The 72,089-nt window shown below is 40.3% G+C and overlaps 2 protein-coding genes across 6 annotated transcripts; both read left to right on the forward strand.

Annotated features, from left to right (window-relative positions):
• The first annotated feature begins 1,893 nt into the window (after positions 1 to 1,893).
• Positions 1,894 to 28,686, forward strand: LOC137770103 (kynurenine/alpha-aminoadipate aminotransferase, mitochondrial). Of its 3 annotated transcripts, none has more exons than XM_068552519.1 (13): positions 1,899 to 2,282; positions 2,840 to 3,008; positions 3,991 to 4,123; positions 7,654 to 7,728; positions 11,297 to 11,506; positions 12,549 to 12,614; positions 13,867 to 13,949; positions 14,377 to 14,473; positions 19,292 to 19,353; positions 19,621 to 19,685; positions 20,996 to 21,102; positions 27,138 to 27,239; positions 28,169 to 28,685. In XM_068552519.1, exons 1-13 carry the CDS (start codon positions 2,216 to 2,218, stop codon positions 28,208 to 28,210), a joined length of 1,278 nt encoding a protein of 425 aa, XP_068408620.1. In that variant the 5' UTR covers positions 1,899 to 2,215; the 3' UTR covers positions 28,211 to 28,685. The 3 variants fall into 3 exon arrangements, with proteins under 3 accessions (XP_068408623.1, XP_068408620.1, XP_068408622.1); XM_068552521.1 differs by lacking the exon at positions 1,899 to 2,282 and adding an exon at positions 2,377 to 2,476 and having other exon boundaries at positions 28,169 to 28,686; XM_068552522.1 differs by lacking the exons at positions 19,292 to 19,353; positions 19,621 to 19,685; positions 20,996 to 21,102; positions 27,138 to 27,239; positions 28,169 to 28,685 and adding an exon at positions 14,597 to 15,002 and having other exon boundaries at positions 1,894 to 2,282.
• A 5,516-nt stretch (positions 28,687 to 34,202) lies between these two features.
• LOC137770294 (kynurenine/alpha-aminoadipate aminotransferase, mitochondrial-like) lies at positions 34,203 to 60,649 on the forward strand. 3 transcript variants are annotated; one of them, XM_068552898.1, is made up of 15 exons: positions 34,203 to 34,329; positions 35,750 to 35,859; positions 36,417 to 36,585; positions 37,556 to 37,688; positions 41,217 to 41,291; positions 46,309 to 46,518; positions 47,088 to 47,153; positions 48,400 to 48,482; positions 48,925 to 49,021; positions 50,242 to 50,303; positions 50,572 to 50,636; positions 51,940 to 52,046; positions 59,108 to 59,209; positions 59,606 to 59,684; positions 60,121 to 60,649. In XM_068552898.1, the coding sequence occupies exons 2-14, from the start codon at positions 35,793 to 35,795 to the stop codon at positions 59,669 to 59,671; spliced, it is 1,302 nt and encodes a 433-aa protein (XP_068408999.1). In that variant the 5' UTR covers positions 34,203 to 34,329; positions 35,750 to 35,792; the 3' UTR covers positions 59,672 to 59,684; positions 60,121 to 60,649. The 3 variants fall into 3 exon arrangements, with proteins under 3 accessions (XP_068408999.1, XP_068409000.1, XP_068409001.1); XM_068552899.1 differs by lacking the exon at positions 59,606 to 59,684 and having other exon boundaries at positions 60,121 to 60,647; XM_068552900.1 differs by lacking the exons at positions 34,203 to 34,329; positions 35,750 to 35,859 and adding an exon at positions 35,954 to 36,053.
• Positions 60,650 to 72,089: the final 11,440 nt, after the last annotated feature.

Here is a 72,089-nt window from a genome sequence, read left to right on the forward strand (position 1 = left end):
CCCTTGATAGGGGTTTTTTTTGTTTGTTTTTTTTTAATTATTAGCACCTTTAATTATTATTTATTTATTTATTTATTTTTTGGCTGTGTTGGGTCTTCGTTTCTGTGCGAGGGCTTTCTCTAGTTGCGGCGAGCGGGGGCCACTCTTCATCGCGGTGCGCGGGCCTCTCACTATCGTGGCCTCTTTTGTTGCGGAGCACAGGCTCCAGACGCACAGGCTCAGTAGTTGTGGCTCACAGGCCCAGTCGCTCCGTGGCATGTGGGATCTTCAGACCAGACCAGGGCTCGAACCCGTGTCCCCTGCATTAGCAGGCAGACTCTCAACCACTGCGCCACCAGGGAAGCCCACTGATAGGGTTTTGATATGAGTCTGCAAGCAACTGATTTATTTTGGTCTCTGTGCAGTCACACCTCTCTGCTAATGATGATCTGTATTTGCAGCCGCTCCCCAGCACTAGCACCACCTCAGCTCCACCTCAGATCATCAGGCATTAGATTCTCATAAGGAGTGGGCAACCTAGATCCCTCGCATGCACAGTTCACAGTAGGGTCCACAGTCCTATGAGAATCTAATGCCACCGTTGATCTGACAGGAGGCAGAGCTCAGGCGGTAACGTGAGCGATGCAGAGCAGCTGTAAATACAGATGAAGCTTCACTCACTGGCCCGCCACTCCCCTCCTGCTGTGCGGCCTGGTTCCTAACAGGCCATGGACCGGTACTGGCCCGTGGCCTGGGAGTTGGGGACCCCCGATTTAAACCACTTGAAGTCTCTGAATCCAGAACTCCATCCCCTCTTGGGTTTCTAGTAGCTTTACTAATGATATTCCCTGTGTTCCTCAGCTTGGGGCATAAAGATTTCCCTGGGTTGTCTTATCCTGTGGTTGCCAGGACCAACTAAGGTCAGAAGTGTCTCCAAGACCAAACTATTTATGTCTAAGAAAGCCCTGGGCCGAGGGTCAATACTGACTCATGCAGGAAGAAGTCAATAATGTTTACCGAACGAATGAATCCAGGGTGGAAATTGGTGAAAAGAAATGATTCTTTAATACCCATTTAAGAATTAAAAAAGAGAGATTGTCTCCAAATCTTCTCTCATTCAGGGCTCACAGGGAACCCTGTGCCTTCCATTTGGGTGATTCAGGAAGGAGAAATCACGGCTAAAGCTGGTGGGAGTGGGAGGACGGGCTTATTCTGTGAGAAAAGGGGACAAGGTGCTGGCCCCAAAGACGGGCATCTTTTTGCATCGACACTTGCAACCTAAATCTACACTGAGTGGTAAAAAAAACCCAAGCGGAGGGGAGACACTAAAATTTGAGGAGACCCTCAGAGTGATTCTCCCAAAATTTCTATCAACACTCCACCCTCACTCTAAAACGCTCAGATCTTGGAAACAGTGGCGCTGGAAATCACCCGCGTCGCTTTGGTGACTCCCCAGGAGACTGTCTACAGTTACCCTTCTGAGAGGAGAGTTTAGCGCCCTGTTGCTCAGGCAGCCAGGCCGTACGGCTGGCCCTCGAGGACCTGGGCACAGAGGACTCAGGCCCCTCCACCAGCCCCTCGGGGAGATCCCCGCCGGCGCCCCGGCCAACCCGGCGCTTTCCTGTGGCGACTCCAGCTGCAGGGTCAGGAGTCAGACTGAGTTTTAAATTGACTCAGGCCCTGGTTCAGGCAGGCGGTCAGCCTCCCCGCGCCTCCTGCGCCAAGACAGATGGCCAGGTTGGAGGCGCGTGGCCAGGTCTCCAGGCCGAGCCGAGGCCTGGGGCGGAGACCAGTCTGCAGGCGTGGAGGGCGGGACGGGCCTCGAGGCGCTGCCGGGGGCGGGGACGCACTGGATGCCCGGCCTGGGTGGGGATCGGCCAGGAGGGGCGAGGCCAGAGGGCGTGCTGAAGGGCCTGGAGGCGTGGTCACAGGGCTGGAAACCCGCTGGAGGGGCGGCCGGTGGCCATAGGCCGCGTCGCGCAGGGCGGGAGGGGCCCGCATCCTAACCTGCCCGTGGACTTTGCCAGTCCTGCTACGCGCCAGGCCGGATCCTAACCAGGCTCTCGCGCAGCCACCAGCCGGGCCTTCGGCGGCCTCTCCTGGCTCCGCGCGTCGGACCACACGCGGGGGACAGCAGAGGTGGCCTTGCAGGGGTTAGGGGGCAGGACTGACGCGGATCCTTGGTTTTCCTAGTCTTCAACCACCTAAGGCGCGGCTTGCCGCTTGGAATCCGAGAATGAATTACACACGGTTCATCACGGCTGCGAGCGCGGCCAGGAAGCCTTCCGCCATTCGAGTCATGAGTGAGTCACGGCCCTGCTCTCCCACTGGAGGGGACGGTCCCCGCAGAGCTGCTCGGGGCGGCCTGAGCCCGGCTCTGCGCAGACCTGGCACAGAAGCCGCGCTGGAACGGGCACGAGGGCGGGCCATCAGCAGTAGAGAGAGAGGGCAGGCCGCTGTGGACACGCTGTGGCCGCTTCCGGGCACAGGAGTCGGGGTTCGGCTCAGCGTGCGGGCGCGTGCGGAGTGGGGAGGGCGGGTTCGCGGGACAGAGCGGGGTGCGCGCGGAGCCGGGCAGGGACGGGCCGAGTGGAAGACCGTTTTCTGTTACTGCGGCCCTTGGCTTGTCTGCCTGATCACTCTGCCTTCTTAGATGCACGTGTCTCTTCCTTAGTTCCTCCACCGGTGAGGTCGGTCCACAAAAAAAGGCATCTTCTATGTTTCTTTCGGACTAGCATTCTATCACTAGAAATCGTTACACTTTAAAGTTTTACTGACTTTAATGCAACATGCTGAACCATCTCTGTTTAGGAAAGTCTTCACTGAAAGTGTTTCTTCTTCTCCTCCTTATTTGTTGTAGCTGAGATATTGGGCAAGTCATCGAAATCTGTCCTCTCCCTGGCGACTGGAGCACCAAACCCCAACACGTTCCCTTTCAAGACGGCGGTTATCACCACAGACAACGGAGAGACCATCCAATTTGATGAAGAGATGATGAAGAGAGCACTGCAGTATTCTCAGAGTGCTGGGTACTGATCAGTAGATAATGTAACCTTGGTTCATTTTCATGAGCAATATTCTACAGCCGGCTGATAAAGTGACCTGTGTGTTTTTTAACTGGGTATTCAGCAGTGAGGAAGGTTTGGGGAAGAGCTTCAGAAGAATAATTAATAGCAGCAGTAATACTGAATGCTTAAGACCCCTAGTGACTGCTTCTCAACCTTATGCGACTAGGAGAGGGAGAGAAGGCTTTTGAAAGTAGGTACCATTTGAGCTGAGACTGGAATAAAAGAGAGAGAGAGAGAGAGACGATAGCTAGGTGAAGAAGCAGGGTAGGAGAAAGGAGGAAATGGATGACCCAGGAAGCAGCCAGTTTAAGTCCTGGGGAAATTTTTTAATGATTATGTTCCCTTTCTAAACACCCAGCTATGCATCCACATTGCCCTCAGTTCAGATGTGTTTAATCTCATAAAAGCAACTGGAACACATATTCTAAAGCTTTCCTTAGCTGGTCTTCTTCCAGTGATAAAGGGTAACTTAGAGAGTGTCTATGAATTATACTTTATTAAAGCCTGTTTGCTCTGTGATTGAAGAATAATGCATGTTGGGTGCATAAGAATTGTTTTGTATACAATGTATACCTAGGCTTTTCTTTCCGTGATGGAAAGAACTTACTGAACCTGCACTTCTAGGTATCCTACAGAAATCTCCCTAAGGGAAACAAAAAATTAATTACGCAGTGAGTGCTCTAATGTAAAAGAAAAAGTACAGGCTTTGGAATGAGAAAGCTGTAGATTCAAATCTCAGCTCTTTTAATCACCAGCTGATTACCTTTATGTGGATTTCCTAATCTCTAAGTCTGTTACCTTGTCTTTTAAGTAAAGATATTAATATTGGCAAAAAGCATTTGAGGACCTTTAAAGTGCCTGCTATAAAGCCACCATTTAGCCCCTGTCTACTATTATTATGACTTTCACTACTGTCAATTTTTAAATGCATTTTATGCTTTAGACTCCCAGAGCTGTTATCCTGGCTGAAACAGTTACAAGTAAAATTGCATAATCCTCCCACCATCCATTATCCACCCAGCCAAGGACAAATGGACATGTGTGTCACATGTGGCAGCCAAGAAGGTCTCTGTAAGGTAAGGCTGGAGGGAAAGGCACCCGCGGGAAGAATCAAATACTACGTTCACCCAGACGGCCATCTCTCCCTTAGCCACAGAGCATCGTGTTCTGTGGGTTACGAAGGCTTCCTTGTCTTCACCTAGAATCATAAGTGGAACTTAAAGACATTCAGCAACCTGATTTCTCTTAAACAGAGATCCCACCATCAATGACCCAGAGCTCTGAGTCATTAGGACAAGATTCCTGTTCAGGAAGAACTCAACCCCTACCTGCAGCTTAGTGAGCACTGCTTAGTTTCATCTAGCTCAGAGATTCAGGCTACATTTCAGTTATGTTTGTGGTTATGACATATCAATGCATGACTTTTAAATTCTTCGAGGGTGTATCCTGATACCCCTGAGATGAAACGTCATTCCTCTGTGTGTGTCTGCTGGTGTCATCGTCTGTGCCGGCTGCCTCTTGTACCCTGACTCCCTCTTGGATGTGCTTCTCCACGTCTACGTATATGTCTGTGTCTGTGGCTGACTTCTCCTCTGGGTTACTTTCTCTCTCTCTTTCCCTCTCTCTCTCTCTGTCTCTCTGCCTCTCTCCTGGGTTCCAAGGACTCCACAGAGGTAACCACCACTGGGGGGGGGGGGTCCCCCGATAAAGAGACTGCATATATGGTTCTCTGTTTCATCTATTTTTTTTCTTTTCTTTTTCATGAATAATTAGTCCTGGATAAAGAGGCTCTATATTCAGTCCTCACATCTAGATGAAAGTGTGACTCTTGTTTATCTCAAAGCAGAGTAGCTTTCTTGCTCTTCTTTTTTATGTAAATGTGAAAGCTGGTTAGTTTTAATGAATTTTAATTAAATTATTATTACATAATAATGTATTAAAGTAATAAGACTATAATTTTCCTCCCTCTTTTTGGACTTAATTAGGAAAAACAAAAGGATTAGCTGCTGTTTCAGTTTTATCGTTGAAGAGAAATATTTGTGATGCCCCAGACAAGTAGGGAAAAAAAGGACTTCGGTGAATTTCTTTTCTTAGGAAGAAACACTATGTGCCTTTTCTTTTTCCAGAAAGATGCACAAGAAAGTTTCTTCTTTGCCTGTTGCAACATCAGTCATATCAAAGAGGAAGATAGCATAGATGGCCAAATGCATCAGTAACTCAGTGGCTTATAGCCATGCTTGTTACAGAGGCCTCCTGGGAATCTGGTTTAATATTTCTCCCACTTTGTTCTCCAGGATGGATATTATTTTAGGTGTCCCTGTCTCAGATAATAAACAGCCCTCCCTCCTCATTTAGGATATTTGACTTTCTCATGTCCCCTAACTGACATGGGAAATGTACGTAATGAGGTTTTCATCTGATCCATGGATGATACACAAGCCACCCAGTGATCTGTTTGGTCCTAGGAGGTCCTGTAAATCCTGAACCAATGAACTTGTCAGAGGAAGATACTGTTTGTCATAAAACACCAAAAGCTCCGAAGGAAAAGTAAATGGAACATCCTAGTCCAAACTGGAAAAAAATGTCACATCTTCTGTCTCAATGGATAATGGCCGTGCTGTCTGTCAAGAGATCCAGTTTGTTAAAATGATAGGGAGGAGAGGCTTGACCTGGGGATTGTGAAATGTCACAAGTTGGGAAAGGATTATTCTCTGACTCATGTAAGATTTACTCAGAATGGACCCCTCTGATTTAGGCGGGAAAAATCTCTTGTGTGGCTCTACTGATGTCACGAGGCATCATATTGTCCTCAAGATCCCCCGAGATTTGTGGACCTTGTCTTCCCTGACCTCTGAGTCTCCTTTAGCCTTGCTGAGCCCCCCTCCTTTCTGGAATGCTCCCCTTCCTCCTTGCCCTGCCCCCCTTGCCGTGTCCATTATGTATGGGAGCCCCGTGAGGCTGGGCCCCCACACCTCCTTCCCCTTCACACACACACCTTCCCTGGGCATCGCACCCAGGTGATCACGTCCATGCCATTAACTCCAGGCTCCCTGCACATCCACGCAGCCAGCCACCCACCTGATCCAGCCTGGGATGGACCAAAGCACACTCACCTGCTCCTCCCTCAGAACAGACAGCGTTGGGGGTATTTTTCAGTCAGTGGCACCCCTCCCACCACCTCCCCACCTGCACAGCCAGAAATCCAGGGGTCCCTCCTGACACCTCTCCTTCCTCGCGCCCCCTCAGTCCACAGTTATGTCTGCTGGTTCTGATTTCCTAAATGCCGCGCAGTTCTCTCCAGCCCCGCCATCATCACCCCATCCAGACCACCCTTACCTTTCCCAAGGACTGCAGCAAAAAACCTCCCAAATGAGCCTAAAAACTTCCCAGACTCCACCTGTACTCTCATTCCTTTTTTTTTTTTTTTTAATTTATTTATTTATGGCTGTATTGGGTCTTCGTTTCTTTGCGAGGGCTTTCTCTAGTTGTGGCAAGCGGGGGCCACTCTTCATCGCGGTGCGCGGGCCTCTCACTGTCGCGGCCTCTCTTGTTGCGGAGCACAGGCTCCAGACGCGCAGGCTCAGTAGTTGTGGCTCACGGGCCCAGTTGCTCCGCGGCATGTGGGATCTTCCCAGACCAGGGCTCGAAGCCGTGTCCCCTGCCTTGGCAGGCGGATTCTCAACCACTGCGCTACCAGGGAAGCCCTCTCATTCCTTTTTGATACCTTGAGTTTGCAGCCAGAACGACTTTCTCAAATGCCTGTCTGGTCACCTGACTCCCTGGTCCCGCCTTCTACTTAAAATTCTCACTGGGCTCACTTGGCCCAAAGGCCTCCCTGGGACGCTCTCTGCCCACTTCCCTCTGACCTCCTTCCACTCTCCTCTTCACACTCCACCTCAAGCCACAGGATTCTTTCAGTTTCTCAAACTGTGTACGTATTGTCACCCCCTCCTCCTACTCATCACTTCCTCAGGGAAGCCTTCCCTGATTGCTCTAAGTTCCCTGAGTGCCCAAGTCCTCCTACAATGAGCACTTAGAGCATTGGCATCTATACGTAATAGCGCCTATCGCCGATTTTACATATGCATTTATCTGAATCGTTATTTGATTAGAATCTAGCTTTCAGTGGGCTAGCACCTCCATGAGGGTAAAAACCATCCCGCTATACTCATCAGTTTATCTCCATAGGTCCTGGCTTAGAGCAAAGATTTTTAAAGTATTCAAAGAAGGAATACATGAATTTTAGGAGCCAAACCAGTTATATATATATATATTTTTTAAACCTAGAACGGATGTTTGCAAACTGTGGCTTGAGAGCCAAGCCAGCCCTTGTCTGATTCTGCAAGTAGAGTTTTATTGGAACTCAGTCACACCATCGGCTGACGTACTGCCTATGACTGTTTTCTCACCTTGAGGCAGAGATGAGTAGTTGCAATGGAGACACCGGGGCTCACAAAATACGTCCCATCTGGCATTTACAGAAAACTTGCCAACTCCTTGTCTAGAATCCTAGTGAGCTCAAACCAAAAAAAAAAAAAGAGGGGGGGTGGTGGCTTCTAAGACTGGAAACCAAACTAACCAAGCTAACCTATGCTTCTTTTGTTAGGTATTTGAAATGATCGTTAATCCTGGAGATAATATCCTCGTAAATGAACCTATTTATTCAGGAACAATTCATGCTGTGAGTACACATTTCTACAAAAGGCAGCTCTCTTTCTTATAACAAATAAGAAACCACTGCATCTTGAGAATTATCTGCCCACTGAAACATAAAATAGCATCTTTCTTCTTAAACAGGAGAATCATTAATATATGCAAAATATGTGAAATGTACCCTCTGCTTTATACATTTCTTCTTACAAGGTCTAAATGTAGGGGTGCTAAAATTGGGTTGTGCAAAATCATGTCCAGATTTCTTAACATTTCACCTGAAATGTGACTTAATTTACAAAGACGTTTTTTCACTACCATCTATATTACCACACGCCTAAGGATGATCATATGTCAATGGAGAATAACCGTACAGTAACATGGTATGATTAGGACTTTCCTCTCCAGTCTTAATTAATGGGACTCTGATATCCAGAACGAGGAATCGGATCACCTGCTCTGCTGTGCCCTGGTCAGAACACACCACTGTCGGGGGCACAATACTTTTGGGTCGATGTGAATACAGACTGGAGCACAGTCGGAGAAAAGCGACCAGAGTGAACAAACAAATGGAAATAATACCATAGGTTGAATTGTTTTAGGAACTATGCTCTTCTCTGCAGAAAGAGAAGACTCCACGGGGGCATGAGGATTGTCCTCAAGTACATTAAAGCTAGCCATGTGACAGAGGAGTTAGATTTGTCTGTGCATGTCCTCAGGTTCATACAACTGGAATCAAAGGATGGAAACTACAGGAAAACAGTTTCAACTCAATGTAACAACTGTCTAACCATGAGCCTCACTGGCTCTCTGAGGAGTAAAGCACTGCCCATCACTGCAGGGGCTCCAAGAAAGAAGCCAGACACAAAAGGACAAATATTGTATGATTCCACTTGTACTAAATATCAAAAATAGGCAAATTCATAGAGACAGAAAGTTGATGAGAGGTTACCAGGGCCTGGGGGAGGGGGAAATGGGGAGTTGTTGCTTAATGACTACAGGGTTTCTGTTGGGAGTGATGAAAAGATTTTGGAAATTGATAGTGAGAGATGCACACATTATGAATGTAGTTAATGCCACTGAATCCCACACGTTAAAATGGCAGATTTTTTGTTATATATATTTTACCACAATTTTGAAAACTAAAGTAAAATAATGGCCTTAATCATTGGATACTAATTATTCATTATTTTCCTAAACTCCAAAGATGTAAGATCACACAATGCCTGTAAATGTAAAACTTGTGTCTATGTAAATAGCACGATGCACACACGTTTTCACATGCCCAAACAGAAACCAATGCCACGCTGTGAGGGAATATAATGACGGTCCATGTGTGTTTATCTCATGGCCCAGTATCAACTCGTTTTATTCATGTAGATGTGTTTTTAAAGTCTAAGACCTTTTAAATTTGCCATAAGTAGGGTCTGGATTATTCTCACTTAGTGCATAAGTCTACATTTGACTACTAATATATGTGTTTGCATTTTTTTTCTGAGAACTTCACTCAATTATTGGGGTTTTTTTCTTAATTTTTACTGAAATATAGTTTATTTACAGTGTCATGTTAGTTTCAGGTATACAGCAAAGTGATTCAGATATATATATATCTGTTCTTTTTCATATTCTTTTGCATGATAGGTTATTACAAGATATTGAGTATATACTTCCCTGTGCTATACAGTAGGAACTTGCTGTTTATTTATTTTATATATTGTAGTATGTATATGTTAATCCCAAACTCCTAATTTATCCCTCCCCACCTTTCCCCTTTAGTAACCATGAGTTTGTTTTCTATGTCTGTGAGTCTGTTTTGTAAATAAGTTCATTTGTATCCTTGTCTTAGACTCCACATATAAGTGCTATCATATGATGTTTGTCTTTCTCTGACTTACTTCACTTAGTATGATAATCTCTAGGTCCATCCATGTTGCTGCAAATGGCATTATTTCATTCTTTTTTATGTCTGAGTAATATTCCATTGTATATATGTACCATATTTTCTTTATCCATTCATCTGTTGATGGACATTTTAAGTTGCTTCCATGTCTTGACTATTGTCAATAGTGCTGCTGTGAACATTAGGATGCATGTATCTTTTTGAATTATACTTTTCTCCATATATGTGCCCAGGAGTGGGATTGCTGGGTCATATGGTAACTCTACTTTTAGTCTTTTAAGGAACCTCCATACTGTTCTCCATAGTGGCTATACCAATGTACACTCCCACCAACAATGTCAGAGGCCCTTTTCTCCACACCCTCTCCAGCATTTATTATTTGTAGACTTTTTGATGATGGGCATTCTGACTCATTTGAGGTGGTACCTCATTGTAGTTTTCATTTGCATTTCTCTAATAATTATGGATGTTGAACATCTTGTCATGTGCCTGTTGGCCATCTGTATGTCTTCTTTGGAGAAATGTCTACTTCAGTCTTCTGTCCATTTTTTGATTGGGTTGTTTATTTTTTGCTTTTTTGTTTTTTGATATTGAGCTGTATGAGCTGTTTGTATACTTTGGAAATTAATCCCTCGTCAGTTGCATTGTTTGCAAATATTTTCTCCCAGTCTGTAGGTTGTCTTTTCATTTTGTTGATGGTTTCCTTTGCTTGTTATTAATAAGTCCCAATTTTTTCTTTATGAACATACAACATAAAAATACAAGACTTTTATAAAACTATGTCTATAAGCAAGGCCACTACTTTCAACTTCAGCCTCTGCAATTGGTACAGTATTGAAATACTTCCACATGCCTTGATGAGCCACTGCCATTATGCTCCCTGGCTCCCCTGGCCCCTCTCCTAAGACCACCCTGAACCCCCCATGGTACAGAGCTAATGCTGGCCTGGCATGGGGCCTACAGGATGTATCTGAAGTGCCCATGCTACACCACTTGTCCAATATTTTTAATATCACCTCTGCTTATAACTATTTTACGTATTAGCATCACAGATGCTTTATATGATTAATTTACTTTGTAAAAAAATTCCTTAATAAACTCCCATTTTATGAAGCAGTTCTAACCATAATTATAAAGATGATACAGTCAGAAGAGGCTGGGTTATGCTGTGGAATAGCTGACTCCTTATCTCGCTGGCCTATGGCTGCAAAGTCCTGTCTTTCTCTCACACGCCGTGTCCACGGTCAGGCCCCCGAGCTCTGTGCCAGGCCATCTTCATCCCAGGCCCCAGAGTGACAGAAGCAGCGTCATCTGGACCGCTGCCAGTCTTAGAGCAGAGGGAACAGGGAACGAGAGACACAAGCTGGGATTTAAAGCTTCTGCTTGGAAGGAACACCCATCACTTCTGCACGCAATTCATTGACCAAAGCCAGACCCCTGGCCAAGCCTGACATATATGAGCAGGGAAGTCCACCCTTCCTCTAGGAATTGACAGGGGATATTTTTGAACCATAATGGAAGCTTAACGGGGGCAACAATGGAATCAGAAAATACAACCTCAGCCCTTGGGTGTAGGGCTGAGTGCAGGTTTGTGTTTAAGGGTATAAATGGTAACATTTTCGTTACTGTAAGAACCAGTGACTAGGATATTTTGTACCATGTCTGAGTCTTGGGTTTTCTTTCCTCCTGTCCTCCACAGGTGCAACCTCTGGGCTGCAACATGATTAACATTTCCAGTGATGAGCATGGGATTATTCCAGACTCCCTCAGAGAAATACTTTCCAGATGGAAACCAGAAGATTCAAAGAACCCCGAGAAAAACACCCCCAAATTTCTTTATACTGTCCCAAATGGCAACAACCCTGCCGGGAACTCATTAACAACTAACCGCAAAAAGGAAATCTATGAGGTATTTTCAAAGAATGGGTTCCGTGGCTGTGCTCTTGTTTCTTTCTGACCCTTTAGAAGAGTGCTCTGCAAGTTCCTTCTCTGATTAGCCTCTCGCTCTCAAGGAAGATGATTTTTAATAAAAGGGTCCCCATGAATTTAAAGAAACTATTATGCTCTTGCTGACTATGAGGTTTTCCTTTCCCTTTAATTGATATTTTGGTTGAAAGAGATGTTACGGTTGGTGTAGTGTTAAACTCACCTCTTCCTCCCCTCTCTTCCTTCTGTCTTCCCCTCATCCCCACCTCCAATCCATCCCGTGGCTCCCACCACCAACGTTATCCAAACCCACCGTCCCCTCGGCCGCCCGCCCTCCCGGGCCCTGTGACTGCCCCCCTCCTCACAGCTCCTCCCCCGGCTCGTGGCGTCCTTCCTGCTCCAGTGTAGATCTACAAGCCCTTCTCCAGCTGCTTCCCCGCACTTAAAAGAAGATGAGAGTCCTTCACCTGCCACGCACGGTGATGCGACCTGGGCCTTGGTTCTCAGGCTAGGGTCTCCCACATCCTTCTTGTTGCAGCTACACAGCCTTCCTTCCGTCCCTTACACACCTATGCCTTCTATAAACGTCTATCCCTTAAACATGCCAAGTATTTTCTCACCCCCAGGGCCTTTGCCCCTGGTCCCTCAGTCTAAAATCTTCTCCCCCGTCATCTGCACGCCTGAGCCTTCCTGCCAGCCTGAGCTCTCCTGGAGCTTCCGTGTCACTCTCTCTCTCTCAAACATGACCCTCTTTAACCTTCCGCCCAGCCCTCAAAGCCTCCCTCCTAATCGTCCTCTGTTCACTGTCCACTGGCGCATGTTCGTTCTGTCTTTCCCACCAGAACGTAAGTTCCCTGAGGACAGAGCTTTCAGGGCTGGTTCCTGTCTTCATCCTGCTCCTAGGACAGGGAGCCCTCAGTGGCTTCTTGGGTGAATGAATGAATGAGTACAAAGAACTATGATTCCAAGTGATTTTTATCTTTGAGCGATCTGAAGAAATAAATATGCTCCTTTAACTTTTTTAGCTCGCAAGAAAATATGACTTCCTCATCATAGAAGATGATCCTTATTATTTTATGCAGTTCAACAAGGTAAGTGCAGTGTCAACTCAGCCCACAATCAGTAGATAAGTGGCTGTAAGTTACTGCACTGATTTGAGTTTAGCCGGGCTGCTGAGTATTTTCATCTCTGGTATTACTGCTCTTTCTAGAAATTCCTTACCTTTAGAACAGTGGCTGGCTCTCTGTGCCAGGCACGTGGAGGGTCGAGTGAGTCAAGGGTGAGGGTCGTCTGGACTCCAAATCCAGATCGTGGCTCCTTCGACATCGTACCAGGGTTATGCAGTGGGCGTCTCCTTGGGTGTCAACCTCAGTCTCTCGCGGGTGGCTGATGGGCCGAGGACTTGGGAGCTGTGTCCAGGCTGAAGGAGAAGGAGGGCCGCGCTCAGTCAGTGAGGTGGCGGTGGGCAGAGGAGGGGCGTTCCTAGCATCATGCTGCCCACTTGCCATCCCTGTCACTTAGGGCCGGGGACTTACCTGCAGAATGATGGACTTTTAGATCCTTTCCCACTATATACGTACACCACTGTGAACGAGCATGGTTTCCTAGGAGACAACGGTAGTGGTACAGACTCCCAATGCCCAATTCCTCAAAATCCAACACTGTATTTGCTCTCAGGCCTGCACAGAACAAACACATGGACTCAGTCCCCACTTTATATCTACGGAGAAGAAACAGAACTCTTGGCTTTTTATCTAGTTTGCCTGAATACCATGTCTGCCTGCCGCCCACCTTCAACACGACCATGGCCCCCTTTCTCGTTGGCATTTACTTGTGAAGTAAATATGGCAGTTTCAGCATTGCACACTGACTACACTGCTCGTCTTCATTTGCACCTTTTTTGTGTTTCTAGTTGGTCTAAGAGTCAGCATTCTCTTTCTAAACAGCCCTCAGCATCAGAATGCTGATGGCCCTCTTCGTTTTGGTCTTTTCCAAACTACTTTTTCTTGAATCCTTCCTCGAAATCTGTTCATCCTGGATCTCAAGCCTTGGGACAAGGAGGTCCGGTGTGAGGTTTCCCTAAACTCACGGAAGTGGCATTGTGAGCAAGTGAGAGGACGTGTGTGTGTGTGTTTGGCAGAAAAGCCGTGAAGATCGGCAGATACGAATAGAAGAACATGCATCTCTGGTTCTTACGCCATTTCAAAGGGCTGAGATGAAGACAAGAAAAAGGATGTTTGTCCTACTGTTCTCCAAATCCATTCCTCCCCACTCTCTGCACAAAGTAGGGATACGGTCTCTATCAGACTTCCCAAGCCAACAGTATTTTTCTTCCATTTCCAGCCCTGGGCACCGACTTTTCTCTCCATGGACGTTGATGGGCGTGTCATCCGAGCTGACTCCTTTTCCAAAGTCCTGTCCTCTGGGTAAGGCCCTGGCTGTGCCTTCAGGCTGCATCTACAGGCGACAGAGGCTGCACCTCAGCATCTTTTAGTGCAAACAGTTCTTCTCATTTAAGATGCTTGTATTCCCCATTTGACTGACTATTAATACCAGGCTTTTCTCCCAATCTGTCCCCTGTGGTCAAAGATACTTGGCCATTAAATTATAGCTGTAGGGGGACTGGTCAGGTTTTTGGTTACATCTACGAAAGAGCACATTTAGAAATACATGGTCTATTTTAAGTGTACAATTAAGTTTAAATGTGTATTTTAAATAAGTAGTTTTATTAGAATGTGTTAACTGTCTAAGTGTGTTTGTCCCCAGGTCACAAAATTCTCCCCCATGAAATCACTAACATGGTATTAATTGTTAATGCAGGGTTGGTATTGTGCCTTTTCTCTCTTTGTGCAGGTTGCGAATAGGGTTTATAACTGGTCCAAAGCCCTTGATCGAGAGAATTGTTTTACACATACAAGTTTCAACAATGCATCCCAGCACTTTTGCCCAGGTACGGACAACTTAGGAAATAGGAATTTTTTTGAATCAGATCATAAAACAAAAGAGATGTTGGCAAATAAGACTGAGTGAACATGGCAGGGAGAGAAATCACTGATTGCATCTCTATTTCCAGTTAGGAGACCACACACAGCAGATGTTTGCTCTAGAAGCCAAAAGAGATTTGAATGGACCTGGTGCAGTTTCACAGTGTAGACCAAGCTCCTTGAGGGTCAGAGATCTTATTCATCTGTGTCCTGGCATCTAGCTCAGGAATCCCATAAAAACTGTGTTGGACTCGACAGGACGGAAGGTGTTTGGTGAAGTAACGCACCATTAGCTTCGTTGTCCTGGAATCTGAGAGCAAGGGTTCCAGACCCGCGTGGTGGCCCGACGTCTGCCTTCACTGCCCATGTGCTAAGCTCCCTACAAACAGCGGCTGGAATGTATTTTAATTAAATACAGTAAAATTATTTGTGGCGAATGTATTAATTTCTTCACAAGCTTTGAGAAATGATTGGACCCATCCTTAAGGCAATTTGAGAACCAACGATAAGGACAGGACTGCTACCTAAGAACTCAAAAGGTGTAGTTTATGCAGAATGGACATTTCTTTGACATTATACACTCCACAAAGTGCACGTGTCCCCGTGTTTTATCAAGTTGGGGACTTTTTCCATATTTTCTGTATCTGTTATCAACCAAATTTCACTATCCATTTACAACATTTAGAACTTCCATTTTGGATAGAAAATCTCTGAATATATTGTATAACTTCATGTATCGACTGTATGTGTTTTTGGGGGGGTTTATTTGTTTGTTTTTTTGTCAATTTATCTCTTTATTTTTATCATAACATTTGTTCAATTTCTGGAACTAATTTTTTTTTTAAACATCTTTATTGGAGTATACTTGCTTTACAATGTTGTGTTACTTTCTGCTGTACAGCAGAGTGAATCGGCTATATGCATACGTATATCCCCATACCCCCTTCCTCTTGCATCTCCCTCCCACCCTCCCTATCCCACCCCTCTAGGTGGACACAAAGCACCGAGCTGATCTCCCTGGCCTATGCGGCTGCTTCCCACAAGCTATCTGTTTTACACTTGGTAGTGTATATATGTCCAGGCCACTCTCTCACTTCGTCCCAGCTTACCCTTCCCCCTCCCCATGTCCTCATGTCCATTCTCTACGTCTGCATCTTTATTCTTGTCCTGCCCCTAGGTTTTTCAGAACTTTTTTTTTTTAGATTCCATATGTATGTGTTAGCATACAGTATTCATTTTTCTCTTTCTGACTTACTTCACTCTATATGACAGACGCTAGGTCCACCCACCTCACTACAAATAACTCAATTTCATTTCCTTTCATGGCAGAGGAATATTCCATTGTATATATGTGCCACGTCTTCTTTATCCATTCATCTGTCAATGGACACTTAGGTTGCTTCCATGTCCTGGCTATTGTAAATAGAGCTGCAATGAACATTGTGGTGCATGTGTCTTTTTGAATTATGGTTTTCTCAGGGCATATGCCCAGTAGTGGGATTGCTGGGTCATATGGTAGTTCTATTTTTAGTCTTTTAAGGAACCTCCATACTGTTCTCCATAGTGGCTGTATCAATTTACATCCCCACCAACAATGCAAGAGGGTTCCCTTTTCTCCACACCCTCTCCAGCAGTTATTGTTTGGAGATCTTTTGATGATGGCCATTCTGACTGGTGTGAGGTGATACCTCATTGTAGTTTTGATTTGTATTTCTCTAATGATTAGTGATGCTGAGCATCCTTTCATGTGTTTGTTGGCAATCTGTATATCTTCTTTGGAGAAATGTCTATTTAGGTCTTCTGCCCATTTTTGGATTGGGTTTTTTTTTTTGGATATTGAGCTGCATTAGCTGCTTGTATATTTTGGAGATTAATCCTTTTTCAGTTTCTTCGTTTGCAAATATTTTCTCCCATTCTGAGGGTTGTCTTTTTGTCTTGTTTATGGTTTCCTTTGCTGTGCAAAAGCTTTAAGTTTCACTAGGTCCTATTTGTTTATTTTTGTTTTTATTTCCATTTCTCTAGGAGGTGGGTCAAAAAGGATCTTGCTGTGATTTATGTCAAACAGTGTTCTTCCTATGTTTTCCTCTAGGAGTTTTATAGTGTCTGGCCTTACATTTAGGTCTCTAATCCATTTTGAGTTTATTTTTGTATATGGTGTTAGGAAGTGTTCTAATTTCATTCTTTTACATGTAGCTGTCCAGTTTTCCCAGCACCACTTATTGAAGAGGCTGTCTTTTCTCCACTGTATATGCTTGCCTCCTTTGTCAAAGATAAGGTGACCATATGTGCGTGGGTTTTTCTCTGGGCTTTCTATCCTGTTCCATTGATCTATATTTCTGTTTTTGTGCCAGTACCATACTGTATTGATTACTGTAGCTTTGTAGTATAGTCTGAAGTCAGGGAGCCTGGTTCCTCCAGCTCTGTTTTTCTTTCTCAAATTGCTTTGGCTATTCGGGGTCTTTTGTGTTTCCATACACATTGTGAAATTTTTTGTTCTAGTTCTGTGAAAAATGCCATTGGTAGTTTGATAGGGATTGCGTTGAATCTGTCGATTGCTTTAGGTAGTATAGTCATTTTCACAATGTTGGTTCTTCCAATCCAAGAACATGGTATATCTCTCCATCTGTTTGTATCATCTTTAATTTCTTTCATCAGTGTCTTATAGCTTTCTGCATACAGGTCTTTTGTCTCCTTAGGTAGGTTTATTCCTAACAGTGTAAATTGGAGTGTTTCTTTAATTTCTCTTTGATTTTTCATCATTAGTGCATAGGAATGCAAGAGATTTCTGTGCATTAATTTTGTATCCTGCTACTTTACCAAATTCATTGATTAGCTCTAGTAGTTTTTTGGTAGCATCTTTAGGATTCTCTGTGTATAGTATCATGTCATCTGCAAACAGTCACAGCTTTACTTCTTCTTTTCCAATTTGGATTCTTTTTATTTCTTTTTCTTCTCTGCTTGCTGTGGCTAAAACTTCCAAAACTATGCTGAATAACAGTGGTGAGAGTGGGCATCCTTGTATTGTTCCTGATTTTAGAGGAAATGGTTTCAGTTTTTCACCATTGAGAATGATGTTGGCTGTGGGTTTGTCATACATGGCCTTTATTATGTTGAGGTAAGTTCCCTCTATGCCTACTTTCTGGAGAGTTTTTATCATAAATTGGTGTTGAATTTTGTCAAAAGCTTTTTCTGCGCCTATTGAGATGATCGTATGGTTTTTATCCTTCAGTTTGTTAATATGGTGTATCACGTTGATTGATTTGCGTATATTGAAGAATCCTTGCATTCCTGAGATAAACCCCACTTGATCATGGTGTATGATCCTTTTAATGTGCTGTTGCGTTCTATTTGCTAGTATTTTGTTGAGGATTTTTACATCTATGTTCATCAGTGATATTGGTCTGTAGTTTTCTTTTTTTGTGACATCTTTGTCTGGTTTTGGTATCAGGGTGATGGTGGCCTCGTAGAATGAGTTTGGGAGCGTTCTTCCCTCTGCTGTATTTTGGAAGAGTTTGAGAAGGATAGGTGTTAGCTCTTCTCTAAATGTTTGAAAGAATTCGCCTGTGAAGCCATATGGTCCTGGTCTTTTGTTTGTTGGAAAATTTTTAATCACAGTTTCAATTTCAGTGCTTGTGATTGGTCTGCTTATATTTTCTATTTCTTCCTGGTTCAGTCTCGGAAGGTGGTGCTTTTCTAAGAATTTGTCCATTTCTTCCAGGTTGTCCATTTTATTGGCATATAGTTGCTTGTAGTAATCTCTCATGATCCTTTGTATTTCTGCAGTGTCAGTTGTTGCTTCTCCTTTTTCATTTCTAATTCTGTTGATTTGAGTCTTCTCCCTTTTTTTCTTGATGAGTGTGTCTAGTGGTTTATCAATTTTGTTTATCTTCTCAAAGAACGAGCTTTTAGTTTTATTGATCTTTGCTATTGTTTTCTTCTTGTTTATTTGAGATTTTTCTTGTTTCTTGAGGTGTGATTGAACTTAGTATGATTTTAGGCAGCCTCTCTGCTAATGGGAGGGGTTGTGCTCCTGTCTTACTAGTTGTTTGGCATGGGGCGTCCAGCACTCGAGCTTGCTGGCCATTGGGTAGAGGTGGGTCTTAGCATTGAGACAGAGATCTCTGGGAGAGCTCTTGCCGATTGATATTATGTGCAGCCGGTAGGTCTCTGGTGGTCCAATGACCTGAACTTGGCTCTCCCACCTCAGAGGCTCAGGCCTGACACCAGGCCGGAGCACCAAGACCCTGTCAGCCACACAGCTTAGGGAAGCCTTCAGCCAAACAGAAACATGGCGAATGGAGCACACGCCTGTAGAAACCCTCTACGACTGTATGTGTTTTATATTTAGAGACCATCCAGGGCGGCAGTTATTGGGTGGATCTCAGGCTGCACAGTCTGGTTTAAGTCCAGGCTCTTTGAGGAGCAGTGACCTCAGGAAATTTAACTTCACCTCATGCCTCAGTCTATTCCTCAGTAGATTAGAAATCATGACCTGCCTAATAAGGGTATTACGAAGATCAACTTAGCTGAAATACATTCATATGGTACAGCAGTTTCCAGCACATAGGAAGGACCATATAAATATTTGTTATTTTTACTATTATTCTTGTCATTGTTAATAATCAACCTTATTATAAATCGCTAGCTCTACAAAGCTTGGTGCAGCTTGTAGCATCCTCTGAGGGTGGTTTGCACATGATCAAGAGTGGTTTGCTTTTACATTTGGGCAAAAAACACATTTTAGAGGATGAATGATGACCTTATTACTGTCTCATCCCTTTTAGCTCCTGGTATCACAGCTTCTGTACCAATGGGGAGAAGAGGGCTTCCTGGCTCATGTAGACAGGTATTGTATTTTAGGTTCCATACTTTATATAGAAATGGACTTCAGTCTATTAATTTTCATTTTTGAATTATTCCAAAATAATGGAAAAACCACAATGGTAAAAAGTTTACCACCCAACAGGTCAAATAAATATGCTTCTATTCCCTCATCAAGAATTCAACATTTTCATCAAGACAGAAAACAGATTCTTATAGACTGGACTTCAGAGCCTTTTAATTTCTTCAGTCAATGTACTAAACACACCTTTTCATTTTATTGTTCTTTTAGGGTTATTGATTTCTATAGAAAGCAAAGGGATGCATTATTGGCAGCTGCAGACAAGTGGTTAAGTGGTGAGTGGAACTTATATCCTGTCCTGGGATGAACCGTAGCCCTTATATGAGTGAGTGATACACACCACAGAGTACTGTTAATAACCCTGGGGAAGGAAACAGGGTCCAGGAGTATTCTTGTCAAGAAAATGTTACCTTATAAATAATCTCAGAAGTAACAGCACAAACCCTGGCACAATTCTACGCATTTCTACTATACTTGACTGCTGCAAAGAATCTGTGGTTTAAAGAAAAATGGCTAATTAGTCTAACACCAGCAATAATCTACTTAAAGCTAAATAATATCTGTACTCAAAAGGTTTTCAAAATTTTCTCCAAATAGAAAAGGAATTGTGACATAACATATTCCTTTTCTAACTAGACTCTATAAAGACAAAATAGTACAATGGTACAAACTAAGTACACTCTAAGGTGGATTTCTCATTACAGATGATTTGCCTTTTAATCATTAACCTCATTTATCTAATATTTTCTATTGCTAATTTGATTTCAGAATGCTTTAGATTTTATTTTCTATTAAGGAAGAAAGTAAAATGAATTACCTGGCTTTAATTACACCACTAAAAATGCCTTTCGTACGAATAATAGTAAATACAAAGTATTCACTTCTTATTTCCCTCATATCTTGTTCCCTATGTAGTCCTGGTAAAAACACAATTACTATCTTTTTGATAAGAGTACTATTCTACCACTTCCTATAGTGAAGTTGAAAAAAAGGTTTTAATCAACATCAAGGTTTTTTTTTTAAAGGTAATAATCAAAATCAAAATAACTCTTTTCCCTTCTTGGTTTCTCTATCCTTATATTCAATGAAATATAAAGCCTACAAATACACCAGGAATTCCTGAATTTTAAGTACTTCTTAATTACATTGCGATAAAAACTTCAATTCATTGGAGTTCTGAACGATTATGTAAATGATAGGATTTATTGAAACACTAGAAGGCTCTAGAAAGAGTTGAGGAATCCTCTTCTAAAATTGAAAGAGCCACGTTTGGCTTAGGGACAGTTCTAAGAAAGGGAGGTGGGCATGGCACTGGATTTCCTGCACTGCCCTGAGACCCACTAAAATCAGAAATATACACATGAGTCCCCTCTCTCCCTTTCAAACCCTCCCCTCACTTTTAAAAATAAAACTCAGAACACCAATTTTCAGGACTCCTAAAACTATATTTTTTTAAAATGCTATCACCAAAGGAACTTTTTTGGAAATACTAGTTTACAGTTACTGCAATTTGTCATTTCAGCGATATAGTTGACATCATCAAAAATGGTCTCGGGAAATATTTCTTCTCTTCTTTTGTTTGTAGGTTTGGCAGAATGGTATGTTCCTACTGCTGGAATGTTTTTATGGGTTAAAATTAAGGGCCTTCATGATGTAAGAAAACTGATCGAAGAGAAAGCCTTTAAGAAAGAGGTAAAATAGGAAGAAAAGCTATATTTTTTCTTTAAAGTAATATCTTAATAAAAATGGCGAGAGATGTTTATCACTGCCCGCCAACCCAAGGCATAATGTTTGCCTACCAGATACATTATCTCCTTACTAAGATCATAATAGATTTTGGGTTACAGAATTAGTCTCCTGGTCTAAACTAGGGGAAATACAGTCATTCAGCTCAGCTACTGATTAGCTTAGTGGCTAAGAGCACACTCTCTGGAGTCACGTCCTTGGGTGTGAATCCTAGCTCCAGCCCTGCCCTGATATGTGGCACTGGATGAGTTGCCCTTCCTGAGTTTCATCTGGAAAATGCAGATAATAAGAATCCCTCCCTCTTAGGGTTGCTATGATGAAAGCAGTCAATATGGATAAAGCACTTAGACTAATACCTGGCATATAGTAAATGCTTGATAAATATAAGCCATTAGTATTTACAATAGAAGGATTTTTTTTCCTGATTATGAAAGTAAAGCATACTCATGATAGCATTATACTTCATTAAAGCAGAATGAAAAATTTTTAAATAGCCCATAATTTTACCACCCAGATTTTATGACCACTTGTGATACATTTTCTTGAAGAGGTTGTATCCATCTAGTATTTTGGCTATGAAATTATTTTTTTATTAAAGTATAGTTGATTTACAATATTACATTAGTTTCAGGTATATACCATAGTGAGTCAGTATTTTTAAAGATTAGACTCCATTTAAAGTTATTATAAAATATTGGCTGTATTCCCTGTGCTCTATAATAAATCCTGTATCTTCTTTATTTTATACATAATAGTTTGTACCTCTTAATCCTCTACCCCTATCTTGTCCTTCCTCCCTTCCCTCTTCCCACTGATAACAACTAGCTTGTTCTGTATTATATGTGAGCCTGTTTCTTTTTGTTGTATTTATTCATTTTATTTTTTTAGATTTTGCATATAAGTGATAACATGTTATTTCTCTTTTTCTGACTTGTTTCACGAGGTATAATACCCCTCAAGTCCATTCATGTCACAAATGGCAGGACTTCTTCCTTTTTTATGGCTGAGTAGTATTCCATTGAGTGTGTGTGTGTGTGTGTGTGTGTGTGTGTGTGTGTGTGTGTGTGTGTGTGTATACACACATACCACATCTTCTTTATCCATTCATCTGTTGATGGACACTTAGGTTGTTTCTATATCTTGGCTATTATAAATAATGCTGAAATGCATATTGGGGTGCATGTATCTGTTCAAATTAGTGTTTTCTTTTTTCCGGATATACACCCAGGAGTGGATTGCTGGATCATATGGTAGCTCTATTTTTAGATTTTTAGGAACCTCAATATTGTTTTCAAAAATGGCTGCACCAATTTGCACTCCCACCAACAGTGGAGGAGGGTTCCCTATTCTCCACATCCTCGCCAACACTTGTTATTTGTGTTCTTTTTGTTAATAGCTATATTTACAGGTGTGAGGTGATATCTCATTGTGGTTTTGATTTGCATTTCCCTGTTGATTAGTGATGTTTAGCATCTTTTCATGTACCTGTTGTTCATCTGCATTTCTTCTCTGGAAAAACATCTATTCAGGTCTTCTGCCCATTTTTTAGTCTGGGTTTTTTTTTTAATAATGCTCTGCAATTATGTTACATGATTAAAATTACACAGAAAAGTTTATATACTGTTTTTTTCACTTAAAATTAGCCCGCAAGGATTTCTTCTAGGGTTTTTTCCCTCCTTTTGTACTTAAATCATAAGTCTACTTAGATTTCATTCAGAGGCACTAATTAAGCTGAGACATCTAAATATGCTTCTGTGTAGCTTTCCAATTTACAAAATCAATCAACCGTTCTCCATTAATTAATTCCTTTATCATGTTTGTCACTCTTTTGTAAACACCAAGTTCTGTTTCTAGTATCACTTTTGTCTTGAGGCAGTGAGTACAAAGAACAGATCGTGTTGTTGTTGGCAAACTCCTGTGCTTGAGCATAAGAGACAGTCTAGAGGTCAGAGCTGGGAACTGGCTGCCTGGACCCGAGAGCCAATCCACTCCCCTGGGAAAGTCACTCATTCCCTGTAATCATCGTACTTGACCGCAGGACTCATGCTTTATGAATTGTTTTAATGCTAATAACAGCACATAGAAAGTACTTAATAAATACTTAAATGACTTAACTCATCTAAGTGCATTTTAGTACAATAAATCAATTTTATTACTTTTTTTTTTTTTGCTTTCTTATCAATGCCATTATTCTCCAGCACATTTGATGAGTGGCTGTTTGTGTGTATCCCTGAACTAGGAGCTAAGGATACAGACTTCATATTTATTGTCATTTTTTTTTCAGTCCCTTTCTTTTATTCCATATACCCTGTTGCACGTACCTTTACCTTTTCTAAGTAACCTCTATCACTGCTGCCTTAGCCCAAATTTTGGTTATCTTGCAAGGAGATTATTACCATCCCCTCCTTCTCTACAGAAACTTGCTTCTGGCACATCCCTAAACTGCTCCACAATATTGGTAGAAATGATGGTTTTCATTTCATTGTTAATCAGGACAAAAAAACAAACAAACAAACTCATCTTCTGCCTTGAAATTTTCTCCCCAGAATGCCCCCAAATCATTTCATTCCCAGCTCATCTAACTTAAACAACCAGGGGCCAGATTTACACCATGAAAAAACAAGCAGTTTCTTAAAGTTCTGAATGTCATGATTTTACTAGACAACAATCTCAAAGACTTAACACAACCCAGCTTAGTTCTGACTCACGCACACTTTTCAAAAAAGGGGTCTATAACCTCCTCTCCTCCTGCCGTGAGTCAGAGACCCGGGTTCCATTTTACTTTCATTGATCTTTTCTATTGTCTTATTAGTCTCTATTTATTTCTGCTCTGATCTTTATGATTTCTTTCCTTCTACTAACTATGGGTTTGGTTTGTTCTTCTTTCTCTAGTTGCTTTAGGTGTAAGGTTAGGTTGTTTATTTGAGATTTTTTATTTCCCGAAGTACGACTGTATTACTATAACTTCCCTCTTAGAACTAATTTTGCTGCATCCCATAGGTTTTGGATCATCATGTTTTCATTTTCATTTATCTCTAGGTATTTTTTGATTTTCTCTTTAATTTCTTCCGTGATTCATTGGTTGTTTAGTAGCATATTGTTTAGCCTCCACATGTTTGTATTTTTTGCAGTTTTTTTCAATATCCACAAATCAATCTGTGTGACACACCACGTTAACAAATTGAAGAATAAAAACCATATGATCATCTCAATAGAGACAAAAAAGCTTTTGATAAAATTCAACATCCATTTATGATAAAAACTCTCCAGAAAGTGGGTATAGAGGGAACACGCCTTAACATAATAATGGCTATATATGAAAACCCACAGCTAACATCATACTCAACAGTGAAAATCTGAAAGTATTTCCTCTAAGATCGGGAGCAAGACAAGGATGCCCACACTCACCACTTTTATTCAACAAAGTTTTGGAAGACCTAGACACAGCAATAAGAGAAGAAAAAGAAATAAAAGGAATCCAAATTGAAAAAGAAGTAAAACTGTCACTGTTTGCAGATGAGATGATGCTATACATAGAAAATCCTAAAGATACTACCAGAAAACTACTAGAGCTCATCAATGAATTCAGTAAAGTTGAATGATACAAAATAAATACAAAGAAATGTGTTGCGTTTCTATACACTAACAACAAAAGATCAGAAAGAGAAATTAAGGGGAAAATCCCATTTACCATCACATCTAAAAGAATAAAATACCTAGGAATAAACCTACCTAAAAAGGCAAAAGACCTGTAATTGGAAACCTATAAAATGCTGATGAAAGAAATTGAAGACAACACAAACAGATGGAAAGATACACCATGTTCTTGGATTGGAAGAATCAATATTGTCAAAATGACTTTACTATCCAAGGCCAATTACAAGTTCAGTGCAATCCCTATCAAATTACCAAGGTCATTTTTTCACAGAACTAGAACAAATAATTTTAAAATTTGTATGGAAACACAGAAGTCCCCTAACAGCCAAAGCAGTCTTGAGAAAGAAGAACGGAGCTGGAGGAGTCACATTCCCTGACTTCAGACTACACTACAAAGCTGCAGTAATCCAAACGGTATTGTAGTGGCACAAAAACAGAAATATATATCAATGGAACAGTATAGAGAGCCCAGAAATAAACCCACGCACCTATGGTCAATTAATCTATGACAAAGGAGCAAGAATATACCATGGAGAAAAGACAGTCTGTACAATAAATGATGCTAGGAAAACAGTACAGCTACATGCCAAAGAATGAAATTAGAACATTCTCGAAGATCATATACAACAATAAACTCAAAATGGTTTACAGACCTAAATGTAAGACTGGATATTATAAAACTCCTAGAGTAAAACAGGCAGAACACTCTTTGACATAAATCACAGCAATATCATTTTTGCTCTGTCTCCTAGAGTAATGGAAATAAAAACAAAAATAAATAAATGGGACCTAATTAAACTTAAAAGCTTTTGCACAGCAAATGAAACCATAAAGAAAACAAAAAGGCAACCTACAGAATAGGAACAAATATTTGCAAGTGATGTGACAGACAAAGGATTAATTTCCAAAGTATAGAAACAGCTAATACAGTGCAATATAAAAAAAAAAAAAAAAACACACACACAAATAACCCAATCCAAAATTGGGCAGAAGACCTAAAAAGACATTTCTCCAAAGAAGATATATAGATGGTCAACAGGCACATGAAAGGATGCTCAATATCGCTAATTATGAGAGAAAATCAAATCAAAACTACAATGAGGTATCACCTCATACCAGACAGAATGCCCATCATCAAAAAGTCTACAAATAATAAATGCTGGAGAGGGTGTGGAGAAAAGGGAACCCTCGTACACTATTGGTGGGAATTTAAATTGGTGCAACCAGTATGGAGGTTCATTAAGAAACTAAAAATAGAGTTACCATATGATCCAGGGATCCCACTCCTGGGAATATATATATGGAGAAAGGTATAATTCAAAAAGATAAATGCACCCCAATGTTCCATTGCAGCACTATTTACAATAGCCAAGACATGGAAGCAACCTAAATGTTCATTGAAAAATGAATAAATAAAGAAGATGCGGTACATATATCCAATGGAATATTATTCAGCCATAAACAAAGAATGAAATAATACCATTTGCAGCAACATGGATAGACCTAAAGATTATCACACAAAGTGAAGTCAGACAGAAAAAAAACAAATATCATATGATATCACTATATGTGGAATCTAAAAAAATTATACAAATGAATTTATTGATAAAATGGAAATAAACCCACAGACATAGAAAACAAACTTATGGTTACCAAAGGGGAAAGGGGGGAAGGGATATATTAGGAGTTTGGGATTAACATATATACACTACTATGTATAACATAGGTAACCAACAAGATCCTACTGTATAGCACAGGGAACTATACTCAATATTTTATAATAACCTATAAGGGAAAAGAATATGAAAAAGAAAAGATAGAGAGATAGATATACATATACATATACACATATGTATAACTGAATCACTATGCTGTATACCCAAAACTAATACAACATTGTAAATCAGCTATAGTTTAACTTAAAAAAATGAAATAAAATAAAATATTTTTTAAAATGATATTTCATTGTTTGGATTTATTTTACTTTTCTAGTTATGTTAAACATTTATTCATGTTTATTACCATTTCTATTTCTTGAATAAGCTGTCCTTGTCCATTTTAAAGTTTTTCCTCTGTTTCTGTGCATTCTTTATAATATATGGAGAAGAGGTAGAATTGCTGTATTTATTGTAAACACTGATTTCTATGCTTTTAGTTTTATTGTACGACATGCAGTAATTTTATATAAATTGATTTTTCTCTTGTGATTTCTTTCATTGCTTTTTAAGTTTAAAAGTCATCCTCCACTCTGAGATTAGATTCACCTATATTTCCTTTTAGTTTTCTTTAATGGTACATCACGTGTTTTCCATAAACTCTCTTAGATATTCATGCTTCCTGGATATAACTTCTACCTTGATAGTTCAGCTCCTTGCCCCTACTTCAGAGCATCCTTCTCTTTAGCTTCTCCAGAGCAGATGGACATGGTGAGTACAATATTCTCTTTAGAGTAAAACTAGATATCCATTTATTTTTTGTGTTCATTTTGGGAGTTACAACATTATTTGATATCTTCTTGGGTTTCTGCAAAATGGGTATTAGTTGGAAAGTCACAAACTACCATTCAAAGAAGTTGCCAGGCTTCTATAGACAAATGATGTGACCAAATTGGAGTTGAATTTTATTGCTTTCATGAATACATGTCAGACCTGCTCAACAGTGTTGGCAAATTATCAACACGTTAAAAAGAGAACCTCTTTCACTCCCTCATGGAATTAACATGAGCCATAGTACAAATTCATGAAGCCATCCATCTCTATCTCTTGAGGAAGGGTCAAACAGAATAATATTAATGATTGGAGTTAAGTAATTGCTTAATCACAAAGTCCAGCTTTAACCAGGATTACAGGAAACCAAGAAGCAAGTTCCTAAGAACTGTGTGTCAGGAACCCACAGAAGAGCCATAAACTGAAGAGTCCAGTAAGTGTAAGAAGAATGTATACTTATCCTTGGAGATGGGTTGTCTCCGGGTGTGTTCTTGATTGACTTGCTTTCTCATGTCATTAAATATGCTTTTCATAAGTTATATATGCGTAGAGCTGGACAACTGAAACTATACAGAAGGCACGTGCAGGTGAGAGAGTATATGAAAAAAATAATTCGTGTTCTGGGAGAAAATGATGATCTTGAGGAAATAAGGATTTGAAACATTTCCTGGGACTCTGATATGCTTCCGTCTACATATATTAGTGGACATGACGGCCTCTGACCCAGATAAAACTGAGGTTAATCCTGACCTTTCACTGTCTGATCTCAACCTAAGATGGATACTCTTTGTTTGAATTTCTAAAGTTATGACAGACTTTCCCTAAACAGCATCCTAATTTTATTAATTCTTCTCTCTGTTCGCTTTTAGGCCTTCCAGGGATTAGCCCAACTTATAAAGGAATCTTTATGAAGAAATCGAACTCTTCATAGCACTCACGGTTTTCAGATAAATTATTTCTATGTTTTACCAGGAAGAAATGATTGTTGGTGTCAGACTTACAGATTGGGTTTCACCAAACACGTCATATCTGTAGTAATTTAACTAGACAACTTTTAAAGTGACCTTGAACGCATCAGATTGCCAAAATATATTTATAATCCACCTATACATGTTGATAAATTTTCAACCCACAAAAAAATATTTTTATCCTGGATTTTATTGTAAAGATTTTTGTAGTTGCTTTATCATTTCCCATAAATTTTCTTTGAAAATAACATTTTTACAGTAAATTATTTGTAAGCAAACAATCATGTTCAAAATGGTATGTAATGTGAACTTTTCCTATTTTGAAGAAAATGTAATGAGAGCTTGTTGCAAAAATTGTTAGAATTTGACTGTTATACATAATTTTTAGTAAGAGTATCACAGACATTATGTTATGGCACAGAAATCCATTTAAAATAAAATTCTGAATCTAAACATACCTAAACGTCTTCCTATTAATTCTAAGTAAGGAGGAGAGATTAAGGACTGAGAAAAATGTACTACATTGTATTTTTATGAAACTACACAACTTTCAAAAGCACATTCTTATCAGTTACGTAATTTCAATCTACTAGACTCCTTTGAGGTACTTGGGATATACTTTTAATGATTTTCTTTCTCACCTTTAAGATCTTTATTTTCCCCATATGATTATTAAATATATGCTCACTTAATTTTTTTCAAACAACCCAGTAAGTATAAGGAATAAAGTAAAAGCCACTGGTGTCTCACCCCCAGCATTTATATCTATCCTTTTAGATGTTTTCTATGCATATATATGTAATATGTACAAGAATGGGATCTCATTAGGACAGTATCATAAATACCCTGTATCCGTTTTCTATTGCTGTAGAACAATTTACCAGCATTCCAAGCCCCGTCCTTGTAAGGTCATCAGGTCCTTTAAGGAATTAGGAAGTTTATGTCACTGTCATTCCCGCCATCCTTGTGTATGTAAACATTTCCATCACAGTTAGTATTTTCCCAGCATATGAATGAGCTACAGCGTTTGGTCCTGGTGGGAATCAATATGGCTCTTTCAAGTTGTCCTAAAATGAACAGTTGTCAGGAAGCACAGAGAGTCCCAGGCAGGATAAACCCAGGGAGGAACACGCCAAGACACATAGTAATCAAATTGACAAAAATTAAGGACAAAGAAAAAATGTTAAAAGCAACAAGGGAAAAGCAACAAATAACATGCAAGGGAATTCCCATAAGGTTACCAGCTGATTTCTCAACAGAAACTTTGCAGGCCAGAAAAGAGTGGCATGATATCTTTAACGTGATGAAAGGTAAGAACCTACAGCCAAGAATACTCTAGCCAGCAGAGGCTCTTATGCAGATTCAATGGAGAAATCAAAAGTTTACAGACAAGCAAAAGCTAAGAGAATTAGCACCACCAGACCAGCTTTGCCACACATTCTAAAGGAACTTCTCTAGGCAGAAACGGAAAGGCCACAACTAGAAACAGGAAAATGATGAATGGAAAAGCTCACTGGTAAAGGCAAACATACAGTAAACATAGGAAATCATCCACACACAAGTATGATATCAAAACTAGCAATCATGAGAAGAAAAGAGCACAAATGCAGGATATTGGAATGCATTTGAAATTAAAAGACCAGCAACTTAAAACAATCTTGTTTATATACAGACTGCTATATCAAAACCTATGGTAACCTCAAACCAAGAATCTACAATAGATACAAACACAAAAACGAAAAAGGAATCCAACCACAACATTAAAATTAGTCATCGAATCAGAAGAGAAGAGGAAAAGAGGAAGGGAAGAAAAACGACCTACAAAAACAAACCCCAAACAATTGATAAAATGGCAATAAGAACATACATATCCATAATTACCTTAAGCGTAAACAGAATAAATGCTCCAACCAAAAGACACTGACTGGCTGAATGGAAACAAAAACAAGACCCTTATATACACTGTCTACAAGAGACCCACTTCAGATATAGGGACACACACAGACTGAAAGTGAGAAGTTGAAAAAAGGTATTTCATGCAAATGGAAATCAAAAGAAAGCTGGAGTAGCAATATTCATATCAGACAAATAGACTTTAAAATAAAGACTGTTACAAAAGACAAAGAAGACACTACATAACAATCAAGGGATAAATTCAAGAAGAAGATATCACAATTGTAAATATATATGCACCCAACATAGGTGCACCTCAATATATAAGGCAAATAGGAACAGCCATAAATAGAAAACAGTTGTCATTTGGCATGGTTTCCTTCTGAATTAAATTTAAATATTGACTTGTCCACTTTAGGAAACCGCCCCCTCCCCATGTAAAAAAGTCTTTAATGCTTCCCTATCGATCAATGAAACTAAAAGCTGGTTATTTGAAAAGATAAACAAAATTGACAAACTTTTAGCCAGACTCATCAAGAAAAAAAAAGGGAGAGGACTCAAATCAATAAAATTAGAAATGAAAAAGGAGAAGTTACAACTGACACCAGAGAAATACAAAGGACCATAAGAGACTACTACAAGCAACTATACACCAATAAAATGGACAACCTAGAAGAAATGGACAAATTCTTAGGAAGGTACCAAGACTGTACCAGGAGGAAATAGAAAATATGAACAGACCCATTACCAGTACTGAAACTGAATCAGAAACTTTAAAACTTTAAAGTCCGGGACCTGACGGCCTCACAGGTGAATTCTACCAAACATTTAGAGGAGAGTTAACACCCATTCTCTGAAACTATTCCAGAAAAAATTGCAGGGGAAGGAACACTTCCAAACTCATTCTATGGGGCCACCATCACCCTGACACCAAAACCAGACAAAGATATCATTAAAAAAAAAAAAGAAAGAAATTTACATGCCAATATCACTGATGAACACAGATGCAAAATTCCTCAACAAAATACTAGCAAATCAACTCCAACAATACATTAAAATGATCATACACCATGATCAAGGGGATTTATCCCAGGGATGCTAGGATTTTTCAATATTCAGACATCAGTCAATGTGATATGTCACATTAACAAACTGAAGAATAAAAACCATATGATCAGCTCAATAGATGCAGAAAAAGCTTTTGATAAAATTCAACATCGATTTATGATAAAAACTCTTCAGAAAGTGGGCATAGAGGGACCATATCTCAACATAATAAGGCCATATATGACAAACTCACAGCTAACATCATTCTCAACAGTGAAAAGCTGAAAGCATTTCCACTAAGTTCAGAAACAAGACAAGAATGCCCACTCTCACCACTTTTATTCAACATAGTTTTGGAAGTCCTAGCCACACCAACCAGACAGGAAAAAGAAACTAAAGGAATCCAAATTGGAAAAGAAGATGTAAAACTCTCACTGTTTGCAGATGACATGAAGTATACATAGAAAATCCTAAAGACACCACCAGAAAACTACTAGAGTTCATTAATGAATTCCATAAATTTGCAGGGTCCAAAATTGCTTTACAGAAATCTGTTGCATTTCTATACATGAACAAGGAAATATCGGAAGAGAAATTAAAGAAACAATCCCATTAACTACAGCACCGAAAAGAATAAACTACCTAAGAATAAACCTACCTAAGGAGGCAAAGACCTGTACTCTGAAAACTATAAGATGCTGATAAAAGATATAGAAGACAACACAAACAGATGGAAAGATATACTGTGTTTTGGACTGGAAGAATCTATATTGTTAAGATGACCATACTATGCAAGACAATCTACAGATTCAACACAATACCTATCAAATTACCAATGGCATTTTTCACAGAACTAGAACAAATAATTTTAAAATTTGTATGGAAACACAAAAGACCCCTAAGAGCCAAAGCAATCTTGAGAAATAAGAACAGAGGCAGAGGAATCACGCTACCTGACTTCAGGTTTTACTACAAAGCTACAGTCATCAAAACAGTATGGTATTGGCACAAAAACAGAAATATAGATCAATGGAACAGGATAGAAAGCCCAGAAATAAACACACAAACTTATGGTCAATTAATCTACGACAAACAAGGCAAGAATATATAATGGAGAGAAGACAGTCTCTTCGGTAAGTGGTGCTTGGAAAACTGGACAGCTACATGTAAAAGAATGAAATCAGAACACTCTCTAACACCATAAACAAAAATAAATTGAAAATGGCATACAGACCTAAATGTAATACTGGATACTATTAAACACCTAGAGTAAAACATAGGCAGAACATTCTTTGACATAAATGGCAGTAATATCTTTTTGGATCGTCTCCTAGAGTAATGGAAATAAAAACAAAAATAAACAGGTGGGCCCTAATTAAACTTAAAAGCTTTTGCAGAGCAAAGGAAACCATGAACAAAACGAAAAGACAACCTACAGAATGGGAGAAAATATTTGCAGAAGATGCTACTGACAGGGATTAATTTCCAAAATATACAAAGAGCTCATACAGCTTAATATCAACAAAACAAACAACTCAATCAAAAAATGGACAGAAGACCTAAATAGACATTTCTCCAAAGAAGACCTACAGATGGCCAACAGGCACATGAAAAGATGCTCGACATCGCTAATGATTACAGAGGTGCAAATCAAAACTATAATGAGGTACGATGTCACACCAATAAGAAGGGCCATCATTAAAAAGTCTACAAATAATAAATTTTGGAGAGGGTGTGGAGAAAAATCAACCCTCCTACACTTTGGTGGGAATGTAAACTGGTGCAGCCACTAAGGAGAGCAGTACGGAGGTTACTTTAAACACTAAAATGGAGTTAACATATGGTCATGCAATCCCACTCCTGGGTATATATCTGGAGAAAACTCTAATTCAAATAGATACATGAACCCCAATGTTCATACCAACACTATTTACAATAGTCAAGACATGGAAGCAACCTAGCTATCCCATGACAGATGACTGGATAAAGAAGATGTGGTACATATTACTCAGTCATAAAAAAAAGAATGAAATAACACCATTTGCAGCAACATGGGGAGACCTAGAGATTATCATATTAAGTGAAGTAAGTCAGACAAAGACAAATATCATATGATATCACTTATATGCGGTATCTTTAAAAAAAAAAGATACAAATGAACTTATTTACAAAACAGAAACAGACTCACAGACACAGAACACAAACTTATGGTTACCAAAGGGGATCCCGAGGGGTGGGGGCAGAGGGAGGGGGAGGTTACATTAGGAGATTGGGATTAAAATGTACACACTACTATATCTAAAATAGATAAACAACAAGGTCCTACTGTATAGCACAGGGAACTATATTTGAAATCTTGTAATAACCTATAATGGAAAAGAATCTGAAAAAGAATAGATACATATGTATAACTGAATCACTTTGTTGTACACTTGAAACTAACAGAACATTGCAAATTAACTCTACTGCAATTAAAAAAAAAAAAAAAAAGGTACTTTGGAGTCTTAACCCCTAGTACCTAGAAATGTGACCTTCTTTGAAGATACAGTCCTTACAGAGGTAACCAAGTTAACATGAGGTGATGAAGGTGAGCCCTAGTCTAATGTGACTGGTGTCCATATAAAACAGGGAAGTTTGAACACAGAGACATGCACACAACAGGGAGACACCATGTGAAGATGAAGATGCAACCACAAGCCAAGGAACATTAAAAATTACCAGCAAACCACCAGTATCTAGCCGAGAGGCCTGGAACAGATTCCTGGTCACAGGTCTCAGGGAGAACCACCCCTGCTGACACCTTCATCCGGCACTTCCAGCCTCCAGACCTGTGGCTGGTCTCCACCATCTCTTTAGACGTGTTACAGCTCCCAGCACAGAGGAAGCACTCAATAAATGTTTAGAGGATGACTGGGTCCACAAGCCCTGGCCCTTTAATACATTCTGTCCCCAGGAGTCCTAAGCCAAGTCTTTAAAAGGCAGCCTGAGCTGTGACCTTGCTCACTCACCCTACACCCGGCAAAGAACTCCTTCTGCGGTTGCTCCTGACAATTTCAAAGTCTGGTCTGTTGGATTTCTCTGGCAATCAACTGTCTCTTCAGTTTTCAGCTTCTGATTGTCAGGTAAGCTGTCCCCAACTTAGCCCTTGCCTACCCTTTCCCACCACTCTGGCCATTCTCTGCCTGCATTTTCTAAGCACAACCCTCAGGTCCCCTGTGTTCCAGTAGCCACCCTGATGGGCCACTTCTCTGCCTCCCTACCTGACCTAAATCATCACCACCTCATAACGAATCAGCACCCTCAGCCTCTCACCTGTCCAACTCCAGCAGCCAAGTAGAAAATTCAGCAAACCCATGAAGCTTGAGAGCCTGCAACTTATGACGAGCTGGCCTGAAATCTCTTTAGTTTTGGCTCCTTTAGTTTTATTGCCATTGATTGGAAATATGGGCGGGCATTAGTTCCGTACTTAAAAAAAAAAGTCTCTATGTAATAAATATTATAAGCAGCATAGACCTGAGAACACCAAAGACCTTTCACAAACAGGTTCCTACAACCAAAGGGAAGAAGTTTAAGTTTGTGTATCTAAGGTATCTAAGTATCCAAGGGAACCAAACTAATGGGGTGGGAGGGAATCCTGAATCTCTAGTAACATCAAAATCTCCACTTTTATTTCATAATTAACTATGGTTTATAATTTAGAGGTTAGTTAGAGCTTCTTGAGCTAACTTCTAGAAAAATGCAGAGGCAACACTTCTTTAAATAGGTAACCTCACAAAGACCCTTAATTGCGTACATGAATGAACTAAGGACATAATCTGCCTTAAAAGTTGCCAGTTTCTCTAGCAAAAACCATTAGGAGACTGAGTCCTTAGTTTTGCTAAGAACGTTGTTACTAGTCAAAATAATAGCTAACAGTTACTGAAGGCTTTTGTAAGATCAGGTCACTGTGCTGAGGAGTGTCTGAGATTCCCTGATTTCATCCTGCCCACAGCCCTGTGAGCAAACTAATGCCCAGAAAGGTTAAGTACCTTGTGCAAAACACCCAGTGGTAAATCATTAAATGCGGCCTCCCGCACTGCCTGCGCCAACAAAGACAGCACGCTGCAGGCGCGTGGTCAGGTCCCCAGCAGGACAGGCGGTCACGGGCGGGACAGGCTAGACGGATACGAGGGCGGGGGTGGGTCTGGAGTCGCGGCCCGGGGCGGGGGAGGGATGGAGGGGCGTGGCAGAGGCGGGGCCGGTGGAGGGCGTGGCAGGGGCGGGGCCTGGATGGAAGGGCGGGGCGGGGCCGGGATGGAGGGGCGCGGCAGGGGGAGGTACCAAAGGGAGTGGGGCGGGAGGGGCCCGCATCCTAACCTGCCCGTGGACTTTGCCAGTCCTGCTACGCGCCAGGCCGGATCCTAACCAGGCTCTCGCGCAGCCACCAGCCGGGCCTTCGGCGGCCTCTCCTGGCTCCGCGCGCCGGACCACACGCGGGGGACAGCAGAGGTGGCCTTGGAGGGGTTAGGGGGCAGGATTGACGCGGATCCTTGGTTTTCCTAGTCTTCAACCACCTAAGGCGCGGCTTGCCGCTTGGAATCCGAGAATGAATTACACACGGTTCATCACGGCTGCGAGCGCGGCCAGAAAGCCTTCCGCCCTTCGACTCATGGGTGAGTGCGGGCCCTGCTCTCCCACTGGAGGGGACGGTCCCCGCAGAGCTGCTCGGGGCGGCCTGAGCCCGGCTCTGCGCAGACCTGGCACAGAAGCCGCGCTGGAACGGGCACGAGGGCGGGCCATCAGCAGTAGAGAGAGAGGGCAGGCCGCTGTGGACACGCTGTGGCCGCTTCCGGGCACAGGAGTCGGGGTTCGGCTCAGCGTGCGGGCGCGTGCGGAGTGGGGAGGGCGGGTTCGCGGGACAGAGCGGGGTGCGCGCGGAGCCGGGCAGGGACGGGCCGAGTGGAAGACCGTTTTCTGTTACTGCGGCCCTTGGCTTGTCTGCCTGATCACTCTGCCTTCTTAGATGCACGTGTCTCTTCCTTAGTTCCTCCACCGGTGAGGTCGGTCCACAAAAAAAGGCATCTTCTATGTTTCTTTCGGACTAGCATTCTATCACTAGAAATCGTTACACTTTAAAGTTTTACTGACTTTAATGCAACATGCTGAACCATCTCTGTTTAGGAAAGTCTTCACTGAAAGTGTTTCTTCTTCTCCTCCTTATTTGTTGTAGCTGAGATATTGGGCAAGTCATCGAAATCTGTCCTCTCCCTGGCGACTGGAGCACCAAACCCCAACACGTTCCCTTTCAAGACTGCGGTTATCACCACAGACAACGGAGAGACCATCCAATTTGATGAAGAGATGATGAAGAGAGCACTGCAGTATTCTCAGAGTGCTGGGTACTGATCAGTAGATAATGTAACCTTGGTTCATTTTCATGAGCAATATTCTACAGCTCGCTGATAAAGTGACCTGTGTGTTTTTTAACTGGGTATTCAGCAGTGAGGAAGGTTTGGGGAAGAGTTTTAGAAGAAAAAATAATTGCAGCAATGATACTGAATGCCTAAGACGCCAGGGACTGCTTCTCAACCTTATATGACTAGGAGAGGGAGAAGTTTTTGGAAGGTGGTTCCATTTGAGCTGAGACTGGGAAAAGAAAAAGAGAGAATATAGCTAGGTAAAGAAGAAGGGTAGGAGAAAGGAGGAAAAGGATGACCCAGGAAGCAGCCAGTTTAGGCCCTGGGGAAATTTTTTAATGATTATGTTCCCTTTCTAAACAGGCAGCTATGTAAGCGTGTTGCCCTCAGTTCAGATGTGTTTAATCTCATAAAGGCAACTGGAACACATATTCTAAAGCTTTCCTTAGCTGGTCTTCTTCCAGTGATAAAGGGTAACTTAGAGAGTGTCTATGAATTATACTTTATTAAAGCCTGTTTGCTCTGTGATTGAAGAATAATGCATGTTGGGTGCATAAGAATTGTTTTGTATACAATGTATACCTAGGCTTTTCTTTCCGTGATGGAAAGAACTTACTGAACCTGCACTTCTAGGTATCCTACAGAAATCTCCCTAAGGGAAACAAAAAATTAATTACGCAGTGAGTGCTCTAATGTAAAAGAAAAAGTACAGGCTTTGGAATGAGAAAGCTGTAGATTCAAATCTCAGCTCTTTTAATCACCAGCTGATTACCTTTATGTGGATTTCCTAATCTCTAAGTCTGTTACCTTGTCTTTTAAGTAAAGATATTAATATTGGCAAAAAGCATTTGAGGACCTTTAAAGTGCCTGCTATAAAGCCACCATTTAGCCCCTGTCTACTATTATTATGACTTTCACTACTGTCCATTTTTAAATGCATTTTATGCTTTAGACTCCCAGAGCTGTTATCCTGGCTGAAACAGTTACAAGTAAAATTGCATAATCCTCCCACCATCCATTATCCACCCAGCCAAGGACAAATGGACATGTGTCTCACATGTGGCAGCCAAGAAGGTCTCTGTAAGGTAAGGCTGGAAGGAAGGGCGCCCGCGGGAAGAATCAAATACTACGTTCACCCAGACGGCCATCTCTCCCTTAGCCACAGAGCATCGTGTTCTGTGGGTTACGAAGGCTTCCTTGTCTTCACCTAGAATCATAAACGGAACTTAAAGACATTCACCAACCTGACTTCTCTTTCTTTTTGTCACATCTTTATTGGAGTATAATTGCTTTACAATGTTGCGTTAGTTTCTGCTGTACAACAGTCAGTCAGCCATATGCATACATACATCCCCATATCCCCTCCCTCTTGAGCCTCCCTCCCACCCTCCATATCCCACCCCTCTAAGTGGTCACAAAACACCCAGCTGCTCTCCCTGTGCTATGTGGCTGCTTCCCACTAGCTATCGATTTTACAGTTGGTAGTGTATATATGTCCATGCCACTCTCTCACTTCGTCCCAGCTTACCCTTCCCCCTCCCTGTGTCCTCAAGTCCATTCTCCACGTCTGCATCTTTATTCCTGCCCTGCCACCAGGTTCATCAGTACCAGTTTTTTTAGATTCCATATATATGCATTAGCATACGGTATTTATTTTTCTCTTTCTGACTTACTTCACTCTGTATGACAGACTGTAGGTCCACCCACCTCACTACAAATAACTCAATTTTGTTCCTCTTTATGGCTGAGTAATATTCCATTGTATATATGTGCCACATCTTCTTTATCCATTCATCTGTCGATGGACATTTAGGTTGCTTCCATATCCTGGCTATTGTAAACAGTGCTGCAATGAATATTGTGGTACATGTTCCTTTTTGAATTATGGTTTTCTCAGGATATATGCCCAGTAGTGGGATTGCTGGGTCATATGGTAGTTCTATTTTTAGTTTTTTAAGGAACCTCCATACTGTTCTCCATAGTGACTGTATCAATTTACATTCCCACCAACAGTGCAAGAGGGTTCCCTTTTCTCCACACCCTCTCCGGCATTTATTGTTTGTAGATTTTTTGATGATGGCCATTCTGAATGGTGTGAGGTGATACCTCATTGTGGTTTTGATTTGCTTTTCTCTAATGATTAGTGATGTTGAGCATCTCTTCATGTGTTTGTTGGCAATCTGTATGTGTTCTTTGGAGAAATGTTTATTTAGGTCTTCTGCCCATTTTTGGATTGTTTGTTTTTTTGATATTGAGCTGCATGAGCTGCTTGTATATTTTGGAGATTAATCCTTTGTCAGTTGCTTCATTTGCAACCTGATTTCTCTTAAACAGAGATCCCATCATCATTGACCCAGAGCTCTGAGTCCTTAGGACAAGATTCCCATTCAGGGAGAACTCAACCCCTACCTGCAGCTTAGTGAGCGCTGCTTACTTCCATCTGACTCAGAGATTCAGGCTAAATTTCAGTTTTGCTTGTGGCTATAACATTTCAGTGTATGACTTTTAAATTCTTTGAGGGTGTATCCTGATACTCCTGAGATGAAACGTCATTCCTTTGTGTGTCTGCTGGTGTTATCGTCTGTGCCGGCTGCCTCTTGTACCCTGACTCCCTCTTGGCTGTGCTTCTCCACGTCTACGTATATGTCTGTGTCTGTGGCTGACTTCTCCTCTGGGTTACTTTCTCTCTCTCTTTCTCTCTCTCTCTGTCTGCCTCTCTCCTGGGTTCCAGGAACTCCACAGAGGTAACCACCACTGGGGGGTCCCTGGATAAAGAGACTGCATATATGGTTAAAGTTTCATCTATGTTTTTCTTTTCTTTTTCATGAATAATTAGTCCTGGATAAGGAGGCTCTACATTCAGTCCTCACATCTAGATTAAAGTATGACTCTTGTTTATCTCAAACCAGAGTAGCTTTCTTGCTCTTCTTTCTTATGTAAATGTGAAAGTTATAATCTGGTTAGTTTTAATGAATTTCAATTAAATTATTTTTACAGAATAAGGTATTAAAGTAATAAGACTTTATAATTTTCCTCCCCCTTTTTGTCCTGAATTAGGAAAAATAAAAGGATTAGCTGCTGTTTGATTTTTCTTTTTTTTTTTTTAATTTATTTATTTATTTTTATTTATGGCTGTGTTGGGTCTTCGTTTCTGTGCGGGGGCTTTCTCTAGTTGCGGCAAGCGGGGGCCACGCTTCATCGCGGTGCGCGGGCCTCTCACTATCATGGCCTCTCTTGTTGCGGAGCACAGGCTCCAGACGCGCAGGCTCAGTAGTTGTGGCTCACGGGCCCAGTCGCTCCGCGGCATGTGGGATCTTCCCAGACCAGGGCTCAAACCCGTGTCCCCTGCATTGGCAGGCGGATTCTCAACCACTGCGCCACCAGGGAAGCCCCGATTTTTTTTCTTGAAGAGAAACATTTGTGATGCTCCAGACTAGTAGGAAAAAAAAGTTCTTTTCAGTGAAATTCTTTTCTTAGGAAGGAACACTATGTGCCTTTTTTTTTCTCCAGAAAGATGCACAAGAAAGTTTCTTCTTTGTCTGTTGCAACATCAGTCATATCAAAGAGGAAGATAGCATAGGTGGCCTAATGCATCAGTAACTCACTGGCTTATAGCCATGCTTGTTACAGAGGCCTCCTGGGAATGTGGTTTAATATTTCTCCCACTTTGTTCTCCAGGATGGATATTATTTTAGGTGTCCGTGTCTCAGATAATAAACAGCCCTCCCTCCTCATTTAGGATATTTGACTTTCTCATGTCCCCTAATTGACATGGGAAATGTACGTGATGAGGTTTTCACCTGATCCACGGATGATACACAAGCCACCCAGTGATCTGTTTGGTCCTAGGAGGTCCTGTAAATCCTGAATCAATTAGAAACTTGTCAGAGGATGACACTGTCATAAAATGCCAAAAGCTCCTAAGGAAAAGTAAATGGAACATCCTAGACCAAATCAGGAAGCAAAAGTCAAATCTTCTGTCCCAATGTATAATGGCCGTGCTGTTTATCAAGAGCTCTAGGTTGTTAAAATAATAGGGAGGAGAGGCTTGACCTGGGGATTGTGAAACATCACAGGGCAGGAAAGAATGATTCTGTGACTCGTATAAGATTTAGTCAGAATGGTGGACCAGTATCTCCGTGAGGGTAAAAACCATGCCTTTATGCTCGTCCCTTTATCTCCATCCTTTACACAGGCCTGGCTTATAGCAAATATTTTTAAATTTTTCAGAAAAAGAATAAAAGGAATAAATAAATTTTAGGAGCCAAAGCAGTTATGTTTTTTTTTTTTTCAACCTAGAACGGAGGTTTGCAAACTGTGGCTTGAGAGCCAAGCCAGCCCTTGTCTGATTCTGTAAGTAGAGCTTTACTGGAACTCAGCCACACCATCGGCTGACGTACTGTCTACGGCTGTTTTCTCACCTTGAGGCAGAGATGAGTAGTTGCAATGGAGACACCGGGGCTCACAAAATACGTCCCATCTGGCATTTACAGAAAACTTGCCAACTCCTTCTCTAGAGTCCTAGTGAGCCCAAACCAAAAAAAAAAGGCGGGGGGGTGTTTTCTAAGACTGGAAACCAAACTAACCAAGCTAACCTATGCTTCTTTTGTTAGGTATTTGAAATGATCGTTAATCCTGGAGATAATATCCTCGTAAATGAACCTATTTATTCAGGAACAATTCATGCTGTGAGTATACATTTCTACAAAAGGCAGCTCTCTTTCTTATAACAAATGAGAAGAAACCACTGCACCTTGAGAATTATCTGCCCACTGAAACATAAAATAGCATCTTTCTTCTTAAACAGGAGAATCATTAATATATGCAAAATATGTGAAATGTACCCTCTGCTTTATACATTTCTTCTTACAAGGTCTAAATGTAGGGGTGCTAAAATTGGGTTGTGCAAAATCATGTCCAGATTTCTTAACATTTCACCTGAAATGTGACTTAATTTACAAAGACGTTTTTTCACTACCATCTATATTACCACACGCCTAAGGATGATCATATGTCAATGGAGAATAACCGTACAGTAACATGGTATGATTAGGACTTTCCTCTCCAGTCTTAATTAATGGGACTCTGATATCCAGAACGAGGAATCGGATCACCTGCTCTGCTGTGCCCTGGTCAGAACACACCACTGTCGGGGGCACAATACTTTTGGGTCGATGTGAATACAGACTGGAGCACAGTCGGAGAAAAGCGACCAGAGTGAACAAACAAATGGAAATAATACCATAGGTTGAATTGTTTTAGGAACTATGCTCTTCTCTGCAGAAAGAGAAGACTCCACGGGGGCATGAGGATTGTCCTCAAGTACATTAAAGCTAGCCATGTGACAGAGGAGTTAGATTTGTCTGTGCATGTCCTCAGGTTCATACAACTGGAATCAAAGGATGGAAACTACAGGAAAACAGTTTCAACTCAATGTAACAACTGTCTAACCATCAGCCTTACCGGCTCTCTGAGGAGTAAAGCACTGCCCATCACTGCAGGGGCTCAGAGTAACTCTCAATGGCCACCTGACATGAATGCTAGCAAAGTACTTCTAGCTTAGAGTAGGGGATTTAATGAGATGACCCTTATGCTCTACTGAATCTAACTTCATGGATTATCTTTTTTTTTTGAATTTAATATTATCTTTGTGAAAAATGAATATATATAGAAAGCAATTAGCTAGTCTTGATGAAAGGCATATTTCCTCAACACTCCCAAGTAGGGGTAAAAATATATTATAAACATTGCTTTTCTAATGAACAATCTGAAAAGGAAATTAAGAAAATTCCATTTGTAATAGCATCCAAAAGAATAAAATATCTGGGAATAAATCTAACAAAATGGGTGAAAGACTTCCACATTAAAAACTAAAAAACATTGCTGAAAGAAATTAAAGAAGATGCCAATAAACTGAAAGGCATCACCTTCTCCTGGGTTGGAAGACTTAATACTGTTCAGGTGTCAATACTACCACCGCAATTTACAGATTCCATGCAATCCCTATCAAAATTCCAATAGCCTTTTTTGCAGAAATAGAAAAGCCAGTCCTCAAATTCATTTGGGATTGGAAAGGGTCCAAATAGGCAAACCAATCTTGAAAAAGTGCAAAGTTAGAAGATTCTCGGTTCCCAATTTCAAAACCAACTGCCTTAATCTGTAGTAATCAAAACCGGCTGGTACTGGCATTAAGGATAGATACATACCCCAATGGAATAGAATTGAGAGTTCAGAAATAAACCATACAGCTGTGACCAACTGATTTTGACAAGGGTACCAAAACCATTCAACAGGAAAAAAAAAGTCTCTTCAACAAATTGTGCTGGGATAACTGTATTTCCACGTGAAAAAGAAAGAAATTGGACCCTCACCTCATGCCATATAAAAATTTAACTCAAAATGGATCAAACATTTAAATATAAGAGCTAAAACTATAAACTCTTAGAAGAAAACATAAGGGCAAATCTTCTTGACCTTGGATTTGGCACTATTCTTAGATATAAACAACAAAAATACAAGCAACAACAAAAATATAGATAAATTGGACTTCATCAAAAATTAAAATCTTTTGAGCATCAAAGGACATTATGAAGAAAGTGAATAATCAGCCTACAGAGTGGGAGAAAATACATGCAAATCATATATATGGTAAGAGTTCAATATCCAGAGTATATAAAGACCTCCTACAACTAAAAAACAAAAGACAAAGAAATTAATTTAAAAATAGACAAAGGACTTGAATAGACATTTCTCCAAAGAAGATATATAAATGGCCAATAAGTACATGAAAAGATGCTCAACATCACTAGTCATCAGAGAAACTAAAGTCAAACCATAGTGAGATACTACTTCACACCTACTAGGATGGCTATTATTTTTTTAATGGAATATAGCAAGTAACGGTGAATATGTAGAGAAATTGGAACCGCAGTACATTGCTGGTGGAAATGTAAAATGGTGCAGCCCCTGTGGAAAACAGTTTATCAGTGCCTCAAAAAATTAAACATAGAATTACCATGGACACACAAATTCCACTCCTAGTATGTACCCAAAAAGATTTGAAAACTGGGGCTCAAACAGAAACATAAACGTTCATAGCAGCATTATTCACAATAGCCAAAACATGGAGCAGCCCAAGTTTACATCAGTGCATGAATAAAATGTGGTCCATCCACACAATGGAATATTATTCAGCCAGAAAAAGGAAGGAAGTTCTGGCACCTGCTACAACATGGATAAACCTTGAAAGCACTATGCCAAGTGAAAGAAGCCAGACACCAAAGGACACATATTGTATGATTCCACTTGTACAAAATATCTGAAATAGGCAAACTCATAGAGACAGAAAGTTGCTTAGTGGTTACCAGGGGCTGAGGGAGGGGGAAGTGGGGAGTTATTGCTTAATGATACAGGGGGTCTGTTTGGAGTGATGAAAAGATTTTGGAAATTAATAGTGACGATGGATGCACACATTGTGAATGTAATTAATGCCACTGAGTCGCACACTTTAAAATGGCAAATTTTTGTTATTTACATATTGTGCCCTAATTTAAAAAACTAAAATAAAATAATTACCTTTTCTTAGTGACTGGATACTAATTGTTAATTATTTTCCTAAACTCCTAAGTCATAAGATTACACAATGCCTATAAATATAAAATTTTTGTCTATGTAAACAGCACACATGCACACACGTTTTCACACACCCAAACAGAGACCAATGCCAGGCTGTGAGGGAATATGCTTACGGTCCATGTGTGTTTACCTCACGGTCCAATATTGACTTCTTTTATTCATGTTTATGTGATTTCTAAGTCTAAGACCTTTTAAATTTACCATAAGTGGGGTCTGGATTATTCTCAGTGCATAATTCTACATTTGACTGCTAAGAAAAGTGTTTGCTTATCCTTTGAAAATATTTTTTCTGAGAACCTCGCTCAGTTATTGCTATTTTTTAAAATTTTTATTGAAATATATTGTACTTGATTTACAATGTTGTGTTCATTTCAGATGTACACCAAAGTGATTCAGTTATACATATATATGTATAACTTCCAGATCCTTTTCCATTATAGGTTATTACAAGATATTGAGTATAGTTCCCTGTGCTATACAATAGGTTCTTGTTGGTTATCTATTTTATATATAGTAGTGTGTATATGTTAATTCCTAACTCCTCATTTATCCCTCCTCTCCTCTTTCCCTTTTGTAGCCAGAAGTTTGTTTTCTATGTCTGTGTGTGTCTATTTGTTTTATAAATAGGTTCATTTGTATCATTTTATTAGATTCCATATATAGGCAATATTATATGATATTTGTATTTCGCCATCTGACTTACTTCACTTACTATGATAATCTCTAGATCCATCCATGTTGCAGAAAATGGCATTATTTCTATCTTTTTATGGCTGAGTAATATTCCATTGTGTATATATGTGTGTGTGTGTGTGTGTGTATATATATGTGTATACATACATACATACACATACCACATCTTTATCCATTCATCTGTCAATGAACACTTAGGTTGCTTCCATGTCCTGGCTATTGTAAATAATGCTGCAATGAACATTGGGGTGCATGTGTCTTTTACAAGTATGGTTTTCTCCAGATATATGACGAGGAAGGGGATTGCTGGATCATAAGGTAATTCTGTTTCTAGTTTTTTAAGGAACCTCCATACTGTTCTCCATAGTGGCTGCACCAATTTACATTCCCACCAACAGTGTAGGAGAGTTCCCTTTTCTCCACACCCTCTCCAGCATTTATTATTTGTAGACTTTTTAATGAGGGCCATTCTGACCGGTGTGAGGTGGTACATCATTGCAGTTTTCATTTGCATTTCTCTAATAATTAGTAACATTGAGCATCTTTTCATGTGCCTGTTGGCCATCTGCATGTCTTCTTTGGAGAAATGTCTATTTAGATCTTCTGCCCAATTTTGGACTGGGTTGTTTGTTTTTTTGATATTGAGCTGTATGAGCTGTCTGTATATTTTGGAAATTAATCCCTTGTCAGTTCCATTGTTTGCAAATAGCTTCTCCCATTCTGTAGGTTGTCTTTCCATTCGTTGATGATTTCCTTTGCTTGTTACTTATTAAGTTCCGATTTTTTTCTTTATGTTCGTCCACAAACATAAAACATAAAAACACAAAACTTTCATAGAACAATGTCTATAAACAAGGCCACTACTTGTGACTTCAGCCTTTGCAATCGGTACAGTATAGTATCCACATGCCTTGGTGAGCCACTGCCCTGGTGCTCCTTGGTGCCCCAGCACCACCCTGGCTCCCCTGTCCCTCTCCTAAGACCAACCTGAGCATCCCATAGTACAGAGCCAATGCTGGCATGGTGGGGGGCCTCCAGGACCCCATTCCAGCCTGCTCTGTATCTGATGTGCCCATGCTACACCACTTGTCCGATATTTTGAATATCACCTCTGCTTATAACTATTTTACGTATTAGCATCACAGATGCTTTATAAGATTAATTTACTTTGTCAAAAAACATGCCTTAATAAACACCTATTTTATGAACCAGTTCTAAGCATGATTATGAAGATAATGCACTGTGGGCGAAGAGCTGAGTGCAGGTTTGTGTTTCAGGGTATAAATGGTAACATTCTCCTTAGTGTAAGAACCAGTGACACTGATATTTTGTGTCAAGTCTGAGTCTTGGGCTTTCTTTTCTCTTTGTACTGGACAGCTGCAACCTCTGGGCTGCAACATGATTAATGTTTCCAGTGATGAGCACGGGATTATTCCAGACTCCCTCAGAGAAATACTTTCCAGATGGAAACCAGAAGATTCAAAGAACCCCGAGAAAAACACCCCCAAATTTCTTTATACTGTCCCAAATGGCAACAACCCTGCCGGGAACTCATTAACAACTAACCGCAAAAAGGAAATCTATGAGGTATTTTCAAAGAATGTGCTATGTGGCTGTGTTCTTGTTTTGTTCTGACTCTTTCGAAGAGTGCTCTGCAAGTTCCTTCTCATGACCCCTTGCTCTCAAGGAAGATGATTTTTAATAAAAGGAAGTCATCTATGCCAGGGTCGCCATGAATTTAAATTCAAGAAACTATTACACTCTTGTTGACTATGAGATTTTTCTTTCCCTTTAACTGATATTTTCATTGAAAGAAATGTTATTCTTGGTGTGATGTTAAACTCTATGAGGTTATTTAATAACTGGCCCCAAGTTTGATTTTCATTATTTTATGTTTGTACTTTCAACCTGTCCCTTCCCATTCCTACTTCTTGTCATTTCAGGTTACAAAGAAATTCCTTTAAAATAGGAGGCAAGCTCCTTTTGTAAAGTCTCCTCTAGGTAGCTGAACATGATGTCTAATATTTTTCACTATAAACACTGTTCTAAAATCATATATTAAGCTACACAGAAATGAGTACAAAGAACTATGATTCCAAGTGATTTTTATCTTTGAGCGATCTGAAGAAATAAATATGCTCCTTTAACTTTTTTAGCTCGCAAGAAAATATGACTTCCTCATCATAGAAGATGATCCTTATTATTTTATGCAGTTCAACAAGGTAAGTGCAGTGTCAACTCAGCCCACAATCAGTAGATAAGTGGCTGTAAGTTATTGCGCTGATTTGAGTTTAGCCGGGCTGCTGAGTATTTTCATCTCTGGTATTACTGCTCTTTCTACAAATTCCTTACCTTTAGAATAGTGGCTGGCTCTCTGTGCCAGGCACGTGGAGGGTCGAGTGAGTCAAGGGTGAGGGTCGTCTGGACTCCAAATCCAGATCGTGGCTCCTTCGACATCGTACCAGGGTTATGCAGTGGGCGTCTCCTTGGGTGTCAACCTCAGTCTCTCGCGGGTGGCTGATGGGCCAAGGACTTGGGAGCTGTGTCCAGGCTGAAGGAGAAGGAGGGCCGCGCTCAGTCAGTGAGGTGGCTGTGGGCAGAGGAGGGGCGTTCCTAGCATCATGCTGCCCACTCGCCATCCCTGTCACTTAGGGCCGGGGACTTACCTGCAGAATGATGGACTTTTAGATCCTTTCCCACTATATACGTACACCACTGTGAACGAGCATGGTTTCCTAGGAGACAACAGTAGTGGTACAGACACCCAATGCCCAATTCCTCAAAATCCAACACTGTAATTGCTCTCAGGCCTGCACAGAACAAACACATGGACTCAGTCCCCACTTTATATCTACGGAGAAGAAACAACTCTTGGCTTTTTATCTAGTTTGCCTGAATACCATGTCTGCCTGCCGCCCACCTTCAACACGACCATGGCCCCCTTTCTCGTTGGCATTTACTTGTGAAGTAAATATGGCAGTTTCAGCATTGCACACCGACTACACTGCTCATCTTCATTTGCACCTTTTTTGTGTTTCTAGTTGGTCTAAGGGTCAGCATTCTCTTAACAGCCCTCAGCATCAGAATGCTGATGGCCCTCTTCGTTTTGGTCTTTCCCAAACTACTTTTTCTTGAATGCTTCCTCGAAATCTGTTCATCCTGGATCTCAAGCCTGGGGACAAGGAGGTCCTGTGTGAGGTTTCCCTAAACTCATGGGAGTGGCATCGTGAGCAAGTGAGAGGACGTGTGTGTGTGTGTTTGGCAGAAAAGCCGTGAAGATCGGCAGATACGAATAGAAGAACATGCATCTCTGGTTCTTACTCCATCTCAAAGGGCTGAGATGAAGACAAGAAAAAGGATGTTTGTCCTACTGTTCTCCAAATCCATTCCTCCCCACTCTCTGCACAAAGTAGGGATACGGTCTCTAACAGACTTCCCAAGCCAACAGTATTTTTCTTCCATTTCAAGCCCTGGGCACCGACTTTTCTCTCCATGGACGTTGATGGGCGTGTCATCCGAGCTGACTCCTTTTCCAAAGTCCTGTCCTCTGGGTAAGGCCCTGGCTGTGCCTTCAGGCTGCATCTACAGGCGACAGAGGCTGCACCTCAGCATCTCTTAGTGCAAACAGTTCTTCTCATTTAAGATACTTGTATTCCTGTTTGATTTTATCTATTAATAACAGGCTTTTCTACCAATCCTTCCGAGTGGTCAAAGATACTTGGCCATTAACCTATAGCTTAATGGGGACTGGTCAGGTTTTTGCTTGCATATATGATAGAGCACATTTAGAAATACCTGGTCAGATATGCATTCTATTTTAACTGTACAATTTAATTTAAATGTGTATTTTAAATAAGAAGTTGTTTTATTAGAATGTGTTAACTGTCTAGGTCCATTTGTCCCCAGGTCACAACTTTCTTCCCCGTGAAATCAGTAACAAGGTATTAATTGTTAATGCAGGGTTGGTATTGTGCCTTTTCTCTCTTTGTGCAGGTTGCGAATAGGGTTTATAACTGGTCCAAAGCCCTTGATCGAGAGAATTGTTTTACACACAGAAGTTTCAACAATGCACACCAGCACTTTCAGCCAGGTAGGAATTTTTTGAATCAGATCATAAAATAAAATAGATGTTGGCAAATATGACTGCGTGTAGGTGGCAGAGAGAGAAATCACTGATTGCAGCTCTAGTTCCGCATGGACTGAATTAGGAGACCACGCACAGCAGATGTTTGCTCTAAAAGGCAAAAGAGATTTGAATGGACCTGGTGCTGTTTCACAGTGTAGATCAAGCTCCTTGAGGGTCAGAGATCTTATTCATCTGTGTTCTGGCATCTAGCCTAGGAATCCCATAAAAACTGTGTTGGACTCGACAGGGCGGAAGAGGTTTGGTGAAGTAACACACCGTTAGCTTCGTTGTCCTGGAATCTGAGAGCACGGGTTCAAACCCGTGTGGTGGCCCGACGTCTGCCTTCACTGCCCATGTGCTAACCTCCCTACAGACACCAGCTGGAATGTATTTTAACTAAAATACAGTAAAATTATTTTTGGAGAATGTATAAATTTCTTTACAAGCTTTGAGAAATTATTGGACCCATCCCTAAGGCAACCTTGAGAATCAGACCTTAAGGACAGAACGGCTACCTAAGAACGCAAAAGGGGTAGTTCATGTAGAATGGACATTTCTTTGACATTATACATTCCACAAAGTGCAGATATCCCATGTTTTATCAAGTTGGGGGCTTTTTCTATATTTTCTGTATCTGTTATCAACCAAATTTCACTATCCATTTAGAACATTTAGAACTTTCATTCTGGATACAAAAATCTCTAAATATATTGTATAACTTCTTATATAGACTGTATGTGTTTTATATTTAGAGAGGCCATCTAGGGCGGCAGTTATTGGGTGGATCTGGGGCTGGACAGTCTGCCCTAAGTCCAGGCTCTGTGATGTGCAGTGACTGCAGGAAAGTTAATTTCACCTTGTGCCTCATTCTCTTTATCAGTAGAGTGGAAATAATGACCTGCCCAATAAGGGTATTACAAAGATCAACTTAGCTGAACTATATTCATATGGTACAGCAGTTTCCAGCACATAGCAAGGACCATATCAATATTTGTTATTTTTACTATTATTGTTGTCATTGTTATTAATCAACGTTGTTATAAGTCGCTGAGCCTATAAGGCTGCGTGCAGGTTGTTGCCTCTTCTTAGGGTCGTTTGCACATAATCAAGAGTGATTTGCTGTGATCTTTGGCCAAAAAAAACATTTTAGAGGATGAACCTTATAACTCTCTCATCCCTTTTAGCTCCTGGTATCACAGCTTCTCCACCAATGGGGAGAAGAGGGCTTCCTGGCTCATGTAGAGAGGTACTGTATTTTAGGTTCCATACTTTATATAGAAATGGACTTCACTCTATTAATTTTCATTTTTGAATTATTGCAAAATAATGGAAAGACCACAATGGTAAAAAAGTTTACCATCAGACAGGTCAAATAAATATGCTCTATTCCCTCATCAAGAATTTGACATTTTCATCAAGATAGAAAATAGATTCTTATAGACTGGACTCCAGAGCCTTTTAGTGTCTGCAATCAATGTAGCAAACACATCCTTTTCATTGTTTTCTTCTTCTAGGATTATTGATTTCTATAGAAAGCAAAGGGATGCATTATTGGCAGCCGCAGACAAGTGGTTAAGTGGTGAGTGGAACTTACATCCTGTCCTGGGATGAACAGTAGCCCTTATATGAGTGAGTGATACACACCACAGAGTATTGTTAATAACCCTGGGGAAGGAAACAGGGCCCAGGAGTATTCTTGTCAAGAAAATGTTACCCTATGAATGATCTCAGAAGTAACAGCACAAACCCTGGCACAATTCTACGCATTTCTACTATACCTGACTGCTGCAAAGTATCTGTGGTTTGAAGAAAAAAGACCAATTAGTCTAACAATCAACCAGCAATAACCTACTTAAAGTTAAATAACATCTGTACTCAAAAGGTTTTCAAAATTTTGCTCCAAATAGAAGAGGAATTGTGAAATCAACAACATACTCCTTTTCTGACTCTATAAAGACAAAACAGTACAATCTAAGGCAGGTTTCTCATTACAGACAATTTGCCTTTTAATAATTAACCTCATTTATCTAATATTTTCTATTGCTAATTTGATTTCAGAATGGTTTAGATTTAATTTTCTATTAAGGAAGAAAGTAAAATGAATTGCATGGCTTTAATTACACCACTAAAAATGCCTTTGGCAAGAATAATAGTAAATACAAAGTATTCACTTCTTATTTCCCTCATATCTTGTTCCCTATGTAGTCCTGGTAAAAACACAATTACTATCTTTTTGATAAGAGTACTATTCTACCACTTCCTATAGTGAAGTTGAAAAAAAGGCTTTAGTCAACATCAAGGTTTTTTTTTTTTTAAAGGGTAATAATCAAAATCAAAATAATTATTCTTCCTTCCTGGTTTCTGTACCCTTATATTCAATGAAGCATAAAGTCTACAAATGACCAGAATTTCTTAATTTTATGTATTCCTTTCATAATTAATTACATTCTGATAAAAACTTCAATTCATTAGACTTATGAACAATTACATAAATGATAGGATTTGTTGAAACACTAGAAGGCTGTAGAAAGAGTTGAGGAATCCGCTCCTAAAACTGAAAGAGCCGTGTTTGGCTTAGGGACAGTTCTAAGGGAGGGAGGTGGGCATGGCACTGGATTTCCCGCACTGCCCTGAGACCCACTAAAATCGTAAATAAACACGAGTCTCCTCTCTCCCTTTCAAACCCTCCCCTTACTTTTTAAAATAAAACTCAGAGCATCAATTTTCAGGACTCATAAAACTATATTTTTAAAAATGCTATCCCTGAAGGAACTTTTTTGGAAATACTAGTTTACAGTTACTGCAATTTGTCATTTCAGCGATATAGCTGACATCATCAAAAATGGTCTCGGGAAATATTTCTTCTCTTCTTTTGTTTGTAGGTTTGGCAGAATGGCAGGTTCCTACTGCTGGAATGTTTTTATGGGTTAAAATTAAGGGCCTTCATGATGTAAGAAAACTGATCGAAGAGAAAGCCTTTAAGAAAGAGGTAAAACAGGAAGAAAAGCTGTATTTTTTCTTTAAAGTAATATCTTAATAAAATGGCGAGAGATATCTATCGTTGCCCACCAACCCAAGGCATAATGTTTGCCTATCAGATACATTATCTCCTTACTAAGAACATAATAGATTTTGGGTTACAGAACTAGTCTCCTGGTCTAAACTAGGGGAAATAGTCATTCAGCTCAGCTATTGATTAGCTTAGTGGCTAAGAGCACACTGTCTGGAGTCACGTCCTTGGGTGTGAATCCCAGCTCCAGCCCTGCCCTTATATGTGGCGTTGGGTAAAATGCAGATAATAAGAACCTCTCCCTCTTAGGGTTGCTATGATGATGAAAGCAATAAATATGGATAAAGTACTTAGACTAATACCTGGCACATAGTAAATGCTTGATAAGTATTAGCCAGTAATATTTTTTATTATTTTTTAAAAATTTTTATTGGAGTATAGTTGATTTACAATGTTGTGTTAGTTTCAGGTGTACAGCAAAGTGAATCAGTTATACATATACATATATGCACTCTTTTTTAGATTCTTTTCCCATATAGGCCTTTAGAGTATTGAGTAGAGTTCCCTGTGCTATACAGTAGGGCCTTATTAGTTATCTGTTTTATATATAGTAGTTTTATATGTCAATCCCAAACTCCCAGTTTAACCCTCCTCCCCTTACCCACTGGTAACCATAAGCCGTTAGTATTAAAATAAAAGGATTTTTTTCCTGATTATGAAAGTAAAGCATACTCATGGTAACATTATTCTTCATTAAAGCATAATGAAAAGTTTTTAAATAGCCCATAATTTTACCACCCAGATTTTATGACCATTTGTGAAATATTTTCTTTAACAGCTTATATATATCTAGTAGTTTGCCTATGAAATTATTTTTTTATTAAAGTATAATGCTTTACAGTATTACATTCGTTTCAGGTGTACAACATAGTGATTCAATATTTTTAACAATTAGACTCCACTTAAAGTTATTACAAAAAATTGGTTATATTCCCTGTGCTGTACAATATGTCACTGTATCTTCTTTATTTTATACATAATAGTTTGTACCTCTTAATCCTCTATCCCTATCATGCCCTTCCCCCTTCCCTCTTCCCAGTGGTAGGCACTCTATTATGTGTGAGTCTCTTTCTTTTTGTTGTATTTATTGATTTTATTTTTTTAGATTCTGCATATAAGTGCATATTTGTCTTTCTCTGACTTATTTCACTAAGCATAATACCCTCCAAGTCCATCCATGTTGTCACAAATGGCATTGTTTCATTCATTTTATGACTTTGTGTATCACATCACACATCTCACATATTCTTTATCCATTCATCTGTTAATGGGCACTTAGGTTGTTTCCATATCTTGGCAATTATACATAATGCTGAAATGAACACTGGGGTGCATGTATCTTTTTTAAGTGGTGTTTTCATTTTCTTTGGACATATACCCACAAGTGGAATTGCTGGGTCATATGGTAGTTCTATGTTTCATTTTTTGAGGAACCTCCACACTATTTTCCATAATGCTTCACCAATTTACATTCCCACCGACAGTTTACAAGTGCTCCCTTTTCTCTACATCCTCACCAGCATTTTATTTGTTGTCCATTTGATGATTGCCATTTTGATAAGTGTGACGTGATATCTCACGTTTTGATTTGCATTGATGATTAATGGTTAATGATTGGCATTAACCTGATGATTAATGATGTTGAGCATCTTTTCATGTGCCTTTTAGCCATCTGTATGTCTTCTCTGGAAAAATGTACATTCAGGTCTTGTGCCCATTTTTTAATTGGGTGGTTTGTTTGTTGGATATGGCTGTGCAATTATTTTACATGATTAAAATTACACAGAAAAGTTTATATCCTGCTTTTTTCACTTAAAATTCGCCCGCAAGGATTTCTAGGTTTTTTTCTCCTTTTGTACTTAAATCAGGTCTACTTAGATTTCATTCAGAGGCACTAATTAAGCTGAGACATCTAAATATGCTTCTGTGTAGCTTTCCAATTTACCAAGTAATAACAGCACATAGAAAGTGCTTAATAAATACTTAAATGACTTAACTCATATAAGTGCATTTTAGTACAATAAATCAATTTTATTACATCTTCTTTGCTTTGTTATCAATGCCATTAATATTCACAATATTTGATAAGTGGCTATTTGTTTGTATCCCTGAGCTAGGAGATAAGGATACAGGCTTCATATTTTATTATAGTTTTTTCAGTCCCTTTTATTTATTCCATATACCCTATTGCATGGACCTTCAACTTTTCTAAATAATCACTAACTTTAACACCACTCTCTTAACCCAGATTTTGGTCACCTTGCAAGATTATTACCACTCCCTCCTTCTCTACAGAAACTTGCTTCTGGCACATCCCTAAACTGTTCCCCAATATTGGTAGAAATGACAGTTTTCATTTCATCGTTAATCAGGGGGAAAAAAAAAAACTCATCTTCAGCCTTGAAATTTTCTCCCCAGAATACCCCCAAATCATTTCATTCCCAGCTCACCTAACTTCAACAACCAGGGGCCAGATTTACACCATGAAAATACAAGCAGTTTCTTAAAGTTCTGAATGTCATGATTTTACTAGACAACAATCTCAAAGACTTAACAACCCAGCTTAGTTCTGACTCATGCACAATTTTCCAAGACGTGGTCTACAGGCTCCTCTGCTCCTGCCATGAGTCAGAGACCCAGGTTCCTGCCACCTTCTTGCTCTGAGTTTTTCAACACACGGATCCATGATGACCGCAGCATTAAGAGGGCATGGTGGGTCACACAGGGAGACGTTCGGGGCCAGGCCGAGAAGTAGCACCAAAACTTCCCCTCTCCTGGCTGGGATTCAATCATGCAGCCACAGGCATCTAGAAAGAGGCTGGGAACAGTGTGTTTTTATGCTCAGGAAGCAGAGGACACATGCTTTGGGGCAGCGAGCTGTTGGCCACAGAAGTCACCAAGAAGAGCAGGTGTCCCACCGTTTTGACACCATTACCTATCATTTTTATTCCTTCACTCTATGTATTAAGTGTTTCCACCTCTTTGAGTGACCAATTTTCTTTGCACCTCGGGGACACTACACTCTGTATATTCTCCCTGACAGACTCTTCCCCTACTTTTTGCTTGGCCTGTGCTTACTTACCTTTCAACTCCCAGCTGAAAGATCACCCCCAAATTTGAAAACTCAAAAAGGGTATTTTACACTGATTGATTTGCAGATGTTGAAAAATCCTTGTATCCCTGGGATAAATCCCACTTGATCATGGTGTATGATCCTTCTGATGTGTTACTGGATTCGGTTTGCTACTATTTTGTTGAGGATTTTTGCATCTCTGTTCATTAGTGATATTGGCCTTTAATTTTCTTTTTTTGTGGTGTCTTTGTCTGATTTTGGTAGTAGGGTGATAGTGGCCTCATAGAATGAGTTTGGAAGTGTTCCTTTCTCTGCAATTTTTTGGAATAGTTTCAGAAGGATAGGTGTTAACTCTTCTCTAAATGTTTGATAGAATTTACCTGTGAAGCCATCTGGTCCTGGACTTTTGCTTGTTGGGAGTTTTTAACTTACTGGTTCAATTTCAGTACTGGTAACTGCTCTGTTCATATTTTCTATTTCTTCCTGCTTCAGGTTTGGGAGGTTGTACCTTTCTCAGAATTTGGCCATTTCTTCTAGGTTGTCCATTTTATTAGTATATACTTGCTTGTAGTAGTCCCTTATGGTCCTTTATATTTCTGTGGTGTTGGTTGTAACTTCTCCTTTTCATTTCTGATTTTATTGAGTTGGGCCCTCTCCCTTTTTTTCTTGATGAGTCTGCCTCAAGGTTTATCAATTCTGTTTATCTTTCCAAAGAACCAGCTTTTAGTTTCATTGATCTTTTCTACTGTCTTCTTAGTCTCTAATTTATTTCTGCTCTGATCTTTATGATTTCTTTCCTTCTACTAACTATGGGTTTGGTTTGTTCTTCTTTCTCTAGTTGCTTTAGGTGTAAGGTTAGGTTGTTCATTTGGGATTTTTGTTGTTTCCTGAGGTATGATTGTATTGATATAAACTTCCCTCTTAGAACTGCTTTTGCTGCATCCCATAGGTTTTAGATACTTGTGTTTTCATTTTCATTTATCTCTAGGTATTTTTGATTTTCTCTTTAATTTCTTCAATGATCCATTGGTTGTTTAGTAGCATATTGTTTAGCCTCCACGTTTGTGTTTTTTGAGTTTTTTTCAATAGCCACAAATCAATCCATATGATATACCACATTAACAAATTGAAGAATAAAAACCATACAATCATTTCAATAGAGGCAAGAAAAGCTTCTGATAAAATGCAACATCCATTTATGACAAAAACTCTCCAGAAAGTGGGTATAGAGGGAACACACGTTAACATAATAAAGGCTGTATATGAAAAACCCACAGCTAACATCATACTCAACGGTGAAAATCTGAAAGCATTTCTTCTAAGGTGAGGAACAAGACAAGGATGCCCCACTCACCACTTTTATTCAACAAAGTTTTGGAAGACCTAGACACAGCAATCAGAGAAGAAAAAGAAATAGAAGGAATCCAAAGTGGAAAAGAAGAAGTAAAACTGTCACTGTTTGCAGATGAGATGATGCTATACATAGAAAATCCTAAAGACACTACCAGAAAACTACTAGAGCTCATCAATGAATTTGGTAAAGTTGCATGATACAAAATAAATACACAGAAATTTGTTGCATTTCTATACACTAACAACAAAAGAGCAGAAAGAGAAATTAAGGAAAAAATCCCATTTGCCATCGTATCAAAAAGAATAAAATACCTAGGAATAAACCTACCTAAAAAGGCAGAAGACCTGTACTTGGAAAACTGTAAGATGCTGATGAAAGAAATTGAAGACAACACAAACAGATGGAAAGATATAGCATGTTCTTGGATTGGAAGAATCAATATTGTCAAAATGACTTTACTATCCAAGGCCAACTACAGGTTCAATGCAATCCCTGTATCAAATTACCAACGGCATTTTTCACAGAACTAAAATAATTTTAACATTTGTATGGAAACACAAAAGACCCCTAACAGCCAAAGCAGTCTTGAGAAAGAAGAATGGAGCTGGAGGAGTCACGTTCCCTGACTTCAGACTATACTACAAAGCTGCAGTAATCAAAGCAGTATGGTACTGGAACAAAAACAGAAATATAGACCACTGGAACAGGAGAGAAAGCCCAGAAATAAACCCACGCACCTATGGCCAATTAATCTACAACAAAGGAAGCAAGAAAATACAGTGGAGAAAAGACAGTCTCTTCAGTAAGTGTTGCTGGGAGAACTGGACAGCTACATGTAAAAGAATGAAATTAGAACATTCTCTAACACGATAAATAAAAATAAATTGAAAATGGCTTACAGACCTAAATGTAAGACTGGATAATACAAAACTCCTACAGCAAAACAGGAAGAACACTCTTTGACATAAATCACAGCAATATCTTTTTCGTTCTGTCTCCTAGATTAATGGAAATAAAAACAAAAATAAATACATGGGACCTACTTAAAAGCTTTTGCACAGCAAAGGAAAGCATAAAAAAACAAAAAGGCAACCTATAGAATGGGAACAAATATTTGCAAATGTTGCAACCAACAAGGGATTAATTTCCAAAGTATACAAACAGCTCATACAGCTCAATATCAAAAAAACAAACAACCCAATCCAAAATTGGGCAGAAGACCTAAAAAGACATTTCTCCAAAGAATACATACAGATGGCCAACAGGCACATGAAAAGATGCTCAATATCACTAATTATTAGAGAAATGCAAATCGAAACTACAATGAAGTGTCACTTCATACCGGTCAGAAAGCCCATCATCAAAATGTCTACAAATAATAAAGGCTGGAGAGGGTGTGGAGAAAACAGGACCCTCCTACACTGTTGGTGGGAATGTACAATGGTGCCGCCACTATGGAGAATAGTATGGAGGTTCATAAGGAAACTAAAAGTAGAGTTACCATATGATCCAGTTATCCCACTCCTGGGAATATATATGGTGAAAAGTATAATTCAAAAAGATACATGCACCCCAATGTTCATTGCAGCACTATTTACAATAGCCAGTACATGGAAGCAACTTAAATGTCCATCAACAGAGGAACAGATAGAGAAGATGTGGTACATATATACAGTGGAATATTACTCAGCCAGAATTACTCAGAATGAAATAATGCCATTTGCAGCAACATGGATCAACCTAGAGATGATCATACTAAGTAAGTCAGACAGAGAAAGACAAATATCATATGATATCACTTATGTGGAATCTAAAAAAATGATACAAATGAATTTATTTACAAAATGGAAATAGACCCACAAACATAGAAAACAAACTTATGGTTACCAAAGGGGTAAGGGGGGAAGGGATAAATTAGGAGTTTGGGATTAACATACATACACTATTATGTATAAAATAGATAATCAACAAGGACCTACTGTATAGCACAGGAAACTATACTCAATATTTTATAATAACCTATAAGGGAAAAGAATATGAAAAAGAAAAGATAGATCGATCGATAGATATACATATACATATACACATATGTATAACTGAATCACTATGCTGTATACCCAAAACTAACACAACATTGTAAATCAGCTATAGTTTAACTTAAAAAAATGAAATAAAATATTTTTTAAAATGATATTTCATTGGATTTATTTTACTGTTCTAGTTATGTTAAACATTTATTCGTGTTTATTACCATTTCTATTTCTTGAATAAGCTGTCCTTGTCCATTTTAAAGTTTTTCCTCTGTTTCTGTGCATTCTTTATAATATATGGAGAAGAGGTAGAATTGCTGTATTTATTGTAAACACCAGTTTCTATGCTTTTAGTTTTATTGTACAACATGCAGTAATTTTATATAAATTGATTTTTCTCTTGTGATTTCTTTCATTGCTTTCTAAGTTTAAAAGTCATCCTCCACTCTGAGCTTAGATTCACCTATATTTCCTTTTAGTTTTCTTTAATGGTACATCACGTGTTTTCCATAAACTCTCTTAGATATTCATGCTTCCTGGATATAACTTCTACCTTGATAGTTCAGCTCCTTGCCCCTACTTCAGAGCATCCTTCTCTTTAGCTTCTCCAGAGCAGATGGACATGGTGAGTACAATATTCTCTTTAGAGTAAAACTAGATATCCATTTATTTTTTGTGTTCATTTTGGGAGTTACAACATTATTTGATATCTTCTTGGGTTTCTGCAAAATGGGTATTAGTTGGAAAGTCACAAACTACCATTCAGAGAAGTTGCCAGGCTTCTATAGACAAATGATGTGACCAAATTGGAGTTGAATAGATTTCAGACCTGCTCAACAGTGTTGGCAGATTATCAACACGTTACAGAGAGAACCTCTTTCGCTCCTTCATGGAATTAACATGAGCCATAGTCCAAATTCATGAAGCCATCCATCTCTATCTCTGGGGGAAGGGTCAAATAGAATAATATTAATGATTGGAGTTAAGTAATTGCTTAATCACAAAGTCCAGCTTTAACCAGGATTACAGGAAACCAAGAAGCAAGTTCCTAAGAACTGTGTGTCGGGAACCCACAGAAGAGCCGTAAACTGAAGAGTCCAGTAAGTGTAAGAAGAATGTATACTTATCCTTGGAGATGGGTTGTCTCCGGGTGTGTTCTTGATTGACTTGCTTTCTCATGTCATTAAATATGCTTTTCATAAGTTATATATGCGTAGAGCTGGACAACTGAAACTATACAGAAGGCACGTGCAGGTGAGAGAGTATATGAAAAAAATAATTCGTGTTCTGGGAGAAAATGATGATCTTGAGGAAATAAGGATTTGAAACATTTCCTGGGACTCTGATATGCTTCCGTCTACATATATTAGTGGACATGACGGCCTCTGACCCAGATAAAACTGAGGTTAATCCTGACCTTTCACTGTCTGATCTCAACCTAAGATGGATACTCTTTGTTTAAATTTCTAAAGTTATGACAGACTTTTCCTAAGCAGCATCCTAATTTTATTAATTCTTCTCTCTGTTCGCTTTTAGGCCTTCCAGGGATTAGCCCAATTTATAAAGGAATCTTTATGAAGAAATCGAGCTCTTCATAGCACTCACGGTTTTCAGATAAATTATTTCTATGTTTTACCAGGAAGAAATGATTGTTGGTGTTAGACTTACAGATTGGGTTTCACCAAACACGTCATATCTGTAGTAATTTAACTAGACAACTTTTAAAGTGCCCTTGAACCCATCAGATTGCCAAAATATATTTATAATCCACCTGTACATGTTGATAAATTTTCAACCCCCGAAAAGTATTTTTATCCTGGATTTTCTTGTAAAGATTTTTGTAGTTGCTTTATCATTTCCCATAAATTTTCTTTGAAAATAACATTTTTATAGTAAATTATTTGTAAGCAAACAATCATGTTCAAAATGGTATGTAATGTGAACTTTTCCTATTTTGAAGAAAATGTAATGAGAGCTTGTTGCAAAAATTGTTAGAATTTGACTGTTATACATAATTTTTAGTAAGAGTATCACAGACATTATGTTATGGCATAGAAATCCATTTAAAATAAAATTCCGAATCTAAACATACATAAAGGTCTCCCTATTAATTCTAAGTAAGGAGGAGAGATTAAGGACTGAGAAAAATGTACTACATTGTATTTTTATGAAACTACACAACTTTCAAAATGCATTCTTATCAGTTTCGTAATCTCAATCTACTAGACTCCTTTGAGGTACTTACGATATACTTTTTAATGCTTTTCTTTCTCACCTTTAAGGTCTTTATTTTTCCCATCTGATTATTAAATATATGCTCACTTAATTTTTTTTTCAAACAACCCAGTAAGTATAAGGAATAAAGTAAAAGCCACCGGGTATCTCACCCCCAGCATTTATATCTATCCTTTTAGATGTTTTCTATGCATGTACGTGTAATATGTACAAGAATGGGATCTCATTTGGACAGTATCATAAATACCCTGTATCCGTTTTCTATCGCTGTAGAACAGTTTACCAGCATTCCAAGACCCAGTCCTTGTAAAGTTATCTGGTCCTTTGAGGAATTAGGAAGTTTACCTCTTTATCATTCCCACCATCCTTGTGTATATAAACATCTCCATCACAGTTATTATTTTCCCAGCATCTGAATGACATGTTATACCACTGGCAGCTAAAGTTCTTGAACAAAAATCTTACCTTAAAGCTCAAATCCAATCAGCTGGCTCCAAGCCTGGATCCCCTTTCTAGGACAAGTGGTGGTGGTTCTTTGGGAGACTGGAGACACGCAGGCAGCAGAGGACAGCTGAGATGGGGGAGCTGACAAGCCTGTGAAGTGGGACAAGAGAGAGGAAAGTGCAAATTAATTCGTAAAAGTAAAACCAGCCTTCCGTGTATTTTATTCAGTAGTTTCCAACAAGAGCCAAACTGCTCAGCCTGGGCTATATACAGGAGGGCCTAGTTTTTCTTGTTAAGTCCCCGACATAGGGGAGTTGATGTACAGCCCCCTTTCAAGCCGGGAAACATGCAATCTAACGACAGTCTATGGGAATCTGCTTCTTCATAGGAAAATAGAAAGGCAGAGACAGGACGCACAGGAGATGGGCAGGCTGCCCCTTATCACTCAGGGTTCACTTTCATTTCCAGAGATTTCCTGCCTCTCAAACGTTAAAGCACCACAAACAGGAGCCTCGCCTGATGCCTTTGCCCTTGTGCGTCTTTCCAAGCTTCTTTCCAAGCTGGGAAAGCTGTCTGGCAGGATCCAGAGACACTAACAGGTTTGTAGTCTTTGACACAGCATATCAGATGCTGTGGCTTGGCTCCCTTGGCTCAGAGTCTGAGCTCCTTCCTGTGTCTTTGAGCTCTGGAAGGTGAAATGCCACATTTCCAGATGGCCTTGCAGACACAGCCCCAGGTGTGAGGTCTGTCCCCCAGACGCCTGGCTTCAGAACTGAGTCAGGAGGCGAGCGGGCAGGATATGGGGCTCCCGTCTCCTGGCACGGCTAAGGCAGCAGGACCTCACAGCAGGCCGCTGCCCGGCTGGGTGGGTCTGCTTCTTCTGGCAGAAACAGGGAAATGCGGGGCTAGAAATTGTCCCCAGCCCTGTGGAAAATGCTCCACCCACATTTTCAGTCATGCCAACCATTTGGAAACCACGGAATACGTGATAAAAATGTTTTTTGCTTAAGACAGCCAGAGTAGTTTCCATTATCTGCAACTGAATGCCCACCAGGCCAGGTGTGTCGGGGTCTCTAAGACCACCCTTGGGCTTCATGGGTCACTGGAAGGACTCAGAGGACCAGAAGTTGTTCTATTCACAGTTACAGGTTATTATAGCAGAAGGATAGAGCAACATCTCAAAGGGAAAGTCACGTGGGCAAAGTCTGGGGGAAACCAGACACAAGCTTCCGAGAGTCCCCTCCCAGCAGTGCCACGGGACTCACTTAATTCCTTCAGCAATGATGGGTGACGCCATGGCTGCAAGACTGCCCCACCTGCCGCAGAGGGAGAGCAGGTGTTCAGCATAAAGACACTGTCAGCATAAACCACCTGGAGAAACCATGACAGCAGGGATCAGCCCCTCGGCATGCAGAACACTCCTCCAGTACGTGTACCCCTAGAGCTCGGTCCCCAGGAGCCAGCCAAGGGCAGACATGGAAGCAGCCCATTCCTGGGAATGTGCACGGTCCCAGGGACCCAGAGCTGCTGCCTTAACCCTCTCCTGCCCACCAGGAATCCCACTTCTGGACAGGTAAAGAGTTACCCAAAATATGCAAGACACTAAAAACTACAAAGATGGTAATTGTAATTTAAAACAGCCAAAAGCTGGGGGTGGGAGTAGAGGTTTGGTGACTAGAGGTCTCACGATAGGAAGATGGTACGTCAATTATGTTTCATCCACTTAACTAAGTTTTAGGCCACCACTAAACACCAGTATGGTAAAATGATTATATGGGATGAAAAGTCAGGGTATAAAAGTGTACACAACCTCACTGCCCGATGTACAGTGAGGCCAAACAATACCAAAACGTTGGACTTCGGAGCAGACAAAGGTTTACTGCAGGGCACCGCAAGGAGATGGATGGCTCAAGCCTTAAAAACCCTTATGTCCCTGAAAGCTTTCAGCAAAGCCCCCTTACAGGAAAGGTGAGGGAGGGGCGTGGTTAGTTGCTGCAGACTTCTTGGTGTCAGATCTGTTGTTGTTGAGGTCGGGTCATGGTCAAGTCACAATGTTCCTGTAAAACTCCCCCTAAACAAATGTTATCTCTGTTCTGATAAGAAAGGGCAAGGTCCCAAGGCTCGACTTTCGCCCTCCGAGGTCCAGGCCCTGGCTAAGAGGAAGGGGTCCCTGCGGGGGTCTGGGGGGGGCGTGTGTACCCTGCCCCGGAGCCTTCATCCAGCACCAAGTCTGGGTCCTCCCGCCAGTGCCCAGGCTCCGCTGAAGAGGCAGATCTCGGTTGGCGGCGCCCTCAGGGCCGGGTCCCCAGACCCTGCCCAGCCATCATCACTGAGGGAGCCAGGCGCCCAGGACCCAACTGGCCCTCAGGCTCCTCAGGCCACCCAGATGGCAGGGTCAGGTCCTACAGACTGTGTCCCATCCAAACTGCCGCTGCCATTAGGTCACAGTGGCGGGGATGGGGAAGAGGGTCACTGCCGCCTCAGGGCCTGGGCCCAGCCAGTGGGTGGCCTTGGTGAGGGCTCTGGAGCCCTGCAGGACACACCCCCAGTCTGTTCCCTGGGCCCCCCAGCTCACCTGCCAGGCCCGAGGCCGGATAGCTGGAAGGCCCCGGGGAGAAGGCCAGGATCCGCCTCTTACCTCACTCTCGCCTGAGGACCACCATTCCATGGACCAATGGCTGAATGAGCCCACTAACGGTGGCTCATTGACAGTTGGTCACTTGGGGGAGGTGCCCACTGCGGTGCCGACCAGTGGTTGAGTGGGACCTCTGACACAGCTCTAACCATGGTGTTTGTGGTCTCCCGGTAACCACTGCCTGGTGACAGGGTGGGGGCGTGGGTGATAACAGCATGCAGCAATGGTTGTGCTAAGGGCTGCACGCTGCTGTGCTCTACTACAATTCCCCCGTTTTCTTTGATACTCCTCAGTCTTGAGGAGAACACGTGGGTATGTTTTGGACAGAGTGGCTAATCATAAACTCGGCAGAGGAACTCGGTTTCTGGGGGACTTGGTCTCCACTTCCAATCCTGTTTCATCCTTCCCCAAGTCTTTCAGGGAATCGGACGATGACTGCTCTAGCTAATTCCTGCTGAGATGGGGTGTAGTCCTACCTTGATGTGGGGAATGGATACCAAGTTGGAAATATTCCCAAGTTCCAAGTCCTGGATCCAAGTCTTGTATAAGAAAGATCTTATATAAGGGATTCAGGAAAATAAGACTGAAAACCAGTCTGGATCTTGCACTCTGGGGGAGACTTGTTGCCAGATAGCCAGACTCACAGAAGTATAATTTACCAAATTGCTGTAAGTCATGAGTAACTTGAGGGGAAGGGCTTCCCTGTATCTGGAGAACACAGATCAAAATCAGTAATATTCCAGACAAAACCCATAAACATAACCATATACACCAGTTTACTAAGTAACCAATCCTTTTACTTTTTATGAAGCCATCAGGTCTTCCATTAGGATTTTAAATTTCTTACCCAGTTCAGTGGTATATTCTGAAATTTACTCGAGATCTGTGTTTGCCAAAAAGTCCTTCCTATGAATCTTCTTGAAGATGAAGCACTTTTTGTTTTTTAACATCTTTATTAGAGTATAATTGCTTTATAATAGTGTGTTAGTTTCTGCTTTATAACAAAGTGAATCAGTTATACATATACGTATGTCCCCATATCTCTTCCCTCTTGCATCTCCATCCCTTATACCCTCCTTATCCCACCCCTCTAGGTGGTCACAAAGCACCGAGCTGATCTCCCTGTGCTATGCAGCTGCTTCCCACTAGCTATCTATTTCACATTTGGTAGTGTATATATGTCCATACCACTCTCTCACGTTGTCCCAGCTTACCCTTGCCCCTCCCCGTATCCTCAAGTCCTTTCTCTAGTAGGTCTGGATCTTTATTCCCATCTTGCCCCTAAGTTCTTCTGACCATTCTTTTTTCTTTTTTTAGATTCCATATATATGTGTTACCATACGGTATTTGTTTTTCTCTTTCTGACTTACTTCACTCTGTATGACAGTCTCTAGGTCCATCCACCTCACTACAAATAACTCAGTTTCGTTCCTTTTTATGGCTAAGTAATATTCCATTGTATATATGTGCCACATCTTCTTTATCCATTCATCTGTCGATGGACACTTAGGTTGCTTCCATGTCCTGGCTATTGTAAATAGACCTGCAGTGAACATTTTGGTACATGACTCTTTTTGAATTATGGTTTTCTCAGGGTATATGCCCAGTAGTGGATTGCTGGGTGGTATGGTGGTTCTATTTTTAGTTTTTTAAGGAACCTCCATACTGTTCTCCATAGTGGCTGTATCAACTTACATTCCCACCAACAGTGCAAGAGGGTTCCCTTTTCTCCACACCCTCTCCAGCATTTATTGTTTGCAAATTTTTTGATGATGGCCATTCTGACTGGTGTGAGATGATATCGCATTGTAGTTTTGATTTGCATTTCTCTAATGATTAATGATGTTGAGCATTCTTTCATGTGTCTGTTGGCAATCTGTACATCTTCTTTAGAGAAATGTCTATTTAGGTCTTCTGCTCATTTTTGGATTGGGTTGTTTGTTTTTTTGATATTGAGCTACATGAGTTGCTTGTAAGCTTTGGAGATTAATCCTTGGTCAGCTGCTTCATTTGCAAATATTTCTCCCATTCTGAGGGTTGTCTTTTCATCTTGTTTATGGTTTCCTTTGCTGTGCAAAAGCTTTTAAGTTTCATTAGGTCCCATTTGTTTATTTTTGTTTTTATTTCTATTTCTCTAGGAGGTGGGTCAAAAAGGATCTTGCTGTGATTTATGTCATAGAGTGTTCTGCCTATGTTTTCCTCTAACAGTTTGATGGTGTCTGGCCTTACATTTAAGTCTTTAATCCATTTTGAGTTTATTTTTGGGTCTGGTGTTAGGGAGTGTTCTAATTTCATTCTTTTACATGTAGCTGTGCAGTTTTCCCAGCACCACTTATTGAAGAGGCTGTCTTTTCTCCACTGTATATGCTTGCCTCCTTATCAAAGATAAGGTGACCATATGTGCGTGGGTTTATCTCTGGGCTTTCTATCCTGTTCCATTGATCTATATTTCTGTTTTTGTGTCAGTACCATACTGTATTGATTACTGTAGGTTTGTAGTATAGTCCGAAGTCAGGGAGCCTGATTCCTCCAGCTCCATTTTTCTTTCTCAAGATTGCTTTGGCTATTCGGGGTCTTTTGTGTTTCCATACAAATTGTGAAATTTTTTGTTCTAGTTCTGTGAAAAATGCCAGTGGTAGTTTGATAGGGATTGCATGGAATCTGTAGATTACTTTGGGTAGTAGAGTCATTTTCACAATGTTGATTCTTCCAATCCAAGAACATGGTATATCTCTCCATCTGTTTGTATCATCTTTAATTTCCTTCATCAGTGTCTTATAATTTTCTGCATACAGGTCTTTTGTCTCCTTAGGTAGGTTTATTCCTAGATATTTTATTCTTTTGGTTGCAATGGTAAACGGGAGTGTTTTCTTAATTTCACTTCCAGATTTTTCATCATTGGTGTATAGGAATGCAAGAGATTTCTGTCATTAATTTTGTATCCTGCTACTTTACCAAATTCATTGATTAGCTCTAGTAGTTTTCTGGTAGCATCTTTAGGATTCTCTATGTATAGCCTCATGTCATCTGCAAACAGTGACAGCTTTACTTCTTCTTTTCCGATTGGGATTCCTTTTATTTCTTTTTCTTCTCTGATTGCTGTGGTGAAAACTTCCAAAACTATGGGGTTTTTTGTTTTTTTGTTTTTTTTAAAAATTTATTTATTTATGGCTGTGTTGGGTCTTCGTTTCTGTGCGAGGGCTTTCTCTAGTTGTGGCAAGTGGGGGCCACTCTTCATCACGGTGCGCAGGCCTCTCATTATCGCGGCCTCTCTTGTTGCGGAGCACAGGCTCCAGACGCACAGGTTCAGTAATTGTGGCTCACGGGCCTAGTTGCTCCGCAGCATGTGGGATCTTCCCAGACCAGGGCTCGAACCCGTGTCCCCTGCATTGGCAGGGAGATTCTCAACCACTGTGCCACGAGGGAAGCCCCCAAAACTATGTTGAATAATACTGGTGAGAGTGGGCAACCTTGCCTTGTTCCTGATCATAGTGGAAATGGTTTCAGTTTTTCACCATTGAGGACGATGTTGGCTGTGGGTTTGTCATATATGGCCTTTATTATGTTGAGGAAAGTTCCCTCTATGCCTACTTTCTGGAGGGTTTTTATCATAAATGGGTGTTGAATTTTGTTGAAAGCTTTCTCTGCATCTATTGAGATGATCATATCGTTTTCTCCTTCAATTTGTTAATATGGTGTATCACATTGATTGATTTGCGTATATTGAAGAATCCTTGCATTCCTGGGATAAACCCCACTTGATCATGGTGTATGATCCTTTTAATGTGTTGTTGGATTCTGTTTGCTAGTATTTTGTTGAGGATTTTTGCATCTATGTTCATCAGTGATATTGGTCTGTAGTTTTCTTTCTTTGTGACATATTTGTCTGGTTTTGGTATCAGGGTGATGGAGGCCTTGTAGAATGAGTTTGGGAGTGTTCCTCCGTCTGCTATATTTTGGAAGAGTTTGAGAAGGATAGGTGTTAGCTCTTCTCTAAATGTTTGATAGAATTTGCCTGTGAAGCCATCTTGTCCTGGGCTTTTGCTTGTTGGAAGATTTTTTTCTTTCCAGATTTATTTATTCTTAGCTGCGTTGGGTCTTCGTTTCTGCGCGAGGGCCCTCTGCAGTTGCGGCGAGCGGGGGCCACTCTTCACCGCAGTGCGCGGGCCTCTCACTATTGTGGCCTCTCCTGTTGCAGAGCACAAGCTCCAGACGCGCAGGTTCTGCAGCTGTGGCTCATGGGCCCAGTTGCTTCACGGCATGTGGGATCCTCCCAGACCAGGGCTTGAACCCATGTCCCCTGCATTGGCAGGCAGACTCCCAACCACTGCACCACCAGGGAAGCCCTGTTGGAAGATTTTTAATCACAGTTTCAATTTCAGTGCTTGTGATTGGTCTGTTCATATTTTCTATTTCTTCCTGGTTCAGTCTCAGAAGGTTGTACATTTCTAAGAATTTGTCCATTTCTTCCAGGTTGTCCATTTTATTGGCATATAGTTGCTTGTAGTAATCTCTCATGATCCTTTGTATTTCTGCAGTGTCAGTTGTTACTTCTCCTTTTTCATTTCTAATTCTATTGATTTGAGTCTTCTCCCTATTTTTCTTCATGAGTCTGGCTAATGGTTTATCAATTTTGTTTATCTTCTCAAAGAACCAGCTTTTAGTTTTATTGATCTTTGCTACTGTTTCCTTCATTTCTTTTTCATTTATTTCTGATCTGATCTTTATGATTTCTTTCCTTCTGCTAACTTTGGGGTTTTTTTGTTCTTCTTTCTCTAATTGCTTTAGGTGTAAGGTTAGGTTGTTCATTTGAGATGTTTCTTGTTTCTTTTTTTTTTTTAATTTATTTATATTTATTTTTGACTGTGTTGGGTCTTCGTTTCTGTGCGAGGGCTTTCTCCAGTTGCGGCGAGTGGGGGCCACTCTTCATCGCGGTGTGCAGGCCTCTCACCATCGCGGCCTCTCCCGTTGCAGAGCACAGGCTCCAGACGTGCAGGCTCAGTAGTTGTGGCTCACGGGCTTAGTCGCTCCATGGCATGTGGGATCTTCCCAGACCAGGGCTCGAACCCGTGTCCCCTGCATTGGCAGGCAGATTCTTAACCACTGCGCCACCAGGGAAGCCCCTGTTTCTTGTTTCTTAAGGTAGGCTTGTATAGCTTTAAACTTTCCTCTTAGAACGGCTTTTGCTGCATCCCATAAGTTCAGGGTCATTGTGTTTTCATTGTCATTTGTGTCTAGGTATTTTTTGATTTCCTCTTTGATTTCTTCGGTGATCTCTTGGTTATTAGTGTGTTGTTTAGCCTCCATGTGTTTGTACTTCTTACAGATATTTTCCTGTAATTGATATCTAGTCTCATAGCGCTGTGGTCAGAAACGATACTTGATACGATTTCAATTTTCTTAAATTTACCAAGGCTTGATTTGTGACACAAGATATGATCTATCCTGGAGAATGTTCCAGGAGCACTTGAGAAGAATGTGTATTCTGTTGTTTTTGGATGGAATGTCCTATAAATATCAATTAAGTCCATCTTGTTTAATGTATCATTTAAAGCTTGTGTTTCCTTATTTATTTTCATTTTGGATGATCTGTCCATTGGTGAAAGTGGGGTGTTAAATCACCTACTACGATTGTGTTACTGTCAATTTCCCCTTTTATGGCTGTTAGTATTTGCCTTATGTATTGAGGTGCTCCTATGTTGGGTGCATAAATAGTTACAATTGTTATATCTTCTGAAGATGAAGCACTTTTGCAAAGCATCAGCTTAACTGTCTATTAAAGACTTAAAAAAGCAAAGTTAAAGATCTGATTACAATGGATTGACAAAGAAGCTTAATCAAGTTGCAGTGATATAACCAGACTTATGGCTGATAGATTATACCAGGGCATATCTACATTTCTGACACTTTATATAATTTCTAGAATATCTACAGTAGTAACGTTTATCCATACTGGATAATCTTAGAAGGCTTATCACTCCTTTGACAATGCTTCCCATGTAATTCAATACACCAAATAATACTTACTAAATATTCCTCCTTGACATGACTTAAGGGCCCCCTAACGAATCCCAAAGTTAGCTGGAGGTCAAAGGAACCTTAATTAAAATTTGATATTTGGGAAGTTTGTCAAAAAGTTTCAAAACACTTGGTCAAATAAGATCATCGGTCACTGTAAGACAATACTTATTTCTTATCCAAAGTGAGAAGAGATCTTAAAAGCAAATACAGATCACTTAAAGGCAAGGAAGTTCATATAACCTCTTATCAAAAGCAGCATTCTAAGTAAACTTGTTCTCTTAGCAGAGAGGAACCAAATCTAGTCTTGCACCAGCTTACTTTTAATAACAAAATCCATTTACCTAAATTTAATCTAATCTCAGCCCAACCGTGCATAAAACTCCGTTTTTACTCAAAACATAGATCCTACTTTCTCACTTTATACTGAAAATTTTTTTCATTCGATTATTTTTAGTAGCTTTTAGTACATATTTAGATTAGAATCCTCAACTCTTAAACATCTTAATTTTTAGTGAAAACCAAGAGGCAAGTAATTGTGAACTGCTTGTCATTCCAGCATTTTCTGATTGGAAATTTATGCTTTAGTTTTCCTCTCCTAAGAAGGCAAAGGTAGATAAAGTTAGATTTACCCAGCAACCAGCGTTCAAATACTTTATCCTATTTGAAATGACCCAGATAATCAATGAATTCTTGTCATTTAACTTAGTTCAGTTTCAAGTTACCAAAATCTAGAGAGGCTATTCTAGATAGACTTAAAGTTTCATCATATCAAGTTATTTTCCTTGCTGACAAATTTGCAAGAGATATAAGGTCTTATTTGATTTCTAATAAACCTAGGTACAACAGAAGTGTTAACAACTTAACAAACCAACAAGCTTAAGCTTAACCTAACAAACCAACAAGCTTAAGCTAGCTTCAATACCACATATCAACGCAGATCATGAGGACCTGAAATTCATTTTGGCCAATTTTCTAAGTATTAGGAAGTATTTAATTTGTAAGCACTTACTTTAGAGTCAGTTAAATAGAGCTCATTCATAAGTTAATTCAGCAGTATTATAACCGAAAATGGTCCAAATCTGGAGAATGCCCCTCAAGGGGCTGCATGTGGGAAACAAATCTGAGTTTCCCATAGCCAGCACACTTAAACACAAGACTAAATCAAACGTACATACAAGACCAAATCAAACGTACACACAAAGAACAAAGTCTACTTCCTGCAGGACAAAAACAAAAGGGTGAAGTTCAACAATTTCCTCAACTATTTCAAACAAAGATCCCTCTTTTTAACAACAAACAACAAGCAAATGGAAAGATAGGGAATCGTGACTACAAGTGTCATGGCAATTCAACTGGCAAACGCAAAACCAAAAATAACAGTTGGAATAAGTTAAGTTTACTTAGTTAACTTCAAGCTTTTTCCTAGAAATATTTTTATTTTCTCAGGGTCAGAATTCTGAAAAAATGTATTTCATCAAGCCAGCTTTCTCTAACTGCATATGCAAAAGAAACAGTTTTGGAATTCCAAAAGAGTTTCATCTTAACCAATTTTTCTTTAGAGTCTAAAGAATATAGTGGCCATGCAGTGTTAAAAAAAATCTTCTTTCTTTTACCCTAGGGGGACTATAAGATGGAATAGAGCTCTGATTATCACGGCAGGTGTTATCAAATACCAAACAAACAAATGCAGTGCAAAACGGTCTCTCAGGATCACAGTTCCCTAGCACCAAAAAGGAGATTCCCACCCATTGCAAAGGGAAAATCCCAACCAAAGCTCCGCCACAGGCAAAACCCAACACAATGGGGAAGGATACCTGGTGTCATCACAGTTGAGCTCCGTTTTTCACCAGACATCTCAACTAGCCAATGCAAGTACTGATTCACACACATACAATATACAAATAACAAACATGGTCCCACAAACAAAAGCACAAGCCAGAGTGGCTCACCCCAAAATGACATATACAAAAACACAAACAACAAATAAGCTACAGTCGCATAGACAGAAAATCAGAGGAAGTGTAGTCTAAAATTCCACTTCCACTCCCAGACGAAGGCCTCCAAATAGAGTGGGCCAGCTCTCAAGAGAACGGACCCAAAGTGGCTCATTTGCTGCAACAGAAGCAGCCCAAGTGGAGTGGAGAGAATTCCCAGCCTGCGCAAGCTGGAG

This window comes from Eschrichtius robustus, chromosome 10 (assembly GCF_028021215.1).
Source record: "Eschrichtius robustus isolate mEscRob2 chromosome 10, mEscRob2.pri, whole genome shotgun sequence".
NCBI classification, from domain to species: Eukaryota; Metazoa; Chordata; class Mammalia; order Artiodactyla; family Eschrichtiidae; genus Eschrichtius; species Eschrichtius robustus.

Excerpts from the sequence above, each read along its gene's own strand:
- LOC137770294 (XM_068552898.1), top strand. The coding sequence starts at position 35,793 with ATGAATTACACACGGTTCATCACGGCTGCGAGCGCGGCCAGAAAGCCT. Across the intron at positions 36,586-37,555 it reads CAGTATTCTCAGAGTGCTGG|ACTCCCAGAGCTGTTATCCT; the intron begins GTACTGATCAGT and ends TTTATGCTTTAG. Across the intron at positions 46,519-47,087 it reads GCAAAAAGGAAATCTATGAG|CTCGCAAGAAAATATGACTT; the intron begins GTATTTTCAAAG and ends TAACTTTTTTAG.
- LOC137770103 (XM_068552519.1), top strand. The coding sequence starts at position 2,216 with ATGAATTACACACGGTTCATCACGGCTGCGAGCGCGGCCAGGAAGCCT. Across the intron at positions 3,009-3,990 it reads CAGTATTCTCAGAGTGCTGG|ACTCCCAGAGCTGTTATCCT; the intron begins GTACTGATCAGT and ends TTTATGCTTTAG. Across the intron at positions 27,240-28,168 it reads CTCCAGAGCAGATGGACATG|GCCTTCCAGGGATTAGCCCA; the intron begins GTGAGTACAATA and ends GTTCGCTTTTAG.